Raw genomic sequence first — 72,089 nt, forward strand, 5'->3', positions numbered from 1 at the left:
CATTCTGAATTTATGTTGTGATTCGCCAAGAGTACTTCTCTAAATAATTTGATTTAATGAACATCCCTATACAGAGGGATCGTAAGTATTAATGTCTATGATCATTCTCTTACATTTCAGACTGATATTAAATCTCTCTTGTCCGATGGATTTCTGTTTTCATCTGAGTGTGATTTGGCTGAAGGAGTGGGAGCAGAGTCCATGAAAGTAAGCGTGTTTTTTTTACAGCTTCAGAGTTAAAGCGTTTTTATTTTTTTATAGCTTAAGATCCACGAGTGTTACCTTGTAAACAACCGACGTACAGTTGAACACTTGAAGTGCACAGATTTTCTCAAGCATTAGAATGCTGTTACTTTTTAATTATCAACTAATGTGATACTGAACGACCTTATGACGTCGTAACGGCAATCCGCATAGTGTGTGCATGTTTTATTTGATTCTTCCACAATACTATGATATGCCGCATGTCTAATATATACATACGTTAAGAGGAATTTAATTTCAATTTGATGATCAAATGAATATCATTACAACGACTGAGGTAGTGTTAATATTGCCTTTCAAAGAGCAGGGATCGATTAGCAGTTGTCAACAACTACAAGATATCATGAATGTCTTTACAATGTCCCCTTGAAAGTTTGTTTGTGTGTGTGTGTGTGTGTGTGTGTGTGTGTGTGTGTGTGTGTGAGTGCGTGTGCGCGTGTGTGTGTATGTGTGTGTGTGTGTGTGTGTGTGTGTGTGTGTGTATGTGCGTGTGTTCGTGTGTATGTGTTTAAGGCCAGTTCCACGTCTGTGTGGAAGTGCAACATAAAACTTCGAATGTAGAGCAATGGAAGAAAGTCATTTGTTGGGATGGTTCTTATCTCTCATGTTTCCAAATTCTCCCCAAGTTTACGCCCTAACAATGAAACATAGTGCAGGTTCGGTGATGATGTGGCCGGCCAAATAGCGGTATTCCATGAGCCAAGTAGGTTACTCAACAAGGGCACACAATTCCCAAGGATTATTTGGCCAGTTTTGCTGATCACTCCCATCCCATGGCACAGTGCTGGCTCCTCGATGGCGATACTGCATTCCAAGACGACAGTGCACCTGTGCACACAGCTTACAGTGTCCAGGACTGGGTTAGTGAATATGAGGATGAGTTATTGCTTCTCCCCAGGCTACTCCGCCACACACCGTCAGGTGGCTTGCGGAGTATGGATGTAGTTGTAGATGTAGTGGTGCCACAGCCACCAGTCCTCAGTATTATTATTCGTTTATGTTCGGCTGTGAGGAGAAGTGTGCGTGGTCAATCTCCACCTCTATCACAGTTACCCGAATTGCTCAATAATTTACCGGAAGAATGGTACAGGATTGTGTTGAAAACTATAGAGAAGCTGATTCTATCCTTTCAAAGACGACTGGAAGCTGTTTTGAAGGCCAATGGGTGTCCCACATCGTACTAGCCGCGGTAAGGCGGTGTGCATTCTGTGTTTACAAAGTTTTGTCCACCCCTACAGTAGTTCATACAGAAAACTGTGATACTGGAAAAGAGAGAAGCACGAAATTCTTGACAATCTCAAAATAAAAGTGAAAATACTGTTGCTTCGTATCTGGTAAATCAGACACTATTTCACACTGTTTTAATGTATCGTTGTACATGAAAAAATAAGAATGATACAAGCATATGTATACACAAGTCTATACACACAGTCCTGGAGGTAATATTGAACGTTATCATTACGCCAAAAAGGAATGTGAAGGTCTACAGAAACTAAAACTGTATCCTTCGAACTGTCGGCAACTCTTGAAAGGCAGTTGTGTTGAACACATGTAAAAGAGTTCGTCGTAGTCTCGAAGAAGATGATTAACGTAGTGATAAGCCGTTGTATTGATACAAACAATATGTTAAAAAAACAGTAAACAAAAAATTTTAAAATGAAACTAGTATTAAGAGATTTAGTAGAGAACGGTTTATTTAAGATTATTGGCTACAGATAATCCTTTACAGTATGTATACGTGTATAAAAATGTGGTCTCTCTATCTTGAAAAGAAGAGTTGTGTTTCAGTCTACAGACAATTTTTTAAACGAGCCTGCGATTCCGTAGGTGTCAACATAGCGGTTCTCGGGGGGGCGTTTGCTCTCGTCTGACATGTACTTGTCCTTTTCCAGAAGCCACTCACGGTTGACCATCTCCACAAGTTTGTCTGAAACACAAAGAACAGTTTATCTTCCAAATTTACACAAGCACTCTGGTCTTTAGTAGCTTTCCTGTATGTACGTATGGAGTAATTTGAGCCATCGTTATTATCAAAGTCGTTACGTAGCACTGTTTGTATTTTCTTGAGGAGACAAGTGTTAATTTTCTTCCGTAACTGTTACTAATGCTGGGTAAACCATACAGAGCAGTTTTTGCTCTGGATATCAGTTCGAAATGAATTTTGTATGTCTAACTAGCATCGTAATCTATTTTTTAGAAGTGTCTGACCTAACAATTCAGAACACAGTGATTCACAAAATCGTAGTGCTTAAACGTGGCATAGGGGATATATTCTCACGAGAATTACCATGAAGATAACCTTTACAACTGTTTGAAGCAGTGCTTGTCAGTTGTCATTCAGTTATTAAGTCTCTGTTGACAGTAAAGTGGCTCAATAATTCTTCTTCTAGACCTTCTCTGTGATATCGGAAGAACGACAAATACTGAAGAATACAATTTTAGAAGAAAAGGCTCTCTAACACTGAGTCACAGTAATTGTACTTCAATAGTTAATTCATTTTGCATTTTGCAGTCTTCGAGTAAATTGTGAACTCAAGTGCAACAGATATTTGTTACATCGTTTTGGAAGTGTTCCCACAGATCTAACACCATTTTAATGGTCTAGCTACTTAAGCTTTTACATTACACATTAAAAGATTAATTTCAAATTAAAAAATACTACTTTAAAATTAAAACTACAATGATGAATATTAAAGAGTTGTGAATGATGGGATTATGGAGACAAGTGGGACAAATTCATTTTATTAATAACTTTAAAAAATCGTTTTGTGGCTGAGCCGCTAGTGATATGATCGCATTGGAGAAGCACTTCGTGCACGCCCGCCTTTGTGGAAAAGAGGGAAGGAAATATGGACATCCCACCGGTTAGTCCTTGAATTGTACTCATTCTGGATTGACTGATTCGTAATAGAGTCAGGACGGTTACAGTTATCATTAATATGTTTTAAAGACAGTTAAACAATTGTTTCTAAGAGGTGCAGCGCCGGTAATATTATTTTAAGCAAATATTTGGCTTTTAATTCAGTGATGAAATACGCTTGAGAGTGTCAGTATTTAACTTTGGTATCTCTGTGTAGGGTGTGGTTGTTAATTCACAATGTCAAGTTAAGTCATAATGTTTTTTTTTAATGCACTTTAAGCCTCATTTGAAGGGGATGCATTTAAAAGGAAAATCGCGGTGATCAAAGGACAAATTGAGAGTAACAAAGACCACTTCCCTAAGTTTACTAACTTGAGAATTGAAGAATTTATTACGGCCTTGTAATAATTCCCAGTGCAGTTTCCTAAACGTTTTGATGACACTGCTAACCTCTCATCTGATTTCGAGACCGTTTGACATTTCAGTCGAAAGTGCCCCTGTGCATCTACAGATGTAGATCATTAATCTCCAAACCGATTGCCGATTTAAAGACAAATCGGTTTACGTTAAAACTGCTCAGGGCGCCTACATTCTATTCCTTAGGCTAGGTTCCACGTTTCCACAATGAGTTTATAAAAGTGCTATAATACACAAATCAAGACATGTTTTCATCATCTCGGTTCCGAGAGTTCTGGAACCTGTACAGAAAACTGGAATAGAGATCGACATAAACATCATTTCCGCCCTTTTTATTGCTCATGAAAACCACACATTGCATGATTGCATGTTGTACCATCATACAGCGAGACCTTCATAGGTGGTGGTCCAGGACCACACCGGTACCTCTAATACCCAGTAGCGCTTCCTCTTGCATTGACGCATGCCTGTATTAGTCATCTCATGCTATCCCTAAGTTCATCAAGGCACTGTTGATTCACATTGCCCCACTCTTCAACGGCGATTCAGGGTGGATCCCTCAGAGTGGTTGGTGGGTCACGCCGTCCATACTAACAGCCCTTTTCAATCTATCTCAGGCATGTTCGATAAGGCTCATGTCTGGACAACATGATGGACACTGTAGTCGAGCGATGTCGTTATCCTGGAGAAAGTCATTTACAAGATATTCACGATGGGGGCGCGAATTGTCGTCCATGAAGACGAACTGAATGCCTCGCCAATATTCTGCCGATATGGTTGCGCTATCGGTCTGAGGCTGGCATTCACGTATCGTACAGTCGTTACGGCGCCTTCCATGACCACCAGCGCCATACGTCGGTCCAACATAATGCCACCGCAAAATAGCAGGGAACCTTCACACTGCGGCACTCGCTGGACAGTGTGTCTAAGGCGTTCAGCCTGACCGTGTTGCCTCCAAAGACGTCTTCGACGATTGTCTGATTGAAGGCATATGCGACACTCGTCGGTAAAGAGAACGTGATGCCAATTCTGAGCGGTCCATTATGCATGTTGTTCGGCCCATCTGTACCGCGCTGCATGGTGTCGTGGTTGCAAAGATGGACCTCTCCATGGACGTCGGGAGTGAAGTAGCGCATCACGTAGCCTATTGCGCATAGTTTGAGTCGTAACACGGCGTCCTGTGGCTTCGCGAAAAGCATTATTTAACATGGTGACGTTGCTGTGGATGTTCCTCCGAGCTATAATCTGTAGGTAGCGGTCATCCACTGCAGTAGCAGCCCTTGGGCGGCCTGAGCGAGGCACGTCATCGTCAGTTCCTGTATCTCTGAATCTCCTCAATGTCCAAACAACATCGCATTGGTTCACCCCAAGACGCCTGGACACTTCCCTTGTTGAGAGCCCATTCTGGCTCAGAGTAACATGGGGACGCTATCGAACCGAGGTACTGACTGTCTAGGTATGTGGTTGAACAAAAGATAAGACAAGCCGTTTATGTCCGTCCTGATGGAATGACAAAAGCCTTCGGACACCCGGCGTCTAATAGTCTAATAGGCGCTGCTCATGCAAGGTTGTTCATATCTTTGGGCAGGTTCAGTTGCATCTCTGAACAGTGAAAGGGACTGTATCTGTGACACAATATACACAGTCAACTTCAGGAGTTCTGGGAACCGGGCAGATGCAAAACTGTTTTTGATGTGTGTATTTCGATCAGCATATGTGTGTGAAACACATTTATTCGATTACGATATTAAATAGTTCACGATTACGTGGAAACTTGAATGCGAAAATCAGTAAAATTGTCCTCATTTGTTTGTATGCCTGCAGTTTGTATAAGAAAAATATTGTATCACATCTTCATTGCGTCGAAAGTAATTAAATAATACTGGATATCTGTTTCCTTTTTGATCTTTGTTGTTGAGAAGTATATAATTTGAATCCAAGCCATATGCAATGCGACTGCATTGTTATCTAAATACGGAACGTTCGTTATTTACCCCTCTTACCATTCGTCACACTCAGACATGGTGTTGTGGATCTGTGGAAAGTGTTGATTCACGCTGAGCTCTATGGCTTGCGCGCCAAGGCGTGGCTTGCGAGCTGAATTCCTCGCTGCCCTGATGAAGACATTCCATGTTTATACAACGCGAGGAAATAAAAATAATGCCTTCTGTACATTTAAACACACTGCTTTGTGTATTGCAAAGTGATACTTTTTGCTAAGTATATGAAAGCAGCAGAGGCAAAGATTTTGTTGCATAAAGAATTAGAAACCTGTACGTAATCTGTTTCGCGCACTGAAACGACTTCAGGCCAACTGGAATAATTCGGGTAAGCAGCGGGATGGTCTTTAAATACAGGTGCTGGGCAGTCGCTGATGAATTTGTTCGGTGTACTTTTAGAGGAGTTGCTTACAGGAAAAGTTATCAACAGGTCCGGCAGTGCCTCCCAGCTCGTCTGGTACGCAGTCAGGCTGCACGTAGTCGAACAGAGTCGTCGATCCAGGAAGGTGCACGAACACCTGCAACAGACAGGCGGTATGACACGAAACAGTCCGAACACAGCAGAAAAGCGCGTGACATTAACCTCGAAACTCTGGAGCACTTGATGGTATGCGTCGAGAGCAGTTAACACGTCCGATTATTCGTTAGGAAAACAGTATTTTCCTATTCGCTGCACTCGTAACATACCCAAATAATTCGACCTGAAAGTTCTTTGTTATGTGACAAGAAGTCATTAGCAGTCACGAATGCGAAGTTTTATTCAAGTGCATGTGTTATCGAAAATGCAATATGCTAAGAATCCGGACAAGGAATTAGTCATCCCATGAAACATCACACTAACACAGTCCACCACAGCCAGTGGCCTCTGTCATGGTTGCAGTTCGGTAAGTAACAGAGTCCACAAATTTCTTCACGTATGCTTTCCCAGCTGCAGCTGCTCATTGATGATCACATCCCACTGAGCAGCCAAATTGTGGGTATGATGTTTGCTTCATTTCATGAGCTCTTCCAAATAATCCGGAAATTGTTATGTGAATGAAGTCTAATGATACAGTTCCACAGTCAGTGAGCGATACGGTGCTTGAGTGTTCGTCAAACCTACAACCTACTGCACTCTGCGAACAGGAACATGGTGGTGTAAAGAGCAATAATTACAGTGACATGGAATAAAGGGCCCTACTTTGTTAAGGAGAATGTTCAAGTGGCCATCCTGGCCATATTCACTATAAACTGAATGAGTGGGCCTAAGCACTGACAACACCCTGAAAACATCACAAAACACCTTCCACCCTGAAATACAACCTCCACACACAGTGGGCTGAAGGTACGTTCTACGAGTGCATCAACTGAGAAGAGAAAAACATCAGGTCATTAGATTATAATATAAGCGTTTTGAAAACTACAGTCCCAAATGAAATTACCACTCTGTAGCGGAGTGTGCGCTGGTATGAAACTTTCTGGCAGATTAGAACTTCTGGCGAAGATTGGTAGTGCGACACTTTCCGAAACGTCGCGAGATATCAACGCTACCACCCGTCCGGAGGCCCGAGAAATCTTCATCAATAGTTTACGCCGGGAAAGCCTACAGTCACAAATTATATGTAAACTGAAGATGATTGCAGCTGACAGCAGTCCCCTTCGGTTTACAAATTCAACTGACAGGTTAGAATCTTTTTACAGCTACTGCTCTTGCGTTGTTTTACGTTGCGGCGATCGAACAACATTATTTGTGGACACACAGGCCTGCCTGGGTTGCTAGACCAAAATTTACTCCTAGTGTGGTGACGTGGACGTCCAAGCTCGATTCCGTCAGTCTGTCACGCTGCCGATTTGATACAACCGCTGGCACACATAGCACTCAACTGCCATGTCATACGACGGCATCGGAGGTTCCGACGACCGCTACGTATCTGTTCTACGGCATTTACAGTGCTACGAAGCGATCAGAGTGCTATTGGAGAGACTAATTTTTGGTCCAATGCTCTTACTTTCCCTGAAATGTGTTGTATGCTTTTTCACTACTGCAACTACCACCATCCTAGAATGTCACAGCATTCGACAACCGATCTCACTCCTTTACATACAAAAAAATATAGTTCGGGTAATCACAGCCACAAGAAACCATATTAAGAAATAAAACTGCTTCAGTTGTAAAACTCTTTTATTCTTAGGCACTACCAGTACCACAGCACTCACGGCTGCATCTTCAGGTGCAAAATGGAGTCAAGTCATGATATAAGAACGTAATAACACATTATTACAAGAACAACCGTTGACAGTCACCCGAGCGGTTCTAGGCGTTACAGTCTGTAGCCGCGCGACCGCTACGGTCGCAGGTTCGAATCCTGCCTCGGGCATGGATGTGTGTGATATTCTTAAGATAGGTAGGTTTGAGTAGTTCTAAGTAATAGGGGACTGATGACCTCAGAAGTTAAGTCCCATAGTGCTCAGAGCCATTTCAACCATTTTTTTGACAGTCACTACCATGGAATAGATTATCCGCAAAAAAAAAAAAAAAAAAAAATTCTGTGTCACAAAAGTAATAAGATATGACGGAGAAGGGTTCCGTAAAACCGAAAGCCAGCCATGTAGAGGTGAACGGCCAATATCAGAAACTATCGAGGTGGCAGCCCACCTCGCAAATATGATCAAAAGTATCCGGACGCATGGCTGAAAATGACTTACAAGATCGTGGCCCCATTCACCGGTAATGCTGGAATTCTGCATGGTATTGGCCCACCCTTAACCTTGATGACAGCTTCCACTTTCGCAAGCATACGTCCAATCAGGAGCTGGAAGGTTTCTTGGGGAATGACAGACCATTCTTCCGGAGTGCTGCGCTGAGGACAGGTATCCATATCGGTAGGTAAGGCCTGGCACGAAGTCGGCATTCCAAAACCTCCCAAAGGGGTTCTATAGGATTCCGGTCAGGACTTTGTGCAGGCCAGTCCATTGCAGGGATGTTATTGTCGTGTAACCACTCCGCCACAGCACATACTAATAAGACAGCACATACAAATAAAACAGTGTCCTGGCTGGTCAGGTGAAGACGTCCAGTGGGCCGAACGGCTCTAACACGATGTCAAAGTTCTTTTATGGCGACGTTTACATTAGAAATCTTGTTCGACAAGAAAAACACTTTACAGTCCAAAAACGTGTGCCAGATCGGTACTCTTATCTGACACTATTTGGAAAGTATACGTTAACACAAGTAAATCCTGACAGGCGACTATACGAAGCCACTTTTACGCAGCCATAATGCGTAGCTACTTATGCTGCTTACGTGGAGTTTGTACCGTGCCGTGCGGCATATGAGTGAGGAGGCTAAACATAGCGAGAGGCTGTACATTGTCCGAATTGTAAAACGTATTGTGCGTATGGGTTTACATACAAGCAGATTTCATTTGATAGATAAGAAGCAGAAAAAAACAGTGAATGATATGCGTAACTTACCCTCTTTTGCAAAATTTCAGATAGCACCAGCTTCACTATTTTCATGGCTGAATGTAGAATCTTCGATGCATTCACCAAGTGAAGTCCTTTCAACCTCCGGCGGTAAGCAGTCTATACATATAAAATTAATTAATTAGATGAGCACTAAGTCCTTTGGCTGAACACTTAAGTGTAACATGATATGAAAGAATTTTCTTCAATTGTAAACAACTAAACTGGGTTTAAACGTTAACATAAGTGGAACAAAAATTGAAATATCTCATTCCTTTAATGTTTTAATAAGTAAACTACTAACGAAAATCCAAATACCATGATGGAGACTTCTTCAGATTTCATGACAGCTTTCAACGACAAACTGTATGCACTATACTGCATGAAACGAAGGTAGCAGCAAATCGATGTGGAAATATAAACGAAGAGTAGTAATATCACAGTCATAAAAGGTCATGCATCAGAATATGTCCTACCAACCGGTCCCTTCTGCTAGTCAAGTTGTGCCACAAACTCCTCTTCTCCCCAATTCATTGCAATACCTCCTCTTTAGTTATGTCATCTACTCACCTGACCTTCATCATTCTTCTGTAACACCACATTTCGAAAGCTTCTATTCTCTTCTCGTCTAAATTATTTATCTTCTATGTTTCACTTCCATACATGGCTAGATTCCATACAAATACTTTCAGAAACGACTTCCTGACACTTAAATCTATGCTCGATGTTAACAAATTTCTCTTCTTCAGAAGCGCTTTCCTTGCCATTGCCAGTCTACATTTTATATCCTCTCTACTTCGACCATCATCAGTTATTTTCCTCCCCAAATAGAAAAACTTCTTTACTAGTTTAAGTGTCTCTTTTCTTAAACCAATTCCCTCAGCATCACCCGACTTCATTCGATTACATTCCATTATCCTCGTTTTGCTTTTGTTGATGTTCATCTTATATCCTCCTTTTAAGACACTGTCCATTCCGTTCAACTGCTCTTCCAAGTCCTTTGCTGTCTCTGACAGAATTACAATGTCATCGGCGAACCTCAATGTTTTTATTTCTTCTCTACGGATTTTAATACCTAGTCCGAATTTTTCTTTTCTTTCCCTTACTGCTTGCTCAATATACAGATTGAATAACATCAGGGACAGGCTACAACCCTGTCTCACTCCCTTCCCAACCACTACTTCCCTTTCATGCCCCTCGACTCTTATAAAACTGCCATCTGGTTTCTGTACAAATTGTAAATAGCCTTTCGCTCCCTGTGTTTTTCCCCTGCCACCTTCAGAATTTGAATCAGAGTATTCCCGTCAACATTGTCAAAATCTTTCTCTGAGACTACAAATTATAGAAACGTAGGTTTTTGCCTTTATTTAATCTATTTTCTAAGGTAGGTCATAGGATCAGTATTGCCTCACGTGTTCCAACATTTCTGCAGAATCCAAACTGATCTTCTCCGAGGTCGGCTTCTACCAGTTTCTCCATTTGTCTGTAAAGAATTCGCGTTATTATTTTGCAGCTGTGACTTATAAACTGATAGTTTGGTAATTTTCACATCTGTCAACATCTGCTTTCTTTGGGATTGGAATTATTATATTCTTCTTGAAGTCTGAGGGTATTTCGCCTGTGTCATACATCTTGCTCACCAGATGGTAGAGTTTTGTCAGGACTGGCTCTGCCAAGGCCGTCAGCAGTGCCAATGAAATGTTGTCTACTCCCAAGGCCTTGTTTCGACTCAGGTCTTTCAGTGCTCTGTCAAACTCTTCACGCAGTATCTGTAACGTGGCAAGAACTATTCCCCTTACATGAAGTCATAAAAGACCACCTAACTCACGTTGAGCGAACAGTAGGGCTGAACTAAAGTGACTAACAAGGCACAATGCATCTTGTAGAGGGTATAGTATGGACATATTGGAATAATTAATGTCGGGTGATGGTTTTAAAGTAATTCACACAACATGAAAACTTTGTGGAAACGCGTCGATTTACTGGAGGCCAGTTGATAAACTACGCCTGTTGATAAACGTCCGTCTTCCCGTTTTCTGTGAAAGCTACTGTTGAGCGGTCAACTGAGTTCAAAATATGTGTGTTCGTGACTATAGCAACTTCACGCTGCATTCATGGTCTGCAGAGTCTGAAGCAAATCAGGTGAAGAGCGACAGAATGAAATACGCTGGTGTCCGATGGGAACGTAGGACCAAGAAATTTGAAGTACTCTCCTGGGAGTCAGAATTCCGGAGAACTTGGTGTTTGTGCAGACACTAACCTTGATGGGTGGCCTGGGAGGAGCTATATAGCAGAAGTTGAGAGGAAGGGAAATTTTATGGGAATTTGTTCATTTCCCAGAGCAGGCATTGGTCGGCCCTGGGAAGCGACGCATAATTAATGTGACTTGCGCTGCAATTGGCGTAAGTGATTTTGCTGGAGGGGAAACTGAGGCGAAGAGCGGACTGTGAGAAGTCTCCGTAGAGGTCTTCCATTCCCAGCTTGCCTAGAGTGCGGATGTGGCGTTCTTTACTCAGCTTGCCTGAGAAAGAGTGAGCATCTCTGCAGTTTAGGTCTTAGCAAATCGAACGATTGAGCTTGTAGATAGAAAGTTTTGGTTCAGCTATGTACTGAGCAAGATAACTAGGAGTGAATAGATGAGTGCAGACTTGCAGCACCACGAGGCCGGCCGACGTCTGCACAACGACGACGCTCTGCCACACTGTATTCAGTGATATTGTGCCCTCTCCGGCCACTGATTAATTTGTTGGATCACGTTGGCAAAGTTTCCACGTGGGTTTCATGGGCCGTGTATTGCAGAATTCTTCTCGCACTTCGCATTACGCCTGGGTCAGTCGATAGGAATTACTTTTGAATTATCGCGCTCTACTCCACGCAAACGCAATCTATTACCACTGCCTGATAGGAGAGTCTTGTAATGTGATGATTCAAGGTCAGGAGTTAAAATTTGTGCTAATCGACTGCATCTATTTTCAATCAAGTAGTTGAAATCCCAAGTCCCTTTCTTAATTAATTTTATGTTCAACATTTGCATCTGGTATTCAATAGCTGAATATAACATCAATGTGCATCCCTTTTTAATTAAAAGTGATAAATTCTGAATAAATTAATGTCAACACTGCCACCGAAGTTCAATCAGGAGTCACAGGGTCCTTTTACTTTTTTGTGTTTTCCGATATTGCGGCAGTTTTGCGCTCTCTGTTGATCTGTTAGTCAATTAGTTGGGGTGAACACACGCCAAAAACCAGCTAAGTGACGGGTGGGGTGTTACATATCGTTTGTCCTATTTTGTCTTCATCTACATCCTCTTCCATTTCCCTAATATTGTCCCCAAGTACACCGCCCTTGTATAGACCCTCTTTATGCTCCTTCCACCTTTCTGCTTTCCCTTCTTTGCTTAGAACTGGGTTTCCATCTGAGCTCTTGATATTCATACAAGTGGCTTTCTCTTATCCAAAGGTCTCTTTCATTATCGTGTAGGCAGTATCTATCTTACCCCTAATGAGATAAGCCTCTACATCCTTACATTTGTCTTCTAGCCATCCCTGCTTAGCCATTTTGCACTTCCTGTAGATCTCATTTTTGAGAAGTTTCTATTCCTTTTTGCCTGCGTCATTTACTGCATTTTCATATTTTCTCCTTTCATCAATTAAATTCAATATTTGTTCTGTTACCCAAGGATTTCTACTAGCCCTAGTCTTTTTACCTACTTGATCATCTGCTGCCTTCACTACTTCATCCCTCAGAGCTACCCATTCATCTTCGACTGTACTTCTTTCCCCCATTCCTGCCAGTTGTTCGCTTATGCTCTCCCTGAAACTCTGTAGAACCTCTAGTTCTTTCAGTTTATCCAGGTCCCATCTGCTTAAATTCCCACCTTTTTGCAGTTTTTTCAATTTTAATCTACAGTTTATAACCAACAGATTGTGACCAGAGTTCACATCTGCCCCTGGAAATGTCTTACAATTTAAAACCTGAGTCCTAAATATCTGTCTTACAATTACATAATCTATCTGATACCTTCTAGTATCTCCAGGATTCTTCCATGTGTACAACCTTCTTTTATGATTCTTGAACCAAGTGTTAGCTATGATTAAGTTATGCTCTGTACAAAATTCTACCAGACTTCTTCCTCTTTCATTTCTCTCCTCCAATCCTTATTCACCTACTATGTATCCTTCACTCCCTTTTCCTACTCTCGAATTCCAGTCACCCATGACTATTAAATTTTCGTCTCCCTTCACTACCTGAATAATGTCTTTTATCTCATCATACATTTCATTAATTTCTTCATCATCTGCAGAGCTAGTTGGCATATAAACTTGTACAACTGTAGTAGGCATGGGCTTCGTGTCTATCTTGGCCACTATAATGCGTTCACTATGCTGATTGTAGTAGCTTACCCGCACTCCTATTTTTTTCATTCATTATTAAACCTACTCCTGCATTACCCCTATTTGATTTTGTATTTATAACCCTGTATTCGCCTGACCAAAAGTCTTGTTCCTCCTGCCACCGAACTTCACTAATTCCCACTATATCTAACTGTAACCTATCCATTTCCCTTTTCAAATTTTCTAACCTACCCGCCCGATTAAGGGATCTGACATTCCACACTCCGATCCGTAAAACGCCAGTTTTCTTTCTCCTGATAACGACGTCCTCTTCAGTAGCCCCCGCCCAGAGATCCGAGTGGGGGACTATTTTACCTCCGCAATATTTTACCCAAGAGGACGCCATCACATTTGACCATACAGTAAAGCCACATGACCTCGGAAACAATTGCGGCTGTAGTTTCCCCTTGCTTCCTGCCGTTCGCAGTACCAGCACAGCAAGGCTGTTTTGGTTAGTGTTACAAGGCCAGATCAGTCAATCATCCATACTGTTGCCCCTACAACTACTGAAAAGGCTGCAGACCCTCTTCAGGAATCACACGTTTGTCTGGCCTCTCAACAGATATCTCCCCCCCCCCCCCCCCCCCCCGTTGTGGTTGCACCTACGGTACGGCCATCCGTATCGCTGAGGCACGCAAGTTTCCCCACCAACGGCAAGGTCCATGGTTCATGGGGGTAGGCAACTTATGTATCCATATATAATTTTAAGCTAGTTTTGAGGGATATTATTACGGTTGCTGATAAGCAAAAATAATTTCGGAGATTGCTATTAAATTAAAACAATGAATGGTTTACACAGATGATATTACTAACATCTGCATACAAAGGCGATGTAGAAGAAATGGTGAGGGAGTTGACGTGGAGTGCAATATTGGCTGGTCTGAATATTAGTATTAAATATTAGTATTACATTTCGAAGAAAGGCAGTCGAAGAATTGAAAATGTGTTGGCGAAACTGCACAAGACCCATAAATTCATTTATTTAAGAGCATTGCTTGAGAAGGAGAAGAAAAGATGTATTACATAAAGGGATGGATTGAGGATGGATAACGATGTCACTACAGTTTCAAGTACATTTACGTCGGGAAAAAGCTCTACTGATATAAATTTAAGTGCTTATAACACTATATACATGGGTAACAGTGCACAACTACAAGAGAGGTGGAGAAGTGAGAATATGAAGGTAGGTGAGATAGCTAGTAGCACACATCGAGATTGCTAGTGGCTTACAACAAGAATGAGAGAGAAGAGAGGACAGAAGTAATAATGGGATCAATTGAGATTCTCAAAATTACGAAAATCTCCAATAAGACAATCGATAATGTAATGAAAGATTGGAGAGAAATGGTAACGGATAGCTCAACATGGATACGAGCAGTACAAGACAAGTATAGACAAAGCAATGATTTCCGCAGCTATAGCGAGTTAGTAGTCCTAAGAACATTAACTGTCATGAGCGCTAGGCGTGTATATAATGAGAATTGCTAAAGGAAAGAACCCTAAAGAGGGAGCCTACTTAAAATGAATATTTTTATGAGAAATAAATTCGGAAACATGTAGTAAGAAAACACAGTCCAACACATTACTTTAAACTTAAGTAGACACTAACTTCTTCTGCTGTGACATTAAATGTAAAGTCGCAGTAAAAGAGAGACAAATATACAGTTTACGTTACAGTTTTTCCTTGAGGAACGAACGTTAGCCACACTGTTTTGTTTGTCACCCAGAAAAAATAAATTTATGTAATTAATTTATTGTTTATTGCAGGCACATGACGTGGTTCACATTGAAATCCATTCCACACCTCCGCAGCACACCCCTGGAGTAGCCAACTCCGGCCATTCTCTTTGTCGCCTCTATCGGAGTGCAGCGTTACTGTGAACAGGGAATTGCACTGTTTACTCGAACGGCAGTCATGTAACTGTAAACAAACACGAAATTAGTTACGTAACTTTAATTTTACGAAGTGATAATTAAAATTTTATGATTAACCCTCCTTTGTACCCCACTTTATCTACGACCCAAGCTGCTTCGTAGTCATAAGAGACCTCTTTAGGAGTGGTGTAAAGTGGTCTAAGGTTAGGGTGACTGTAAGTGTGGTGGCACTGTTGGGATCTTACACTGTGCTCGTTGCACAGGTGCCACTGTGACATCTCATATTTTATCCCACGTTCCATTGCGGTTAGGAGCTACATTCGTCAAATTTATAATAAAATGTCAAATAATAATTCGGCCATTAACCACGGCTTGAGATGATGTTAGCCAGAGATAAGATAGTGTGCAGGTCGTTGCCTACCTTCTAATGTTCTCGTTTCTGATGAATAAGACGAAAATTATGACTGATATGCCAGATAAGTCTTGAGTTATCTGTCTCGATTAACAGTGATCGAGTGGCTAAAAAGAGTACTGATCCGCTATTAGCAAAAGCAGACACAAATAAAGGGAAGATGCTGTCGTAATAATTTATTTTGAAGAGCGTTTCCAATTACCATAACCGATTATATACCATGAGAAATGAGAAATTTTACATACCACTTACTCGAGCATATTGTGCGAGCCAAGATGAACGAAAAATAACATGAAAATGGTATCGCGGCTGAAGATATTATTTTTTTTATCTGCTGTCGGGCAGAGATCTTGCGATGACCTTCCATGGTGTTCGGATCATCAGTGTTTACGCTCCCTCTGGCTCGGGAAAGCGGCAGAACGGTCGGGGTGGTATTCGGAAGAAGTGGCGCCCGTAATTGTGGACCGCTACGAACATTTGAATCTTAATGGGAGCTTCAACTGCATGAAATCCCAGAAGAATCATTTCCCTCATCATACCACATGCAAGGAACTACAACTGCTGATGCAGTACTAGAATCTCGCTGACACGTGGGAACGCGTGCATGCTGATCGAAGTGGATTTTACCTACATTACGAGCCATTCGTCGTCTTGATAGCGTGTATATCTCCCCCGGCCTCACAGCTGCGCCAATTGACATTGAGCTGTGGTCCACGTCTTTCTTTGACAATATCGCATTCAGAAACACTCTCTCCGACGGCAGAGATTGTGGCGCAGTCGAGGCACATAGAAATTAAATGTCGATCACCTCCCTCTGCTGTTCCTGATTTACATAAATGATCTAGGTGATAATCTTAGCAGCCCCCTTAGATTGTTTTCAGATAACGCTGCAATTTACCCTCTAGTAAAATCATCAGACGATCGGATCCCATAACAAAATGATCTAGAGAGAATTTCTGTTTGGTGGCACTAAACAAAGGAAAGTGGAGGTCATCCACATGGGTACTAAAAGAAAACCGATAAATTTTGGGTATACGATAATTCACACAAATCTAAGGGCTGTCAATTCGACTAGATACCTAGGAATTAAAATTACGAGCATCTTAAATTGGAAAGACCACATAGAAAATATTGTGGAGAAGGTGAAACAAAGACTGAGCTTTGTTGGCAGAACACTTGGAAGATGCGACAAACCCACTAAAGAGACAGCCTACATTACACTTGTCCGTCCTCTGCTAGAACATTGCTGTGCCGTAGTATTGACGGAGGACATCGAAAAAGTGCAAAGAAGAGCAGCTCGTTTCGTGTTATCGCACAATAAGGGGCGGGACTGTCACTGATATGGTGCGCGAGTTGGGGTGGCAGTCACTGAAACAAAGGAGGTTTTCTTTGCGGCGAGATCTATTTACGAAATTTCAGTGACCAACTTTCTTTTCCGAATGCGAAAATATTTTGTTGACACCCACCTACGTAGGGAGAAATGATCATCATAATAAAATAAGAGAAATCAGAACTTGAACGGAAAGATTTAGGTGTTCGTTCTCCCCACGCGCCTTTCGGAGGTGGAATGGTAGAAAAGCAGTATGAAAATAGATCGATGAGCCCTCTGCCACGCACTTAAGTGTGAATTGCAGATTATCCATGTAGATGTCGATGTAGATGTAGAAGATGTGGAGGGCAGGCAGTTACAGATGTGACACGGGCCACCTTGACGAAGTCTGGTGCTTTGAACACAGGCAGGCGTCTTAGGGAAGGGAGTGTGGCTCCACTGCAGTCCACGAGCACTCTGAAATGCTCGGGAGTTAACTTCGCACATGACATACACAAAACGGCTGGAGCTGACTAGAAACGCCTCCTTCAAGCGATCGACACAAGTATTCGCAATAATCTGGTTAGCCATGCGCTAGGTGACGATCAGTTTGGCTTTAGGAAAAGTAAAGGGACGAGAGAGGCAATTCTGACGTTACGGCTAATAATGGAAGCAAGGCTAAAGAAAAATCAAGACACTTTCATAGGATATGTCGACCTGGAAAAACCGTTCGACAATATAAAATGGTGCAAGCTGTTCGAGAATCTGAAAAATGTATGGGTAAGCTATAGGGAGAGACGGGTCATATACAATGTACAACAACCAAGAGGGAATAATAAGAGTGGACGATCAAGAACGAAGTGCTCGTATTAAGAAGGGTGTAAGACAAGGCTGTAGCCTACTCTTCAATCTGTACATCGAGGAAGCAATGATGGAAATAAAAGAAAGGTTCAGGAGTGGAATTAAAATACAAGGTGAAAGGATATCAATGATACGATTGGCTGATGACATTGCTATCCTGAGTGAAAGTGAAGAAGAATTATATGATGTGATGAACGGAATGAACAGTCTAATCAGTACACAGTGTGGTTTGAGAGGAAATCGGAGAAAGACGAAGGTAATGAGAAGTAGTAGAAATGAGAGCAGCGAGAAACTTAACATCAGGATTGATGGGCACGAAGTCAATGAAGTTAAGGAATTCTGCTACCTAGGCAGTGAAATAACCAATGACGGACGGAGCAAGGAGGACATCAAAAGCAGACTCGCTATGGCAAAAAAGGCATTTCTGGCTAAGAGAAGTCTACTAATATCAAATACCGGCCTTAATTTGAGGAAGAAATTTCTGAGGATGTACGTCTGGAGTACAGCAGTGTATGGTAGTGAAACATGGACTGTGGGAAAACCGGATCAGAAGAGAATCGAAGAATTTGAGATGTGGTGCTACAGACGAATGTTGAAAATTAAGTGGACTGATAAGGTTAGGAATGAGGAGGTTCTACGCAGAATCGGAGAGGAAAGGAATATGTGAAAAACACTGATAAGGAGAAGGGACAGGATGATAGGACATCTGCTAAGACATGAGGGAATGACTTCCATGGTACTAGAGGGAGCTGTAGAGGACAAAAACTGTAGAGGAAGACAGAGATTGGAATACGTCAAGCAAATAATTGAGGACGTAGGTTGCAAGTGCTACTCTGAGATGAAGAGGTTAGCACAGGAAAGGAATTCGTGGCGGGCCGCATCAAACCAGTCAGTAGACTGATGACAAAAAAAAAGAAGCCATGCTGAGTGCCTGTGCGGTTTGAGGTGCCATGTCACGGATTGCGTTGCCCCTCCCGCGGAGGTTCGAGTCCTCCCTCGGGCGTGGGTGTGTGTGCTGTTCTTAGCATAAGTTAGGTTAAGTTAGTTTAAGTAGTGTGTAAGCCTAGTGGCCGATAACCTCAGCAGTTTGTCCCCTTAGGAGTGAACACACAAAAATAATCTGGTGAGAGTTTTGGACGTGGTGCATCTCTCTTCTAGGATGCAGCATTTGGCCTACAGCTTACCAGCGCCGAAGGGAATGACGAACACGTAGCAAGCATCGTCTGGCTATTTCGTGAGCGTGGATCTTACATTCAAAGTTCGTTATAACACACTTACTTTTCCCCTCTGAAAGGAGGCCCTGGTCTTGTTAGAGCGGCTGACCTTTATGTCAGCACAATGGTTAAGTTGTGAACACGCCATCAGAATTGTTTGCCGGGAATTCTGAGTCAAAAACTTGTTCCTCTTTCCCGAGTGTTGCCCACTGCAATAGCGCCTATTTCTCCTGCACTCTAGCACCTCAAGAACTTTTTCATGAAATATTGTTATGTCCCTGAAGACTTGGCACGAACACGAGCCACGCACGCCTCACAAGACATCTCTTATTTAACATCCCGTTTTTGCCATACTGCAAACCCTTTATGTTAGTTTCAAATACTTGTGTCACTGAGTTGTTGCTTTGCCTGCCCGTGAGCGGCAGCAGCAGCGCTTATCGATATAAGCCATGCTGTATTATCTTTGCTGGACTGCTATTATTTCCCGGTCGTCGTGTGTCGTCCAGTCAGTTGGAACGTGCCAGCACTTGGTTCGGATCTGGCAGTGTTGGAATTGGGACGCAGCACGAGTTCAGTCGGGGCGCAGCAACAGTGAGGTCCAGACCACCATGACTCGCCCGACGGTTGCCGACACACATGATTTTAGTGGCGACGACTTTGGTTGGTCTCCGGTCGCTCGTCTTACTGGATGACAAGCATTTGGCCGGCGGTCGCTTATGGCCTGGCTGTGTGTGCCTACTCGTGATTCGTACGTGTTATTGTACAGTCACTGCCGTTAGCATTGTCTGGTTCTTCGTGCAAGTGTGCGCGAAACTGTGTATGGTTTGTGTGATTTTGAGTGACAAGTTATTTTAAATGTTGTCGGTGTACTTGCGCTGAGGAGTCGGTTGGTTGGCGTGGAGCAGTGAGGAATTCTCGGCGAGGAGTAGTTTGGTTGGGGCCCACCGGCGGTCTCTACGCGGTGTCGGAGTGTGTGGCGCTGTTCCCATTGCTGCGAGGTCCGTGGGTCACCGATCCTCGACAAAAAAGTTGAGTTTTTATTCAACCTACCAGCAAGTCAAGACTGTTCACATTGTGTCGTTTGGAGTTCGTTGTCGGCTGTTGGGATATTTCGGCGAGCGACAACGTGGTTTTCAAGTTGGCAAATTCTAGCCACACTCTGTTGGAATTTCATTATATTTGGTTGTTCGAATTGAAGGGCACCAGCGAAATCTTCGGCCTTGTGGCCGTTAACGTTCCGGTTACCTGCCCTGGGCGTTGACGTATATTTCAGGCTGTGTAGTTTCCTCATAGTGTTGTTGCTGTCTGGCACGGTGTGTAGTTTGCGAGCTCCATGTATGATTAGTTGTGGGCGCCAATATCTGCTACGTTGTTCCGTTGAACTCCCTGTTGTGCCCTGCTCGGCTGAAGTGGAAGTTATTTTGTCGGTGGGTCCGCTGACTGTCGGTCGGTTGGGTTGTCGTCGGATCGTGAATGCTTTGCCCGACTGCCTGTCTTACCTAAACGAGCGTTAGTGTTTGAATTACAGAAGGACCCTGGAAAATTTGGGCGGCCTTGTGTGTATTGCTCTATTTTTTAAAAATTTGTTCTTGTTGTTCGTACTTGTATGGCTTCTAGCTGGTTTTGTGTTTTAAATTAGAGTTATTTTACTCTTAAGGACTTCAGCCTAGTTTAAAGTACTGTTTCACGTAAGCCCTTTGGCATTAAATTTTTTTTAAATTTTTAAGTCTTCGGCCTTCAGCCGATTTGAATTTAACTTGTTTACTTCAACCTATTGAATTTTTAAGCCTTCGGACTTCAGACAGTTTGAGTTTCAGTTGTTTTTCTTAAGCTCTTCAACCTAAATTAAAGAACTGTTTCACGTAAGGGCTTTGTTATTTAAAAAACAATAATTCTTTGGAGTTTTAAGTCTTCGGCCTCCAGTCAATTTAATTTAAACTTGTTTGCTTCAGCCTAACTAAAGAACGGTTATAAGATTAGGCTTGCCTTTTAAATTTCTGATTATGCATGCATTTTAAGTTATTGGCCTTCAGTCGTTTTGAAAGTTAAGTGGCTTTCAGCCGGTAATTAAGTATTAAAGATTAAACCTGTGTGTTTCAAAAATTTTTTAGGGTCGTGTAATGTTTGATCAAATAATAAAGTTGTATGTTCTAGTGTAACTGACAGCCTCTTATTTTGGCCCCTTTCCACAATTTATTCTATCTGTCGTGTCCTGCGGTGAAACAGGGCATTTCATCTTGTACCAGGACTCCTATGACAAGTGACGTTTATTGCCTTCGTGTAGAACTGTCATTCTGAAATCACACGGTCTGAGGAATGCCGAGCCCTGCATCGTGTCCTCCTCGCCATGGAGGCTCGTGTGAACTGGTACCTGGTTGTCAATGAGAGACACATGATGCGGCTCCAGTTACATGCCATTAATATGGTGTATTTTCTGGTTTTCCCTCAGTGTCAAACTCTTGACATGGACGAACATTAACGGATGTGTGGACCTTCTGCAGAGGTGTGGCTGTTGATAAAGAAAATACGTGCTTCTCTTCTTCATGTTTCTCCACACCCGGTTATGCCACTGCCGATTCTGTTCCAGGACAAGACATTTCTCCCAAGCACGGACAGAAATGCACTGAATTTTATCTGCTCAAGTTGGCAACATGAGCGTCCTTGATTTTTTGATCGTTTTTCGAAGATCGTCATACCTTTTCAATTCACCGTTCGAGGTATCGTCAATATTATGCCGATTTTTGCGAAGTCTTTTCCTAGATCCTCCCCATAGCTGCAGTGTGCTGGGTAGGAGAAGGGGAATATTTATGTAAGTTCAAACAATGGCTCTGAGCACTAAGGGACTTAACAGCTGAGGTAACCAGACCCCTAGAATTTAGAACTACTTAAACCTAACTAGCCTAAGGACATCACACACATCCACGCCCAAGGCAGGATTCGAACCTGCAACGTAGCGATCGCACGGTTCCAGACTGAAGCACCTAGAACAGCTCGTCCACTACGGCCGGCTTTATTTAAGTATTTGTTTGATGTTTGTCCCGGAACTTGACCTATTTGAGCCATGTGATAAGTCTATGGAACGTTTTTCGAGAAGAAATGCCCGTGTCACCCCTACTGGGGCTTGTGGATCAATGCGAATCTACAACCTCCTGCTGGCGTGTGGTCGCTGTTTTGTTTCGTTCCACCAGGAAGCCATTCTATATTAATTTTTGTTGTTTGTTCTCTTGATCATGTCCTCAGATCTTAAATGAAGCTACTGCGTTTTCGTACCCTGATTAATAATATCTGATTAAGGTAACTGCTCGCGATAAGCAGGAAATCCGGTTTCGAGTCCCGCGCAGTTTTTCGTATGTCACCAGTGAATTGCAGAATGGACGTCACACTGAATAGCTTCTATCGGCTTAAACTGTTGCTCTAAGGTGCAAGTATTTTATCAATAAAAACCGTCATATACGGTTCTGCCCATTACTTCCTTATGCCAAAATAGTTCTGTTACCTTTATCACAATCACCTGCGCAATTTTTACTTTATGATTTTTGGGAATGTAGTGAATATAATGAGATTTATTAAGGACCAATTAAATTAGTTTCTATTAGAAAATAAATAGATAGCACGTAGCAAACCTTATTTTTGTGAAAGTGAACCTAGGAAACTAATTCAGCAATTTGGAACTAGCTTTGTCGTTGGGCAGTTAAGCCCAACACTCTCCAAATGGGGAGTCGAACTGGGCCCTCTGCGCACTCGGTTAAATGCAGTACACAGCGATGTACACAGAGGGCGTCACACGGCAGGCGGTCACCAGCATGGCATCACATGGTATCGCTCGTCACAGAGATGGTGCACATAACAGGAAACACATTATGTTTCCACCACAAGGCATTAAAATAATCTGACTCATCTATCAAAAGCTGTGTATGCCACTACACAATGCGGTGAAAGCAGGTCCTTCATCCTGCTTTCGAATGACAACAGACAAATGGTTCTCTTATCCGCAGTTATAAGTGGCCGCACGACTTCACTCGGGCAGTTATCGTTCCGGTTGCCAGCAATTCCAGTTATTAGCAAGCCACCACAAGTCGCCGCAGTCATCCCCAAGTGTCGCAAAAATTTTGCAGTAATTGGGGGTGCTGCCACCAGCAGTAATCGGGATTGAACTACAATTATACCGGCTAGTCCTTGTTCACTGAGTTAGATACAGTCTAGATTTCAGAAATTTGAAGTCATCTCCATACTCTCTCGTCAAACTGCAGGTGAAAATTTGTGTGCATATTAACGACAGTGGTATTCCGCCGCCTACTGAAGCTACACAATACCCTCATCCATCCCTACACAACTCCTGCTTCCAATCTCTTGCCACATGGCACATATCCCTGTAACGGACCTATGTGCAAGACTTGTCTCACACATCCTCCCCAATCACCTAATCCAGTCTGGTCACAAGCACCATTTATCCCACCAAAGGCAGGGGTATCTTTGAAACCAGTCATGTGATCTGGAAGCTAGGCTGCAGCTACGGTGCTGCATTCTACGTTATCATGATAACCAGCAAACCGTGTGTCTACATGAATCGCCTCTGAAGAACTGTGGCCAAGAAGCAGCTTGATGAGCCCATTGCTGAGCACGCTGCCCAACGCGACGATCTTCATATCAATGACTGCTTCACAGCCTGTGTGATCTGGATCATTCCCCCCAACATCAGATTTCCTGAATTGCACAGACATCAACTCTCCATGCATTATATCCTATGTTCCCGTATCCCTCCTGGCATCAGTCTTCGTTGGTCATTGTTGCTATCCATCTAGCTCCTTTCCTGTTCCCATTCCAGCACTACACAGTCCTCTATTCCAACAACGCACTGCCTTTGTACCTCTCTACTTTTCCGCTAACCCCTTCCCCTCCCACACATACCCTTCATCTAACCACTAAACTGCACCTAGCTTCCCTACCCTCTCTCTATCTCGTCCCTGTATGCTCAAACAAGCAGCACTTTACCGCCCCCCACCACCCCTCCACTATTATACCTCCTCCTCCTTGCCCCAGCCTTCTCCTTACCCCCATCATCCAGCTGCCACTCTCATCATGGGCTGTTGCTCGCAGTGTGGCTTCAGCTGCCAGAGACCGTGGTGATGTGTGCGAAAGTTGCATTTGTGTGTATGTTGGCCGAAATCTCACTTTCTGACAGTGTTTTTGTTGTGCCTATCTGCAAGTCAATATCTACCCTATATGACGAGTTGCAACTATGTTTTTCGTTATACTGTTAATGACTGTAATTAGTTGTTCATCATGTTGCCCACATTCTTTTTTATATAGTAATATATTGCCTTGTGATCAGACAGTTACAGGCTCCAAGCACGCCACCTCAACAGCAACTGATGTCTGTGGCAGGAGGTTGCTTCCTGTCACTCTTATGTTGGGCACCAGAACTATTTGGAGGAAACATCAGGCCACTTTATACCCATATTTGATTCCCAATCTGGAAAACAGTTTTAATGGCCATAAATGTTATAAATTTAATCGGTTGGACCAGAATGGAACAGTTTGGCTTAAATTACCTTGTAGCAGAGTTCAAGATTGCGGATGAGGTTGATATCTGCACGTACGATGTGTCCGGCATTCACGTTGGCCATGTCGAAGATGATGACATCTCCAAGAGAGTAGTCTTTGTCCAACAAAACTTCCAGTCCACCGGTCACTATCTTACCATACAGGGGCCAAATTATATTGGTCGAGTCTTCGTCCACTGCGGTCCAGACGTGCACGCGATATGCATCCTTTGTGAGTCGTGGCATAATCATCATTTTGCTGTAGGAGGCATATACTCTTGTTAATACATGCTTATGAGACAGAGGCTAATATATGCGGTCGGTCAAAATGATGATACAATTTACGAAATACCAGAACAAACAATAATGTATGCATCCACAATGAATCCTTCAACCTAATGCGGTGTGTGCACTCTTTGGAAAAATCCTGGTAGGTTAAATCTTTGACTCGGATCGTGTTACAAACTCCGAACTTTGCTAGCGGCTCCCTCCTAAGGTATCTAGGTACCAATCATGACCCGCCCTCACAACTCCTCCTTCCTCTGTACGCGAGTCTAGGAATTACTTCTGGAGCAGCATACCCGAAAAGTATGCAGGAGAGCTTCTGTAAATCAACAACTGTAAAATACCCGTGAGTACAAGTCACTGTTGTACCATGTAACGCTTTAACCAGCCCTGGAATAGAAGTTAAATAAATTTTCTGATTCTACTTTGAAATGATGGCATACACTTTATGTGGGGTGCACTCGGCAGTGGTTTTCTGAAATTGCAAATATTACTCCGAATCAGTAGGGTTCATTCCAAAAGTGAAAAACTGTTCCAGGGAATTAACATTGTAGTGTAATTAAAAGAATCTTCAAAATCGAGAGAACCTTGCCAGTACTGTATTTAATAGTCCACGTGTTACAATATTTTTCTACTACATGGCCATAATTAGTAACGTAAATCGAAGTATGCAGAACTATCATCGAATACCAGTTGCAGGTTAAAAAATTTTCAAATAGACGCCGTTGGAAACTAATACAAATATCCATTTTCGAGACATGGAGAGTTCTTGACACTTTACAGAAACTCAGTTCATTTGCAAATATCATGTATTTCATTGTAAAATGACCTTTAGTCCCAACGTACAAGATGGTGCACGTCTGACGACCTATGGCTTAACCGATCACACGTTATGTAAATATTTTAATAAATATTAAGAATCATCCATTGTAAAACTCATTAACTGAGGAATTTACACTACCTTCAAAATAACATTCACATACACTCCTGGAAATTGAAATAAGAACACCGTGAATTCATTCTCCCATTAAGGGGAAACTTTATTGACACATTCTTGGGGTCAGATACATCACATGATCACACTGACAGAACCACAGGCACATAGACACAGGCAACAGAGCATGCACAATGTCGGCACTAGTACAGTGTATATCCACCTTTCGCAGCAGTGCAGGCTGCTATTCTCCCATGGAGACGATCGTAGAGATGCTGGATGTAGTCCTGTGGAACGGCTTGCCATGCCATTTGCACCTGGCGCCTCATTTGGACCAGCGTTCGTGCTGGACGTGCAGACCGCGTGAGACGACGCTTCATCCAGTCCCAAATATGCTCAATGGGGGACAGATCCGGAGATCTTGCTGGCCAGGGTAGTTGACTTACACCTTCTAGAGCACGTTGGGTGGCACGGGATACATGCGGACGTGCATTGTCCTGTTGGAACAGCAAGTTCCCTTGCCGGTCTAGGAATGGTAGAACGATGGGTTCGATGACGGTTTGGATGTACCGTGCACTATTCAGTGTCCCCTCGACGATCACCAGTGGTGTACGGCCAGTGTAGGAGATCGCTCCTCACACCATGATGCCGGGTGTTGGCCATGTGTGCCTCGGTCGTATGCAGTCCTGATTGTGGCGCTCACCTGCACTGCGCCAAACACGCATACGACCATCATTGGCACCACGGCAGAAGCGACTCTCATCGCTGAAGACGACACGTCTCCATTCGTCCCTCCATTCACGCCTGTCGCGACACCACTGGAGGTGGGCTGCACGATGTTGGGGCGTGAGCGGAAGACGGCCTAACGGTGTGCGGAACCGTAGCCCAGCTTCATGGAGACGGTTGCGAATGGTCCTCGCCGATACCCCAGGAGCAACAGTGTCCCTAATTTGCTGGGAAGTGGCGGTGCGGTCCCCTACGGCACTGCGTAGGATCCTACGGTCTTGGCGTGCATCCGTGCGTCGCTGCGGTCCGGTCCCAGGTCGACGGGCACGTGCACCTTCCGCTGACCACCGGCGACAACATCGATGTACTGTGGAGACCTCACGCCCCACGTGTTGAGCAATTCGGCGGTACGTCCACCCGGCCTCCCGCATGCCCACTATACGCCCTCGCTCAAAGTCCGTCAACTGCACATACGGTTCACGTCCACGCTGTCGCGGCATGCTACCAGTGTTAAAGACTGCGATGGAGCTCCGTATGCCACGGCAAACTGGCTGACACTGACGGCGGCGGTGCACAAATGCTGCGCAGCTAGCGCCATTCGACGGCCAACACCGCGGTTCCTGGTGTGTCCGCTGTGCCGTGCGTGTGATCATTGCTTGTACAGCCCTCTCGCAGTGTCCGGAGCAAGTTTGGTGGGTCTGACACACCGGTGTCAATGTGTTCTTTTTTCCATTTCCAGGAGTGTATTATAGAACATTTACAAATATAGAACTCTTAACACTTACAAAAGCTGGGCAAAACACTACCTAAAGTCTCAGAATAACAAAAAACATCAGAAAATGAACGAAACTTCCTACGACACGGTCCTTCACGTGATTCCAAAATCTATCAAAAAATGGTTCAAATGGCTCTGAGCACTATGGGACTTAACTACTGTGGTCATCAGTCACCTAGAACTTAGAACTACTTAAACCTAAATAACCTAAGGACATCACACACATCCATGCCCGAGGCAGGATTCGAACCTGCGACCGTAGCAGTCGCGCGGTTCCGGACTGAGCGCCTTAACCGCGGTACCACAGCGGCCGGCCCAAAATCTATCACTAAAATGAAACACTGACCAAAAAACATCATGTGTTTCTCCAATATATACTATCCTTCAGGTACAAAACCTTATCTCATGCGTCCACTCCAATGTAACGTGGAAAAGCTACAAAAATGTTGTTGCAGGAAAAGGAAGCACCAAGCAGAACTAATTGGAAAAACCATAAGCAATTGTAATTCATCCACTAAAGACGCTTATCAGTCAGTCCTCTGGCCAATTTCTGAGTACCATTCGTTCGTTTGGGACCATCGCCACTTCGAAACAATAGAAGAGACAGAGGTTTAGTAGTGGTGAAAGGTAGCCGTAAGTTTAAAGAAAATTGAAATCGTTTTAGAAGATTTCCAACTTGGTTTTAGAAAACGTAAAGACACCAGAGAAGCGGTACTGACATTGTAGTTCGTAAGGTAAGGAAGACTAAAGTAAATCATGTTCATAGGATTTGTCGACCTAGAAAAAGGGTTACACAATGTAAAATGGAGCAAGATGTTTCAAATTCAGAGAAAAGTAGGTGTAATCGAAAGAGAGAAAGTGATAATATACAGGATGTAAAAGAAACAAGGGGGAAAATAAGACTGGATAAAAAAGGGTGTAAGACAGGGACGTAGTTTTTCACCCCTACTGTTCAGTCTATACTTGGAAGAAGCATTGGAAAAACAAGAGGTCTCAAAAATGAGGTCAGAATTCAGGGTGAAAGGATATCAGTCATAAGATTCGCTGTTGACACTGCTGTCGTCAGTAAAAGAGAAGAAGAATTACAGGATCTGTTGACAGGAATGTACGCTCTAATGAGTACAGAATATGGACTGAGAATAAATCCAAGAAAGGCGAAAGTAATGAGAAGTACCAAAAATGATAACAGCGAGAGACTTAATACCAGAATTGGTAATCAACAAGTAGAGGAAGTTAAGGAAATCTGTTACGAAGGCAGCAAAATAACACATGGCGAACGGAGCAATGAGGGCATAATAAAGAGTCTCGCACTGGCAAAAATGGTGTTCCTGGCAAAGAATAGTCTACTAGTGTTAAAAATGGGCCTTAAGTTGAGGAAAAATTTCTGAGGATGCACATTTGGACCAAAAAATCGTGTGGTAGTGAAACATGGACTGTGGTAAAACCAGAACAGAAGTGAATCGAAGCATTTGAAGAGTGGTGCTGCAGAAGAATGTCGAAAATTAGGTGGACTGATAAAGTACTGAATGTGGAGATTCTCTGCAAAATCGGCGAGGAAATGAATATATGGAAAGCACTGACAAGAAGAATGGACAGTATGCCAGCACATACTAGAGGGCGTTGTAAGGGAAAAACTGAGGAAGAAGAAATTGGGATATACCCAGCAAATAATTGAGGATATCGGTAGCAAGTGCCATTCTGAAAAGAGTTCGGCATAGGGGAAAAATTTGTGGTGGGACGCCTCCACGTGGTGGTAAATTTTGTATATGTTTCATTGTTTCAAATACATCTTAGCCTTATTATTATCATGCAACATCACATAAGGCTTAACATTAATCGTATAGACGACAACATAGGCTACTGCAGTGTTTGAAGTAAGTGAAGATCCACCATGAAAGATGTGAAGAAGCTGACGGTGTAGGACATCTTTGAATTCTATGAAAAAGATGAGAATGTGCAGAGTCCAACAGCACAGTATTGACACGATCGATGAAAACTATGATAAATGCGAACTGCATTACTTTGAAGCTTGTTTTTAGAGTTCCAAGAAACTGACTTATAATGCATTGGATTAAATTTTTTGCCACTCTTTCGTCTCACTAGATTATCAGGTATTTTGCAGGGCATATTACATTCGATTTTTTGAGTTATAGGTTAGTAGATGATATATGGAAGAGAAACTGGAACTTCGAAAGAGAGATCGTATTGTCTTCTTCCAACCACGTGGCTTAAAGCTACAACAACGTTAACAAAAGGAAAGATTGTTTATCTGGTTAAGTGCCTAACCGGTACTCCTTTTCACGTAGGAAACAAAACAGGGACGCAGGGAACAAAACAGGGGTGTCTAGTTCTCTCCAAACATTATATTATCTTGTGCTGTGCGAGTACGAGCACAGTGGAAAAACTTGCATTTGGAGACAGCAGTATCCATATAGTACTGTTAGCGTCTCAATACACTTAACGTGGAGTGTACAGTGCGGCGTTTTGCTGACACTGGTCTAATGCCAACGTGTTTATTCAGTACTCTAGCTGACGATAACAATTCGATGGTAACGCTGAGGATTGTACACGAAAGTACGGCGAGAAAACTAAGAGTGGTGAAACGTCTTTTGGAAAAATAACGGACACTTGAGGTACCAAAAGTTTAAAAACATAACCTCTAATTGGAACACGATTATAAAAAAATGTTTACACACAACGACATTTTTAACGTAACGCATTAGTATAAATTGTGAGTATAATACAACACATGCAACTGAGACTGAAACTGAGGAAGATATTTCAGTGTACATTAGAGCTGACTAAAGAGTGATCCCTCCTTTTAAGTTTGATAGCAAGAATGGATTATCTGTTTTTCACCACACACCACACATTTGGTTTACACAGAAAAATGTAGCTGAAGATGCAGTGGGCATATATGTCTTTTGGGTTTGCGAGATGATTCTGACAGATCCATAGTTGTCAGACCGTTTTACACAATAACGACGAGATAGACACTGAAATGAGAGCAGGCTGTGTCACTTTGCGAGTTGTCTCGAATGTTGAAGAATAAATATACAAACAACGGAGGTGCTGGACATGTTGTTAAGATATGTAGTGCCGGCAGAACTGTTGAAAATCTAGAGCACAGGAACAAAGTCTTCTGCGTTGAAATAATGACACGACTGCACGTTTATAAAAGTGCATTTCAGTCAACGAGTTTTTAAAGAGGTATACCATTGCAAGCAGCCTAACGAAACAGTCTAACGCTGTGATATCGAAACTCTCATTAAAACAACTGTCGAATTATAAGGCAGAACGACTGACAAAACACGTAACTGATTCTTCAAGGTCATAATAAATTTGCATAACCAGTTGCACTGCTATGAGTAGTATTTTTTTATTTTAACTACGGGCCTATTTAAGTTATACAGGCATCATCATATCTGAAATATAACATTTTATAAATTTTGGTAAATTTGTTAAATAACATATGAGTTACGAATAATAAGATTTTACCTGCGTTTTCAAGTCGTGACTTCCATGCAACGTCGTTTCTGTTGTTATCTATTTGTTATTGATTATACTTTACGTTAGTGTAACAGTAACAATCATTTTAGTAGTTTGGCCTGACTTTTCTTTTATTAGTGGTCATAAATAAATTTCAGTCTGTAGCTGACATTTTGTAAGAGATTTCAACAACAGACTGCAATTTATTTCTGAGCACTACTAAACGAAAAGTCAGACCAAACTACTAAGATGATTATTACTGTTACACTAACGTAAAGTATAATCAATAACAAATAGATAACAACAGAAACGACGTTGCATGGAAGTTACGACTTGAAAACGCACGACTAGAAAACAGCAAAACTAATTATTGTTGTTACGTAACCCAGAATATAGTCAGCATAAATAAATAGCAACAATAACAACTACTGCAGGGAACTCAGGACTTCAAACGTATGTAAAATCATATTATTCATAATTCTCATGTAAAACAAGAAATGTACAAAAATTTATAAAATGTTCAATTACAGCTTACCTGATGATCTCTGTGTAGCTGAAATATGCCCACAATTCAAATAAAAAGTAATAGTCACAGCAGCATAACTGATGATACAAATTCATTATGTCCTTGAAAGACATTCATTATGCAGCAGTCCCAGAGGATTCAAAAATGATTTTTTCATTTGATCGTTAATGCAGATACTTAAATTCTGTTTTAGTAACACAAAAGACTCCGCTGTTTTCCCGAAAAACCAAATATTATCATTTCACGAAGAAGTAACAAGGTAACGTACGCCTATACTTGGAGTCCAAACATTGGAACGAGAGCTCTGCAGAGTTATACAACCATTACAATAGAGCATGAAAAGCTATTGGAAAAATAACAACTCTGTATGAATTTAAAAAGCTTAAGACAGGTTGGAACTCACAAGTGCTCCTTTGCAAACGGGAACTCGCTTGCTTCTGCATCTCTGTTCATAAGTAACTCGGGAAATTTGTGTTTGAGGGAGAAGTATGCGTCTAATCCCAGTTTAACCTTCTCCATGCTGCACTTGCAGTTGATGTACATTCGCTCAATAACGGAGTCATCTGGAACACAGATTTCAAGTAGTGATTATGAAGGTAGATTTTTATAAGGATATTAAGGACACACAAAACAGAAAACTGATAGCAGTTTTGTTGTATAAAATTTGGTATGATAGAATTGTTACAAGATAAACTTTTTCAGTTTTTTTACTATATATGTTCCTTTAAAACGGTCGTATGATCCCACAATCATATTATACTGCACATACGCATCTGCGTTCACAATACTGCTAAATGTAGTATGCATAATATTAAAGAGTGTAGCAGCATATCGAAGCATTCCGAATCACTGAACAGAAAACCAAGATAGCCAGCTGGAAGAGGTACATAAAATTCAAAAATAAGATGGAGAGCTGATCATTGTAATTCAGTGTTTTCCCTAAGCTAAGATGTAGGCAGTGAAGTTGTAATAAGGAGGTAGATTTAACACGAAAATTTGTAATGATTACTTCCTCCTTAACTTCCAATCACAATTTAGGATACAAAACTACAAGTATTTGTTTCCCAGTGATCAACAAAAAAAACTAGATCATCAGTAACGAGATATAGCTGAGTTATTTCTGACTTGTTATATGGGTAATAAATGGAGTGAGTTTCAGATACAACAATGATAAGACAATGCTGCCCTAAATCTGCTTATGAAAGAGATAAATAATATTTATATGTACAAGGCATTACCTCTAAGTAGTTACAACATTCATGAATAACGTATGTGCATTTCCTAGGTGTAATATATGGCCTTTAGTGTGACAAATGTACTGACCTACGGCGTCGGGTAAGTGTGGCTGCATCCTGAGCCACTCTCGGAGTGACGTCACAGCCGTCTTGATGTCCTCCTCGTTGGTGCCCAACTGCTCTCTGACGTAGGCCACCTCCTCAGGTGTGATCACCAAGTATTTGCCGTTGTCTGTCATTGCTCTGAAGCATAAAGTAGACACAGTCGCTTATAGTAATGCAAGAAGGCGTTTTTGACATACAACCACTGACTGCTTAAAAGAAATCGACGAAGGAAGAGTATAGTTTATAAAGCTGCGTCAACAAGGTTGGATTGTTTGAAGGATCGGAGAGTAAATCGGTCGATCCCTTTCAACGGCATTTGTCTGAAGTGGTTTAGGAAAATCACAGTAAACCTAAATATGAATGGTCACACTGCTTTATGTATTTTTTGAATGAATCTACATTACTGTATTATTATCTATATATCACATTGTGGAGTATCTGTCTTCAGACGAAGGCGCGGCATTTCTAGTGAACTGTACAGATGAACATGGCTGTAGTTCCGGTAGACCTTTTCTTGGACAAAGATTGCATTCAGGAAACGTAACAGGTTGAAAATAACCAACCACTCATACTCCTCAGTCAGAGACGATATACAATGTTCTGGACTGGACGAGAGCAGCAATCAGTTTCTGCATATTGCCCTGAAGATGAAAATTAAAAGATATCTTGCCTGAGAATATTAGGTAATATCCACAGCAGCAGAAAATAGTGTAACGGGAGTAACTTGGTTGGCTAATTTCGGGGGAAGAGACCAAACAGCGACGTCATCGGTCCCATCGGATTAGAGAATGACGGGGAAGGAAGTCGGAAGAGCTCTTTTAAAGGAACCATCAAGGAATTTGCCCGAAGCGAATTAGGAAAATCACGGAAAACCTAAATCCGGATGGCCGAACGCGGGCTTCAACCATTGTCCTACAGAATACGAGTCCAGTGAGCTAACCACTCCGCTTCCTCGCTCGGTACGGGAGTAGGGTTCCTCATGAATAGGAAGGTAGGGCAGAGATGTTGCCCTGAATGGTTAGTGATAGGACTTTCCCTGTCAGAATCCACATGAAACTAAAGCCAATAATGGATAGAGAAGTGAAGATAATTATCCAAAAGAATGAATGAGAAAGGAAGCAGGCTACTGAACTACTGAGGAATGATGAGTTAATTTCTCTAAGTGATTAATATAGCGATAATGAATACCACAGCAGGCTGTTCAGCTGAAGAGGAATTTACACATCTCAAAAATGCAGTCACAGTAACCGATCATCCAAATGTAAGTAAACGGAACGTAACTGTGCCTTGGGTAACAACAGATGTATTTTATTATTTTAAACATAGCTGCACAACAGCAACGGTTCCACGTAATTAGATTAAAAAACAGCCGACCAGTTGCAAAGGATAAAGTAATCTTTACCTAGGTTTTGTTAGATGTAAATCTATCTTCTTCAGAAGGCGGCAGTATTACATTAACATGGAGTGATATGTCATTGCCATTTTTACAAACATCTGCATAGCTCCATTAGTCCAAATAAAATATAGCCCTGAGAATAGGGTTCGTCAGATAAATAAAATTAAGTACATGGAAGCTGGAGAGCGCATAAGCCTTCTGAAGAAGATAGATTTAAATCTATCGAAACCTAGGTAAAGATTACTTTATCCTTTGCAACTTGTCGGCTGTTTTTTAATCTAAAGATGTATTTTAGGTGATCGACCAAGGGAGGAGGTACAGAAATTTCAGATTATGACAGAAATACAGCAATCGAAGTCGCTAAGGCGTAAGATAAGTAAAAAGTGCAGAAAAGTGAAAACAAAATGATTACAGGAAAAATGCGAATAAATCAAGAGAGATATGGTCGTCATAAGGACAGATTCAGCGTACAGAAAAGGCAAACAACCTTAAGGGAAATTGAAAGCAAGTGCCTCAACATTGAGAATGCAACGGGAATCTCATTGTTAAGCACAGGGAAGAGGGCGGGTAGGCTGAATGAGTGCATTGAAGGCCTCTACGAGGGCGGAGCTGTATGGAGTCACGGTAGAAGAAGAAATGGGAAACATCATGGAAGACAGGGGAGTCAATATCAAAGTTAAACACAACTTTGGATGAAGAGTCTGGAGACATACGATCAGATATTGAGAGTAAACAGAAAAAAAGAAGAGCTGAACAAATGAGATTAACGTTAAACTTAACACCAGAACTTACGGGACCAAGAAGCACACAAAGCGAACGGATTCTGCTGGCATAGAAGAAACATAATACATGACGATGAAGACAGGAAGACCTAAAAACGCACTGTAGCAGAGGGAAGGAGGGCATTCCTGCTTGAAGAAATCCACTTGTATCAAATGTCGGACTTAATTTAAGGAGGAATATTTTGAGAACATAGATTTGCAGCATAGAACTTCACAGAAGTAAATCATAGATTGTTTCAAAGTCAGAAAAGAAGAGAATCGAAACCTTTGAGTTGTGGTGCTATAGAATCATGTAGAAAATTAGGTGGACTGATAGGGAATGAGATGTTTTCTCCCAGAATGGATAAGGAGAGATATATGCGGAAAATATTAACAAGAAGAAGGGACAGGGAGATAGGACATCAAGAAATAACTCCCATAGTAGCTGTAGGAGATGTGGAGGGTATAAACAACAAGGGAATATATCGACAGTAATACTCTCTAACACAAAAGAAAGAATCGAAGAGGTGATGCACATACACAGGGAAGCAAATGATTATAGTTTTAAAAAAATGTATTACTTATTTAAGAGAAAGAGCTTCACAAATTGGGTAAACCAAAGATGATTCGGTCCACCTCTTTGCTTGCCTGTACATGTACATCTCATCTACCGATTTCTGTCCTGCTCGGATGATTCCTTCGTCGTGCGAGGCATTTTTCTTTTTGTCTTAGAGTATATTTCGAAGAAATATTTGCGGATGTTGATTCTGTTACTCTGTACTGAAGAGTTTGACGCAGGAGAGGAATTCGTGACGGGCTGCGTCAGACCATTCAGAGGACCGATGACAGAGAAAAAAGCCTAAGGAATTCGAATTTTCCTTTACCTATATATTTTGCTTATATTTCTTCGACAACTTCAGAGATGGTACGCCAATTCTACGGAAGGTGAACTGGGATAAATAACGTGTAATAAAAAAACAACTGTAACTTTTTTGTAAACCACCTCCCAATGGCGCAAAAATTAAAAAATTTCGTGTAACTAATTGAACAAAATGTGAAGAATAATTTATAATACACAGATAAGTTCTTCTTTTAAGAGGCAAACTCTGTCATATAGTTTATGAAAAATCTTAAATTAGTACCATCAGGGGATCAGCATTCGTTTGCTGGATACAGGCTTGGCGGCTCCGGAGTTCCTCAGCAGGTTGGATAGTTTAAAAGAGGGGCGAGGGGAAGGGACAGACTGAGACATCATCAGTCCTTTGTTCCTGGTAAAATAATTACACAAGGGAAAGAAGAAAATGAAGGAGATGTACAGCACAATAACAAGAGAAAGGAAGAACCACAAGAACAGCAGAAGGACAACCAATATTACTATGGACAAAACAGGAAAAGAAAACTACAGAGATAAGCAAGAAACATGTACAAACGGTAAAAATAAGGGACCAGATGTCCGTGGCTGGCCGACCAAGAGAATAAAAAGGAAAAGCTAGCCACTCTGGGACAGATGAAAACATTCACCCTAAAAGCATTAGAATGGAGAAAACAAAGGGACAAAGAACATGGGCTAAAACTTATATAGAATGATAAAATACACCGTCAAGTATAAAACGTAAAACTAAATTAGCTGATGAGGCGTTTTCAGATAAAATTAATTGCAACGAGTCCGGTAACTGAAGAGTCCGCCGCAGGGCAGCCAAAGAAGGACCGCTCACCAAGATATGGGCCACTGTCAGCCGGGCGCCGCACCGACACTGAGGTGGGTCATCACGGCGCAGCAGGTAGCCGTGTGTCACCCAAGGGTGGCCAAAGCGGAGCAGGCAGAAAATCACAGAGTACCTGCGAGAGGCCCGCATGGAGGACTGCCACACATTCGTAGTCTCCTTAATGGCACGCAATTTGTTGTGCGTGCTGAGCTTATGCCATTTCGTCTCCCAAAGCCGCAAAACCTTGCGGAGTAGTACTGAACGCAGGTCAGTTGCAGAGAAGCAGATCTCCATAAGCGGTTTCCGTGTAGCCTGTTTGGCCAGCCTGTCGGCAAGTTCGTTGCCTGTGATTCCAACGTAACCTGGTGCCCAAACAAACACCACTGAACGACTGGACCGTTCCAGGGCATAGATGGACTCCTAGATGGTCGTTACGAAAGGATAACGAGGATAGCACTGGTCGATAGCTTGTAGGCTGCTCAAGGAGTCAGTACACAGGAGAAACTATGCCCCAGGGCATGAACGGATGTCCTCAAGATCACGAGATATAGCGAACAGCTCGGCAGTAAAAACACTGCAGTCATCGGGCAAGGAATGCTGTTTAATATGTTCTCCACGGACATATGCGAAGCCGATGTGAGCATCAGCCATCGAGCCGTTGGTGTAAACCACTTTGTGGCCATGGTACATGTCAAGAATCGAGAGTAAGTGGCTTAATTGAGCCATGTGAAATGTACACTCGAAGCCGCGGCCTAGGTGTACACCATGGAGACATACGTGAATGGACCTCAAGTATAGACGCTAAAGGGAAGGACTCCCATTCGGAAAAAAGGGTTTGGACACGAACTGCAATTGGAAGCCCTTACCTGGGCCATCGATGGGGGGATGAACTGCCATGGGTGGGAAAAGGAGACGGTGATTCGGAACTACAAACGTGTGCAACGTAACTGGCCAGCAGTTATGCACGCCTAACCTGCAATGGTGGGATTCCGGCCACCAGACTCGTCCTGAATGCTCCTGTCGCTAGGCGAACGCCACAGTGGTGCACTGGGTCAAGTAAACGCAACGCTGAGGGTGCCGCCGAACCATAAACCAGACTCCTATTGTCAAGGCGGGATTGAACAAGGGCTCTGTAGTGTTGCAGCAGCGTAGAGCGATCTACATCCCATTTTGTTTTGCTCTGCCAGCGGAAGCCATTGATGTGCTTCCAGCACTTCCGCTTAAAGTGACGAAGGTGTGGAAGCCACGTCAATCAGGTGTCGAAAACCAGTACTAAGAATCGATATGTCTCCATAACAGTGAGTGCATCGTCATTAAAGTAGAGTTCTAGTTCTGGATTAATGGTACGACGCCGACAGAAGTGCATAACACACGACTTTGTGACTGAAAGCTAGAAATTGTGGGCTACAGCCAGTTACTGCCCCTTGTAGATAGCTCCCTGTAGGCACCATTCAGCAACACCAGTACTGGTGGAGCAGTACGAAATGCAGAAGTCATCTGCCTACAGAAAAGGTGAGACCGACAGACCTGCAGCTGTTGCTAGACCATTAATGACCTCTAAAAATAGAGAGACACTCATTACAGAACCCTGCACGACCCCATTATCCTGGATGTAGGGGGTGGGGGGTAGAACTATGGGATGCACCAACTTGGACACGGAAAGTACGAAGTGACAGGAAATTTTGGAAAAAATCGGGAGTGGGCCTCAGACACCCCACTCGTATAATGTGGCAAGGATATGATGTCGCCAGGTGGTGTCATACGCTTTTCGTAAATCAAACAAGATTGCAAACATGTGTTGGGGTCTGGAAAAGGCTGTTCGGATGGCAGACTCGAGGCACACAAGATTGTCAATGGTAGAGGGACTCTGGTGGAAGCCGCCCTGGCATAGAGCCAGTAGGCTAAGCCATGTGACTCCAGGACCCGAGCCAACTGTCAACACACCATACATTCCAGCAACCTAGAAATAACGTTGGTGAGGCTGATAGTTATCCACATCAAGCGGTTTTTTACCGGGTTTGAGCTTCGGAATGATGGTGCTGTCCCACCATTGCGATGGAAAGACGCCCTCGCACCAGATCTGGTTGAAGATGACGAGGAGATGTCTCTTGTAGTCAGATGAGAGATGTTTAATCGTCTGACTGGATAAGATCCGGCCCAGGAGCTGTGTCGGGGCAATGTGCAAGGGCACTGAATATCTCCCACTCTGTGTAAATGGGGCGTTAAAGAATTCATTGTAGCGTGTAGGGAACGAGAGACTTTCCTTCCAGCCACCTTTTGAGAGTGTGAACGGCTAGGGGTAATTCTCTGGCACAGAGGCTCGAGCATAGTGCTCAGCAAAGTGCTCGACAATCGCGTTTGCGTCGGTAGATAACACGCCATTTATGTTAACACTGGGAACACCTGTTGGGGTCTGGTACCCGAAAACACGTTTGATCTTTGCCCAGACTTGGGAAGGTGACGTATTGAACCCAATAGTCGAGACATATCTCTCCCAACACTACTGCTTCCATCGTTTGATAATTTGGTGAACAGGGGCACAGAGCCGTTTAAAGGCTATGAGGTTCTCCAAGAAACGGTGCCGCTTATGCCACTGTAGAGCTCACCGACGCTCTTTAATTGCTTCAGCGACTTCTGGCAACCACTATGGGACAGCCTTTCGCTGGTGGCACCCTAATGAGCGAGGGATTGTGCTTTATGCCTCAGATACGATTGTTGTAGTCACCTGCTCAACCATCACATCGATGTTGCCGTGTTGGGTGATTCAATGGTGACAGCAGACGTGAAAGTTTCCAAGTTCATCTTGTTTAAAGCCCATCTGGGCAAGAGACCATGGGCCTGACGCCAGGGCAGTGACAGGAAGATGAGGAAGTGGTCACTACCACACAGGTCGTCATGTGCTCTCCAGTGGATAGATGCGAGAAGTCCTGGGCTGCAAATTGATAAATCAGTGGCCAAGTAACTACTATGAGCCACACTGAAATGTGTGGTGGCCCCAGTATTTAAGAAGCAGAGGTCAAACTCATACAGTAAAGTTTCGACATCTCTACCTTGGCCAGTAAGCATGGTGCCACCCCACAAGGGGTTATGGGCATTAAAATCTCCCAATAGTAAAATCAGATGGTTCAAATGGCTCTGAGCACTATGGGACTCAACTGCTGAGGTCATTAGTCCTCTAGAACTTAGAACTAGTTAAACCTAACTAACCTAAGGACATCACAAACATCCATGCCTGAGGCAGGATTCGAACCTGCGACCGTAGCGGTCTTGCGGTTCCAGACTGCAGTGCCTTTAACCGCACGGCCACTTTGCCCGGCCCTCTCCCAATAGTAGGAAAGGTTTAGAGAAATGCAGTCAATACATTCAGGGATACTGCACCATCTGGAGGAAGATATACAATGCAGACAATTATTTCCTGCGTCATCCTTATTCTGACAGCTACAGCTTCAAGAGGAGTTTGAAGGGGCACAGTTTCACTACAGACTGAGTTTAAAGCATAAAAGCAAACTCCACCTGACACTCGATTGTAGTCGCTACGGTCCCTGAGTATACCTTACAGCCACAGGGGGCAGGGGTCCGCATTGCCGGATCCGGCTTTCCTCAAGGGCAATGCAGAAAGCAGGTGTAAAGCTCAACAGCTGCTGTAGCTCAGCCAGGCAGTGGAGAAAACCGCCACAATTCCACTGGAGGATGATGTCATCGTGAGACTGGGAATTCATGGAACATTCAATGAGGCAGTTATAGCTCAGGGTCACCTGCTGCCACTGACATTTTGCATGAGCAGTCTATATCCATTGGGTCTGAGGATCCAATGGGATCTAGGTCTTCAGCAGAGGCCAGAATCTCCACCTCATCCGCAGATGCAGAGTTTGTAGCTAGTGGTGATGTGGGTGCCACCGCCATTCCCTTGGTCTTGAGGATCTCCTTTTGGATTTCTCTCACTCCTCCTTGGATTTCCCTGGCTGGGAGGATTTCACTGATCCAGTCTCTGAGACTGATTCTTAGCGTGAAGCCCTACGACCCGCTGCTTTTTGGCTCTTGAGCCACTGGTTGGTGTCATCTTTCCCACTAGCAGAAACCTGGGAAGGGAGCGACCCAAGGGATCCCTTCCTAGCGAGAGGAGCGGAAAAAGACACACTACTCTGGCTCAGAAGTGAAGCCTGATATCCCCAATGGTTGGGAGGGTGTTAATCCTGAAGTAGGTGGTGTGGGAGCATCAGAAAAGGAAATGACCCCTACCATCAAGAGGGCAGGTGTAGTCTTTTGATTCTGAGAGGAGACAGGAATGCGAGGAACTGATGGGGAAACAACTGTTCTCCCAGCGGCAGCGTAAGAGGACGTCATATTCACAGGACGTAAGCGCTCAAATTCCTTCTTAGCCTCAGTGTAGGTCAGTTGGTCGGGGATCTTATATCCAATGTTTTTCCTCTCTTTCTGTAAAATCCTGCAGTCTGGTGAGCAAGGTGAATGATAATCTCTGCAGTTGACACAGGTAGGAGGTGGGGCACATGGAGTATTGGGATGTGATTGATGTCCACAATTGCGGCATGTGATGCTGGAAGAACAGCGGGAAGACATATGGCTTAACATCCATCACCCAGACTTTCTCGGGCAATGTGTCATCCTCAAAGGCCAAGATGAAGGCACCGGTGGTAACCTGATTATCCGTCAGACTCCACTAGATGCGCCAGACTAAACCAACACTTCACAGCTCTAAACTGGCGCTCAGCACGTCGTCAGACTGCAGAAGGACATCCCTTTGCAATATAATACCCTGTATTATATTTAAGCTGCTATGGGGTGTGATGGTAACAGAAACTTCCCCCAACCAGTTAGAAGCGAGTAATGCCTCTGACTGTACAGAGAATGCTGTTTTTATCAAGGCCGACCAAGAGCACATTTTGGACAAGCCCTTCACCTCCCCAAACTTGTCTTCCAAATGCTCCACAAAAAACTGAGGCTTCTTGGTGTGGTCTGGGAGGAGAACCATTTGGGGCCACATTTTTAGCATGAAATACTGTTCTTCACGACGTGTCATCCGCCCTGATGCTACCCACTCTGACCAGGGCCCTCCATATGGGCGCCACACAGGCTCAGCAAGGGCCGCCTGGCAGGCATCAGCAGAGCGATCCCTGTGTTGTCAGGGGGCTACAACCAACAGGGTACATGGCAGCCCCACAACAATGTACTGGCTACCACGCCGTATATGAGGTGCTAATAAGTCCACAGTCATCGTCGGCGCAGAAAGCGACGCTGCATAGTGCAAGGTGGAAAACGCACCCAGGAAGGTGTCCTCACCCAAGAGATGGAGAATGAGCGGAACTGAAATGCGACGATGAGAGAGTGGGCTAAAGATCTCAATGCACAACGGATGCCCTTCAACAAATGGCTTGCTCTTTGGGAAAATTGAGAAAGATGGAGATCAAACTAGACAAGGGTCCAAGACGTAAAGACTGAAACGTGTGGACTCCTTTTAGTCGCCTCTTACGACAGGCAGGAGTACGTCGCGCCTATTCTAACTCCCGGACCCACAGGGGGGGGGGGGGGGGGGGTGGAGTGGCTGGGCAGGAAACTGACTAGCATCGCTAGACTTCCGTCGCCATAGACTCTGGAAATGCTTCAATGACCACGGTATGACGCGACAATAGAACATCGTTTGCCATTGGGAGCTAGAATCTTTGCTTGACCACCCGGGTCGCGAGGATGGTAAAAACATCTTTAAGAAACCCTCCAGTTTGCTGCACACTGATGAGATGCGTGGTTGTTGAGGTGGAACTGTCGCTAACTGGGAAACTGCCCACCCCAATTATATAGCTTACTCAGGCAAGCGGAGCTCTGAGTGTACCCCAGCTCTTCGTGGAACCGAGTAGATCCCTTGTAATTTTATTCCTCCGATCCTAGCGGAATGGATGTACCGCTGGTGGGTTTCAACAATCAATCTAACGAGTGGGCTCGTGTAACCAGTCCTCCTGATTCAGGAATATTTCAGAGTTCTTATGTTAATAGGAACAGAATGCATGCTGTCGGTCATAATGTTGTACAAAAAGGAAAGAAAGAGGGGAGAAGAGGGCTACTTTGAGAAAGTTTCCGGTTTCTTTATTCAAAAGGATTTATGGGGCCTCGGTGGCACTTTGAAATCTATGAAGCGATTGTTCATAGAAAGTCCTAGTTCCTAACATCTAAAGATCCTATAGGGAGCTAAGCGCCTGAGGGAAAGTAAAGTTGCAAGTGAGCTACACAATATCTTGAACTACAGCAAAGGTCTTTTGTCATGCAGAGATATAATTTTCCCAAGGAGTAACTGAAAGCTGAGTGGGCCTAGGAAAGTGTGTTGTGTTGTTGTCGTGCAAAATATAATGAAATGGATGGCGACCTGATCAAAATCAGACAAGTTTACTCTTTCTTTCAACAGTTGAAGCGTGCGGTCGTACGTCCCTAACATAGTGCGCTTTTTCAAATGCTGGCGCTTTACGCGCACTACTCTCGGTCTTAAGGGAGAAGCCACTGGCGGCAAATGTGGTAAGGCCATTCACGAGGGATTCGGTTGTTCATCTCCTCTGGGCATCACTGTCTGGATTATGGCATGCAGCAATATTTTCCTTGAAGAACTTAAGAAACAGGTGGTGAAAATAACAAGACGTATCCCTTATAGAGAGGCCTAGAAAAGCCATGAATCCTTACACTTTCACTACAGACTTCTCTTCGGCTCTTAAAAAGCCTCTTCCGATAACTGACACTTGTATACAAACGGTGGTTGCTAGTTTCTGCACTAATAACTGCGTTTAAAAGTGAACTTGTTCAACTGCAGTTATTTCAGAGTCCATAGCCCACCTCCAGCGCCAAAGTCTGGTAAACAGTCTGCCACAGCCAACACCACTGCTAAACCTTCCCACACCAAATATTAGACAAGATGCTTCCACCACAGGTGAAAGCAGATCGTTTTACCGACGTCCTATTTCGATGTCATTCGTGCTAACGGTTCTACTGCGTCTGCTAATGGTATGTGATGCCTGCCCTAGGCCACCATCTCACCCCAAGACTGAACCTACACCTGTTTCCGACTCCCCACTACAGTGGAGAGACAGATTGTAAGTGCAACCCCATGATAGACAGCTCTCATGCTACAGTGGGACATCGGTATGATCAGGATGCATTTGGAGCAATCAAAATTTCCAGCACAGGAACATCCCCTGAGCTTTTGTTTACAAGAAATGCGTTTTAAAGCATGTGAGTCCGTGTGTTCTAAGCCAAGCCTTTTTTTGCAAGGATGGAGCACTCCCTGGAAAGACGCCAGTGAGATGGATCAAGTGCAGCCAGATGGCTACGTTTGAACACCGAGGTAGGTTCCAGAATGGATTAACCTCATCGCACAATCGATCCACCATACCTCTCCTTTCCCCATCCGAAGTCTTCAGGTCTTCTTAGAATTCTTGGTGAACCGATGAGCGCCGCTCAGTAGTTCGAGTCAGACACACGTCTCTGTGACGGTTTAACAGACACCCAACGACGGAAAATATCGCAGCTTTTTGACTGGTGAGAGCCGAAGCTGGACACATAACCGGGGAATGCAAGAAAACATTATGGCAAGCGTTCATGGACTCTTTGAATGGCTCCATATTTCTAACAGAGGTTTGGAGTGCCATCACGGTGACTTCTGGTAATTGCAGTCGGTTCTCTACACACAGTGGTCTGCCAACAACACCCAGAGACATCATCCAGACAATAGCAGAGCATTTTGCACTGATACTGTCACTACCAGCCTGTATCCAGTGCTCTGTCACCATTTGAAGGGTTGAATTTCAGGACCAAAACTTCTGTGCCCTATAACTGCCCGTTTTCCACATGAGAGATAGATTCAAAACTGGCTGAGGCTGGAGATACTGCTCCCAATCACAATTCAAGACTTCGATATGGCTGACAGGCCACTTTCCCATCTACTGAAGCGAGCAATTTTGAAAGCTCTCCTGAACCCAGCAAAGGACCGAAAATGACACAATAGGAGGGAAGACCTTGGCACGAATTGTTAACCGATGTCTTCTCTGGATTACAGAGACCAGGCAGCTCCTCAGCTGCTCTCAGTCTCGGTTCAGGAGATGGTGATCCGTTGTCGATAACCCTATCCTACACGACACGATTATAAATAAGACTTTCCTATGCAAACAACACTGTCTAGGTATGTCCTTTGACATCAAGAGGCGTAAGACAGTAGCAGGCATCACTGTATTCTAGGACCACCAATGGGGTTTCAGTGGCTACCTCCGATCATCATTCGGTCCTTGTAATCACATCACTTTTTTAGATACCAAGTTGGTGCTGTGCTGTCAGATAAATTTGAGTAGAGGAACGGTATCCCCGAGGGGAATATTTTAAGGATTGCCTTCTTTTCTAGAGCCTTCAACTGCATCATGTCTGCAGGAAGGCGTAATGTAAAATGCTTATTTGTGGACGATTTTGCAATTTGTTTCCTCTTCCAACATTTCAACACTGACTCGCCAGTTTTGACGTACAGTGAAGAAGATAGAGGAGTAGGCAGAGGACAATTGTACGTGTCTGTTCATTGTAATCGTTCATGTCGGCATATTAATTTACCCGACTTGCATAGGAAGGACACCATTCTACCTCGTACAGACTGTATGACATTTCTGGTCCTTATTTTCGATTTGCTACTGTCGTAGTTACCACGCCCAAAGGGCCTAAATGCAACGGACCAGAATTCACTGAATAACTTAAAGCACCTTAGTAGGGACAGGGAGCGTCTGCTCCAGTTTTATAGAGATTTCATGAGATAGTTGTTGGGCTGTGGGTGTACGGTATAAGGCTCAGCAAGACCTTTTTACCCGAAAGTCCAATCAGACGGGCTCGAGTGCTTATATTACGAGCCATACACCCAGGTTGGTCCTCCGTACTGAGGCTGGAGAATCAACACTTTCCATGCAGCGGAAAATGCTAATGGTGCGTCAATCATTTAAGTTCCTCGCTGCTCCGAACGCAACAGCGTATAGTACTGTGGCTCGTCCAGTTATCAAACACGTTTTCTCCAGTCTTCCACGAGCAGAGAGGCCTCTTGAAACCAGCGAGAAGGTTTTAGTCCCTTTGGGTGGGGCACGTACAGGCTCAAATCCAGCATTTTAACCGACAGACGCCCCAGTGACTGCAGAGGCCCACAGGGAATTTAGATTATTTTCTCTGTCATCTTAAATTATCAATACAACTATGTAGCCACTTTCATGTATGGGTCAAAACAGGGGCATTTCGGTGGCTGGTCTGTTGTTCTCCTGATCGTGTCCTCAAGATTTAGCTGCCACCATATCTCATTGTCTTCGATGCCGAATTATTCACGATCTGGAGGAGATGAGATGTGTTGTACCTGCTAAATTCTTGTTTGTTCCAACTCCCTGAGTTCCCACCATTCGCTGCGACATTTGTATCCACCCATGGCAGTAGAACCTCCAGGACACTCTTCTTTGTTTGCAAAGGCTGAGGGAGGAGATCTCTTTCTGCTGGGTGATAAGGCACAGGGCTCAAAAGGGCAGATGTAGCAGCCACGTATTATTATTATTATTATTACTTTTTAAGCTAGTAGTAAGTATTCAGCTTGAAGAAAGACAACTTCTCAGCCAATACCTCGTTTTTAAATGTTGATTTATGGTGACCTGTTCCTGTGAAAAAAGTTACCCTCATCTGATGTGTGAATCGTGTACATAAAGTGTAAAATATATTACTCTGAAAACCAACACACATGTCATAAATATAATACTAAGTTTCATTACTGGTACACATAGCTGAGTAATGTTGTTATAAATGTGCCCAATTTGAGCTATGCATGTACTCCACATTTTATTAGATGAACAGTTGACACTGACATGTCCAAGCTAAAATCAGTATTTAGAAAATGTTCCACCAGATTTATCCGTCCCATACTACAGATCTCAGGGTACATCACTGATGCAAGAGCGCAGCTGAACTGACACGCAGTGGACGTTACTAGAGAGCATGTTGACATTTAGTGCAGCTAGAGTTTTCTTGTGTATTCATATCATTGTCAACTGGGAATATAATTACGTAATCTAAAAAAAGTTGTAACCGTTATACAGTCATAAAACTAAAATGTTTTCTAAAAAACAATGAAGTCAACGGTGAGTCAAAAAAGACCACATCTCGTTACGACTACAACCTAAGCCGTATTCCACTATTATATCTTTGTACAACGTCGGATACAAGAAAAGTAATCACACAGCAACATTTGTTGACAATATGCTTGCACAGTGGAAAACTATCTGACTGCGAGATTGCACAGTATAGAGCCCCATAAACTTATTCTGTAGGTGACGATGAGGCAACCCTTCATTAAACAGTTTTTTACCATAACCGACCGAGCGAGGTGGCGCAGTGGTTAGACACTGGACTCGCATTCGGGAGGACGACGGTTCAATCCCCCGTCCGGCCATCCTGATTTAGGTTTTCCGTGATTTCCCTAAATCGCTCCAGGCAAATGCCGGGATGGTTCCTTTCAAAGGGCACGGCCGACTTCCTTCCCCGTCCTTCCCTAATCCGATGAGATCGATGACCTCGCTGTCTGGTCTCCTTCCCCAAACCAACCAACCAACCAACCAACCAATCATAACCGTCCCCGAACCACACATGCAGTCAAATATCACAGGAGGTCATCTGGTAATTAGCCCGAGGTTTACGTATGATTTTGGTCTATGCAACATTTAGGGGTCAAATGGTTCAAATGGCTCTGAGCACTATGGGACTTAACATGTGCGGTCATCAGTCCCCTAGAACTGAGAAGTACTTAAACCTAAGGATATCACACACGTCCATGCCCGGGGCAGGAATCGAACCTGCGACCGTAGCGGTCGCGCCGTTCCAGACTGATGCGCCTAGATCCGCTCGGAAACAATGGCCAGCAACGTTTTGGGAAAACACTAAAATCTCGAAACTAAAATGGTAATATAATAACGCTGACAAGGAAAATTCATTAAGACGCTAAGATGTTCAGATGAAATAGGTGTATAGCTATAACTAAGAGGTGTAATTACGCGGTATATTGCCCATGGATACAAGTAAGGACAAATCTACGACGTAATTACATAGAGATCACGGCCAAAAAATGACCCACGCATGATCCAGCTTAAGACATGTGAAACAAGATGACCTTCAGCTCTGTGGTAACGTGAAATGTCGAGTATAAACCTCGACCCATAGCTCATTGTTAAGTGTGACGAGACTTGTAAACCACAAAAACCGGTATTTGGACTACAACATTTAATGGTACATTTTTAACAATATTATCTGTGAAGGCTAATAAGAGAAGCTGAGGTAAAAATGTGCCACTACACTACATCATGAAATATTTGAAAGATACCTTTAACTGTAAAATTTAACTGGTCGTCAAGGTTATTATTGCTATGTCGCTACTTATGACTATATATCTGTTAGTTCTCAAGACTATCTAGCTTTTTGCCTTTAGAGGCACTGTGAAGAATCGTCTTGTGCTTGATGCTGGTAATGTAGAGCTTTGAGTGTCCTACGTGATCACCATATGGTGTGTCACACTTACCAGCCCGTACATGAGGAACACGTACCTAATAGATTTCGCAAGAATAACGGAGGCGACGCGTCGTGGCTTGAAAGCAATGAGATCTTGCTAGGTCTCTGGATGGAGTTCGGACCATATCTGCACACCCAAGGCGCTCGATTCCCGAAAATTCCGGGAAGGGTGGCGATGACATCTGAATCTACGTTTTATCGTGTCCTTGATGCGTTCGATCGGGTGCAGATCTGGTGAGATGGGAGGTTAGGATATCAATTTGAACTCGCCACTGTGTTTCTCGAACCACTCCATCATACTCCAGGACTTCGTGATATGGCGCTTCATCTTGTTAAAAATGCCTTTGCCGTCTGGAAACATGATCATAATGAGGGGGTGTACAGGATCTGCAACCAGTGTAGCACACACCTTGGCCGTCATGGTGTCTTACACGAGTTCGACTCGACCCATGGATGCCCAGGTGTATATTCCCCAAAGCAAAATGGAGCATCCGCCAGGTTGTCTCAGCCTTGCAGTACAAGTGGCAAGGAGCTGTTCCCCTGGAAAACGAAGGATACGCGACCTCCCACAAATTCAGCCTGGCTCAATTTCTGGTGCGATAATAAGTTTTCTTTCATTATATCTAGGCATTATTTAACAAGGATGTTAGTATGTATGTTCTTAATACCGAATGATACACAAGTGGCGTCATTAGAAATGACTGTGTTTTGTAAAATTAATGCAAGTTCCAGAGCGTTTTTTAAGTTGAGTGAATTTTCAAATCCATGACTTTCTTTTAATTTCTTAATTAAAAATTTGTTCAGTTTGTAGGTAGGGGCGAATTTCCTATCTACATTCTGTCTAACACATTTGGTATGTTTATTCACACTGACATATGAGCGTCAGGCAGAAACAGCAATGTTTATCATCCTCAAATCACCTTTTCCCCAACGTCCAGTACAAAGTTGTGGTCATCTGTTTTCTTTGTAAGAACTGAATTGAATTTATTGATTGGATCCTTGGCAACGGTAGTAATATTATTTTCAGTAAAGAACAAAGTACTGACAACGGAACCTCCCCATCGCACCCCCCTCAGATTTAATTATAAGTTGGCACAGTGGATAGGCCTTGAAAAACTGAACACAGATCAATCGAGAAAACAGGAAGAAGTTGTGTGGAAACATGAAAAACACAAGTAAAATATACAAACTGAGTAGACCATGCGCAAGATAGGCAACAGGAAGGAGAGTCTGAGCTCAGGAGCGCCGTGGTCCTGTGGTTAGCGTGAGCAACTGCGGAACGAGAGGATCTTGTTTCAAATCTTCCCTCGACTGAAAAGTTTACTTTCTTTATTTTCGTAAAGTTATGATCTGTTCTTCATTGACGTCTCTGTCCACTGTAATAAGTTTAGTGTCTGTGTTTTGCGATCGCACCGCAAAACCGTGCGATTAGTACACGAAAGGACGTGCCTCTCCAATAGGAACCGAAAACATATGATGGCAAGGTCATAGGTCAACCGATTCCTCCACAGGAAAATACGTCTGATATAGTCTATCCGACACTGGTGATGGCATGTGCGTCACATAACAGGAATATGTTGTCGACCCACCTAAATTGTACACTTATCGAATGGGTAAAAAGATTCTTCTAGCTTGCCCGATTTAGGTTTTCTTGTGGATGTGATAATCACTCCCAAAAAAGTGATGAAAACATAAGAGTTTGTCACACAAACTGCAACAAATGAATACAACAGTTTCACAGTCGCACAGTTTTCCCTGTGCTCTGTCAAAACATATGGTTTTAACTTTTTCAAATTTTTCCGTTTAGGTGTAGCGTCCCCGTACTACGGCGCAGTTACCAAGCATCGGACGGACGGACGGACAGATAATAATTGTCTGAAAATAAAAAAACTAAACTTTTCACTAGAGGCGTGAATTGAACCAAGGACCTCTCGCTCCGCAGTTGCTCACGCTAACCACGGGACCACGGAGCTCCTGAGCGCAGATTCTCTTTGATGTTGCCTATCTTGCGCGTGGACTACTCAGTTTGTATATTTTGCTTATTTTTTTCGTAGTTCCACACAACTTCTTCCTGTTTTCTCGATTGACCTGTGTTCAGTTTTTCAAGGCCTATGCAGTGTGACAACTTACAACTAAATGTGAGGGGGGTGCGATGGGGAGGTTCCCCTGCGAGAAGCAAACATGTCAGTCTGGCATCTACTTTTCCTACTCTTCGTGCTTTGTGGTCATTCTACTTAAGTTCGCTCTGCGTAGTTGTATTTCATTCTATTGCAACCGGGGACCTAGAAACGACGGAGAGGCTCCGTCCCCGCCGCAGCCGCAGTGGTCCATAACCCCACGACGACTACCACATTCCACTTCACCCCTCCGCCGCCCCTCACCGAACCCAGGGTTATTGTGCGGTTCGGCCCCCGGTGGACCCCCCAGGGAACGTCTCACACCAGACGAGTGTAACCCCTATGTTTGCGTGGTAGAGTAATAGTGGTGTACGCGTACATGGAGAACTTGTTTGCGCAGCAGTCGGTGATATACTGTAACTGAGGCGGAATAAGGAGAAACAGCCCGCTTTCACCGATGCAGGTGGTAAACCGCCTAAAAACTATCCACAGACTGGTCGGTTCACCGGACCTCAGTACAAATCCACTGGGCGGATTCGTGCCTTGGACCAGGCGCTCCTTCCCGCCGGAAAGCCGAGCGTTAGTCCGCACGGCCATCTGCATAGTTACTCCTTCATGTTTTATGGTAGATACTGTTTACAGCAACTTGTCGTCGATGAGATGAACAGAAGTGGATTTCTTTTGTTATTAGCAATCTCTGACATTTATTGATGTGGGGTCCGACGTTAAAATAGGCTTCCTGCGCGACCCTCTTGCCCACGGCGATGGACATCAGACAACTGAGCGGATCGCGGCACAGCACCGAAATGTCGGGAACCACGGAAGCAGACCGTAGAGGAAAACAAGTCTACACCAGCGCCATAGATACAGAAATCGCCCTATGTTTTTTAGATCGTATATAAATGATAATTTTACTGTGTTTTTTAATTTTCATAAGTACCGATTTTAACCTTGACATCCACAGATTTTAATTATTTATTTTTGGAGATCAAAGTTAATCAAAAAAATCTACTGAATACAATATGTGCAAATGGAATGTAACAAATGTACCAGACGCCACCTGTCGGTAATAGTGTTTTAATAAATATAAATGACGTGCATTCTGCCTACAAATTTTATGTGACACAGCATGTGAAAGTTGCTGAATTTGGACGGGTTACTGCTGTAACCGAAATATCGGATACGTTTTGGTACATATGATGTTGATTAGATAGGATGAAAAAGATTTGTAATCGTGAAATAGTAAATTAGTACCATTATCGTTACAGATCTGAAGATGGTTCTGGATGAACCGAAACCGGTCATATGAATAAAAATTTTGCAATCAAGACTGATTATAAGTAACATTGATGCATTTTATTAATAACTAGCTGCTTAGAAATGCATGAAATACACTTTAGATCACGTAACTACAAATCGCGTTGGTTTGTAACATCAGCAGGCAGTAATTTTATAATGGTTCAAATGGCTCTGAGCACTATGGGACTCAACTGCTGAGGTCGTTAGTCCCCTAGAACTTAGAACTAGTTAAACCTAACTAACCTAAGGACATCACAAACATCCATGCCCGAGGCAGGATTCGAACCTGCGACCGTAGCGGTCTTGCGGTTCCAGACTAATAATTTTAGAAGTTGTAACCAACTGCACGTTCGTGTTTCTCGGATATGAGGCGGTTATCTCTTGTGATCCCTTACATGTCCCAACATTTTATACGTTTCCTCTAACAGCAATCCATCAGCAACAGGAATGCCTTTTACTACTGCTCTTATTTTTGCCGTTAAATAAATTTTAGACTACTGAACCGCAAATAACTGAGAGTGATCTGATATTTAGGTGATCCCTATGACATCATATGATTTACTATCGCGTGGAGGGCTCGATTTACTTAGTGACTACTTTGAATGCAGCCTCGCTAAACGTAGAATCACGGTCAATCAACAGACTGTAACTGTACGATTCAGTCGCGTCTAGCCTAAAGATCATATACTACCAAGCTATGTGAGTTTATTATCACTGCATTTCTAACAGCGGTAGTAATAAGTCGAGGTTGAAAACAAAACACTGGGCAAGGCGTTAGACTCACCGCACAAATCGTATTCAGTAGCAGAGCCAGACCTTCAATCTCCAGGACCGTCGGAAAGAGACTGCCGGCTCTGTCCTTGCAAAAACTGGTACGCTACATTGACGGCTGAGGTCGTTAGTAATAGGACCGGTTGAACACGTTTTACTGACGCTACACGCGGCTGTGGCCATGACAGTGTGAGTGGCCATCAAGGCAGGCCGAAATTCGCAACACGCGAGTTTTCCGATTTTCTTGCTATAAAAAATGCGGTAAGTGAAGCAAAATTCTATCTACTCGTGTATTTAGTTATGCGGTGGAGGTTCTCTTGCCCCTTAAAAGAAATTAGAAACAAGCGCCTATCCGATCCGTGCGTTTCTTTTCCACTTAATACTTTTCGTTCAATTTCTAAGACACTAAATGGCACATGAAATTGATTTTTCTACAATTTCATATGGCTGCCTGATGTTGAAGTTAATACTGCAGGGGTTAAGAGGATGTGTTATTTCAGTGATTACCGAATGTAATTTACAATGAAGTTGGCAATATGACATTGCACCGGCTCTGGTCTGCGTGCATGCAATGATTGGGTTAGGTGTCACAAAGTGTTTGTAACCTCTCCGGAGGCAAACTCGCAGACAAGTCTTGTGACAGGTGCTTGTATCCTGGATAATGGCGGAGTTCGAGTCCGAGCTGGTTGGACACATGTTCTGTTGCGGACAGGGAGGGGATCCTCCTATCGCCATGAGTACCTCAGCACTACATGGTCGTCGACAGAGACACAGGCTGTCTGTGGGCGAGCGTTGTCGAACTGGAAAACGGTACGACGCCAACTGTCGCATGAGAGTTAACACAGAAGGACGTAGAATGTCCATGACATTGTGTTGTGACGTCACAGTTTCCTCAACCACTACCAGCCGTGAACTGAAGCCATGCCAGATGGCTCCCCATACCATAACGCGAAGAGTAGCATCGCTGTGCCTCTGCAAGTCTTTCAATGAATGAGACCTATCTCCAGGTCGCCTACACACCCACCGACGGTGGTCACCCAGAGTAGAGGAATTCGCGACTCATCGCTGAACACTTTGTCAAGCAATCCGTCAGGAGTCCGTCACTCCCAGTGACGACACCGCTCCAAAAGGCACCATTTGTGCGGACTGTGTTGTTCAAGTCAGCCCACGCGTGGGTCGTGAATTCTCTAGTCCTGCTGCCGCCAGCCTCCACCCTGTACGACAGGACACAGAATTTTTCTGGGAGATAGTTACTCCTTCTCGGATTGCAGGCGCAAATGTGAAGGAGTTACTGTGTGCTTGACGAGCAATACGGCGATCCTCACTTCATGGACAGGTGCGGTCTACCGAAACCATGACGAGATATGTGCCTGCCCTGACGTTCGCACGCAGTCCAACGCCAGCCCACTGTCCCAGCCGAATGATCCGGAGATCTTAATGTTGCATGATTCAACCAGCGAACAAAATGGAGACCTACGAGAAGACCGTTTCAAACTCCGTCAGATGCTCACAATGCTGTCTTAGTCGATCACGTGGCGCGTCCTTGACAGTGATCACTCATTATGTGCCGCCGTTCACGTCCCTTATTACTAGGTCTGGTAACTACATGAAATAAGAATAACACTTATTCGATCTGATGGTTGTTCTATCTGTCACAGAGAACTGTGAATATGACCTTTAGATGAACTTTCTTCTGAATGACGTCGTTTTATTGTTGTGCCAATAAGAAGAGACCCTACTCCTACAGTTACATAATGGAAAAGCAGAAAGACGTTACATATTCAGTACAAGGTTTGGCGAAGGTTTCTTTAAGTCACTTACCAATCGTTATTTACTGAAAGAAGGCACACATTTCGTGTCTGATTCAGGTTAAATATCTCCAGTTTAAGTACGTAGTAGGTTTGGTGAAAAGTATCTCAGGAATGGTTCGTTTAAGAGTTGTATGTACCTAGCAACACCTGAAAATGTGAGACCTTAACTTTTCCCGGCGAACTGAAGGTTCAAATAACTTAAGGGTTTGCTTCCGAGTGACGTCGTCGACCACCGCCGATATTTCGACAGGAGCACACCCCGCCATTCTCAAGGCACAACTGCAAGGAGGAAGCAATGTACAAGGGAATTTAATACCTCGGTTCACCGAGAAGAAACAAGGAAGATACCACATGCAGAACAAGTAACCGCAGAGTCAACACACAACCAAAGATAACCAACATCATAAATATCGATAGTGGCTATTAGTCAGCAGGTGAGGTAGCACTAATTCACTCCCTCTTTTTTATGAGAGACAGAGCCGGATTCCAAGCAGCATTTACAAAAAATCCACCATCTCTGTTTATGAGGTTGCTGATAGTTTGATTTCAACAGCTTCCTTAATAACACTATCCCAATAGCTGGACGTGCAAGCCAGAATCTCCGTGTTGTTGTATTCCTTAGGATGACCCGTGTCAAGGCAATGTTGTGCAGTACCGGATTTGCTCGGCTGTTGTAAGCTTGTGTGACGCTTATGTTCAATACACGTTCTACAGTCCTGATTGTCTGACCAACATATGACATGCCACAACTGCAAGGAATGTGATAGACACCAGCCTAACGCAAACCAAGATTATCTTTTACGGACGCCAACAGGGCCTTAATCTTAGAAGGTGATCGAGAAACCCATTTCACATCATATTTCCGCACAATACGGCCAATCCTTTCGAAAATGCGCCCTGCGTAAGGCAAAAAGGCCGTAGACTTAGGTGCCACTTCGTTGCAACCTTATAAACAGAGATGGTGGATTTAGTTTAAATACTGCTTGGAATCCGGCTCTGTCTCTCATCAAAAAACAGAGGGACAGAATTGATGCTACCTCACCTGCTGATTAATAGTCACTATCGATATTTCTGATGTTGGTTATCTTTGGTTGTGTGTTGACTCTGCAGTTACTTGTCCTGTGTGTGGTATCTTCCTTGTTTTTCCTCTGTGAACTGAGGTATTAAATTCCCTTGCAAATTACTTCCTCCTTGCAGTAGTGCCTTGAGCATGGCGGGGTGTGCACACGTCGAAATATCGGCGGTGGTCGACGACGTCACGCGGCAGCAAACCCATAAATTATTTAAACACCTGAAATAAATGAACGGTAATATTTAATGTCAAAAAAACCCATAATTTTTTGATAATAACAGCAGATTTTTGAGATTTTGTTTACCAGTGATACTTTAAAAATTATTTCCTGAGAACGGAAAATTAATTTCCTACGAATTTGTGTGTGATTAGTTACGTACAGATGCATGGTTGTGAGCATCACTCATATGTGGTGACGTTGAAGTTGTGACAGTATTAACAGTTGTGCCGGCCGTGGTGGCCGAACCGTTCTAGGCGCTTCAGTCTGTAACAGCGCGACCGCTACGGTCAGCGCGACCGCTACGGTCGCAGGTTCGAATCCTGCCTCGGGCATGGAAGTGTGTGACGTCCTTAGGTTAGTTAGGTTTAAGTAGTTCTATGTTCTAGGGGACTGATAACCTCAGATGTTAAGTCTCATAGTGCTCAGAGCCAACAGTTATGTATTCTGAACACGCTGGTTGAAAACCCTGAAGAAGTTCGTAGCGAGTTTCCAAACTGAAGAATAATTACAAAGACATTATTTTCGATTCTTTGGTCATTTGGTCTTTTAATACGATGTATACAGTGTTATTCGTACTTGATCTCTAGACAATTTCTCCAGTTTCATCCATGTTTTCAGCTTCATATGGACGACTGGCCACTTCCCAAATACGTAGAAACTTCAAGACCACTGGTTACTTCCAGATCTCGATGATCGGTGCCCAGTGGCCAGCGAATGGATGAGTAAATTGCCATTCACCCATTTCTTCACGGTACGTGAATGTTGAGTCGAATCGCATATGTTGCGTTTACGTGACTTTACTGGATCTGTGTACAGTTGGTGCAACGTTTCTCTGTTGTGCAATGGCGAGAGAAGACAGAAGGCGAAACCCGGTGCTGGTATGTAGCCTATTGATATCGAATAGCGATAAGGTTCAAAAATGGCTCTGAGCACCATGGGACTTAACATCTGAGGTCATCAGTCCCCTAGAACTTAGAACTACTTAAACCTAACTAACCTAAGGACATCACACACATCCATGCCCGAGGCAGGATTCGAATCTGCGACCGTATCAGTAGCGCGGTTCAGAACTGAAGCGCCTAGAACCGCTCGGCCACCACGGCCGGCCTAGCGACAAGGGGCCCGTCGAGATTAACGTCTCTATCCGAAGGACGGATCATTATCAGCTGTGCCACATGCTCTCGTTTCATGACTGTGGAGAGGTTCGAAGTAATTTCGTGGCACTGGCACAAAAACTTGTGGTCAGGAACCTTATGACATTGCCTGTCCTCCCGTTGCCAGCCAGACACTGGCAATGGAAATTCCATCCAGCACCAGGATTCTAAGTGGTCCGCTTGAGAGTCACAGCACTAGGTGGAGTTAACAGCTTCCTCTACAGAGGCGGGTATTGATCATGGAGAAATGGTGACGGGGACAACACTTGATCATCCATGGTGCTGAAGCAAATCTTGTGGTTTACATTCGTGGCAGTATGAATAAGTGAGCCAAAGTCGAAGCATACAAAACATTTTCCCGAAGGAACATCAACTTCCAGCCTGAGCATTATCCTCCACGCATCTGGGCCGCAAGTGCGCTCGACGCCTTGCGTGTTTTGAGAAGAGACAAAATGGCTGACTGTCGGATCACGTCACATACCTCTAACCTGTTCGGTTTCTGTATATCTTGATCTCTTGAAGCCACAGATTCATATAGTCTTGTGAGCAGTGGCTCTTTGCGAGGTACCTGAGTCCAGATGTCAAGCCCATGTAGTTCACTACGTAATTCCTGTCTTGTTTTTAAGTGATTGTCATTAACGAAGAGTGACGGACGTCGCTGGTACTTAACGGTTAGGCTGCGAGTGGTCCAGCATTTTGTATATGCACATTGGACAGTCTGCATTTATACGCCAACATATAAAACATGACAGTTCCTTTCTGAGATTTTGACACATAGTATCCAAACCATCTTACTGAGTTCTCTGCCACGGATTTCTTCAGAGATAGAGGATCACATAAATACCTGACAAAAGTTATGCATAATTCACAGCTCTCTTTTCGGTGAAAGACTAGTATTGTGTCCTGCGAGGTAAAAGCAACGAACAAATTGATCTGTTGAGAAATACCTGAGCATATTGTGTTATGGGTACAGGTATTACTAGGTTTAGCAGTGAGCAGGGACTTTTTAATTGTTAATTTTTTGTCACAGTGCTAATACCGGATATGATGACGCTACGTTTAGGACAAAGGAACCTACAGACAATGAGTAAACTGTTAATCTGTTAGGCCTTAGGGGTTAGTTTTGTGTGGTATGTTTCTCCTGTCACAGCCGACTTCATCCACCTTCTTGGTTCAAATAGCTGGTAGTATCTCTGCAGTGCCCTCGATACTGATTACACGTCATGCTCAAACTACCAGTTCCTCGCTACTTGGTGACTGTTTGTCAGTTTCTACTGTTGTCTGCTGTTGAACCTGTCTCACTGTATATATCTGAAGCCATAGTTGCTCATTGCTTTACAATTCATATGAGAAAAAGCCTGTCTCATGTGACTAAAATTCTCCGAATAGCATAATGCTACGAAGCATGCCCCATGCCCCTCTCCCCACACGTGTCCCAGCTCGGCTGCCAAACCAGTATCTGAACGGTCGAGAATTACGTCAACCGTCTTTGCAATACTGACTTCGATAAGTTCGTTTAAGGACTGGCTCACCAGCCACAGTGGCAAACTTCATGTGAGGATGTAAAAATCATGTGCCATGCAACAGCGGAACGAATAGATAGTATAATTCTCTGTAAATAATTAAAAACCAACATTTGTTCATAAAACTTAAATAATGAACTAGGAATTCATATCTATTGGAAATGAGTTCTACCTTAAATACTGTCCCACAAAATCTGATGATGTAAAATAAAATCAAGACCTGTTTCATATCCTAGTTGCTCCTACAACCAGCAGATGCCTGTACAGTAGAAAACGGGTGCTCGTGTCATCAGTTAATTGTTGCATTGTAGGAAATGAGCGCAGTTCGATCTTTGTACCAAGATTTGTGTGAGGCCATTAATACCGCCAGCGGATGGTTGTTCTGTAGAAACTTGGGCATCTCGTTCTCCCTGTTATCAATAGATGGTTCTAATGTTACAAAAAACAGTAGTGTAGTAAATCTGTTGTTTTCAACACCTAACTTGTGGAAAAATTGTAAAATGTACGCAGGATACAGAAACAGCAAAAAAATTCGTTGATTACACCGATTATCCAGAGCCTAATTTAGGTTACATCTACATCTACATCCATACTCCGCAAGCCACCTGACGGAGTGTGGCGGAGGGTACCTACAGTACCTCTATCGGTTCTCCCTTCTATTCCAGTCTCGTATTGTTTGTGGAAAGAAGGATTGTCGGTATGCCTCTGTGTGGGCTCTAATCTCTCTGATTATATCCACATGGTCTCTTCGCGAGATATACGTAGGAGGGAGCAATATACTGCTTGACTCTTCAGTGAAGGTATGTTCTCGAAACTTTGACAAAAGCCCGTACCGAGCTACTGAGCGTCTCTCCTGCAGAGTCTTCCACTGGAGTTTATCTATCATCTCCGTAACGCTTTCGCGATTACTAAATGATCCTGTAACGAAGCGCGCTGCTCTCCGTTGGATTTTCTCTATGTCTTGTATCAACCCTATCTGGTACGGATCCCACACTGCTGAGCAGTATTCAAGCAGTGGGCGAACAAGCGTACTGTAACCTACTTCCTTTGTTTTCGGATTGCATTTCCTTAGGATTCTTCCAATGAATCTCAGTCTGGCATCTCCTTTACCGACGATCAACATTATATGAACATTCCATTTTAAATCACTCCTAATGCGTACTCCCAGATAAGTGCGTGAAAGAACAGTGTAAGAGTCATCAAGTAATGTAATGTCTCCAGATTTCAGAAATGCATCCATAATGTAAAAGAAAGTGCAAGTCAGTTCGCACTCGTATACATGTTCACCAAATGTGCCCAGAATTCTAAAGTATATACTCCAGTGCCACATTTCCATGCCTAAGTATAGCTGACACTTCAGATGGCATGCTTAAGGATTCTACGTCTAAAAGTAATAAAAGCCGAGGGGCATGAAAGGGAAGCATTGGATTAGAAGAATATTTTGATGTATGCATCTTATTGTTGACACTCGCAAATAATGCAACAGGTATAACCTTGTGAAGATAGGCATAAAGTGCCCGGAATCGGTAAGGAAATTAAATCTCTTTCATACATCTGGTTGCTTACTATTTCGTCATAGAAATGAGCGAGCCAAGGTTGTAGCATATTGCCGATATTAGGCCTATTCAGTCTGAACATTGAGCGAGAAGAAAAGGAAACAAAAGAAAAAATTGGAGAGGGAATTAAAGTTCAGGGAGAAGAAATAAAAACTTTGAGGTTTGCCGATGACATTGTAATTCTGTCAGAGACAGCAAAGGACTTGTAAGAGCAGTTGAACTGGATGGCCAGTGTCTTGAAAGTTGAATATAAGATGAATATGAACAAAAGGAAAACGAAAAAAAGAACTGTAGTAGAATTAAATCAGTCGATACTGAGGGATTTAGATTAGAAAATGTTACAGTTTAAGTAGCAGTTGTGTTTTGTTATTTGGGCAGAATATAAGTTATTACTGCCAAAGTAGAGAGAATATAAAATATAAACTGGAAACGGGAAGGAAAATGTTTCTGACGATATTTCAACATCGAATATGCACTTAAGCGGCACAATGTCTTTTCTGAAAGTGTGTGTGGAGTGTAGCCATGTATGCAAGTCAACCATGGATAATAAACAATTAAGAGACATCTTGGGTTGTCGGGTGTTCTTCCGGATATCAGCGTCGTACTTGCACGATATTTCGGTCACGTAGCTCGTGACCTTCATCAGGTGCGACCTGAGACTGCTCCTCAAGTTGACCTGGTCCAGTATTTATGCCTATAGCCTTCCCCCTCTACCAACGGCTCCAGGCGCTTTCTCTGTGGTCCGCGCCCATTCCCTGCGACCTGCTGGAGTGCTGCTGCTCCATTTTCCGTCCGCTGCGGTTCTAGGTGCTCCCTCTGCGATCCGCACCCACCAAACCCGCTCCTAGGAGGTTTCATCTACGGTCTGGGGTACCAAGCGTTCCCCTGCGGCCCGCGCCCGCTCACCACGACCTGTTGGAGCATTGCCGCTCCGTTTTTCGTCCGCTGCGGCTCTGGATGATCCCTCTGCGGTCCGCGCCCACCAGTCCCACTTCTTGGTGTTCCATCTTCGGTCTGTTGCGCCTGGCAGTCCCGTCATGGGCTCGTTTTCCATCTCCATGTCTCTGGTTCTTCTGTTTGTGTAGTGTTGCAGCTGGCCCCGTTGGAGCAGCAACGCTCCAGCAGGTCTCAGGGAATGGGCGCGGACCACAGAGAAAGCGCCTGGAGCCGTTGGTGGAGGGGGAAGGCCATAGGCATAAATACTGGACCAGATCCACTCGAGGAGCAGTCGCAGGTCGCACCTGATGACGGTCACGAGCTACGTGACCGAAATATCGTGCAAGTACGACGCTGATATCCGGCAGAACACCCGACAACCCAAGATGTCATTAGATCGCCGGGAAAGCCTGAAGAGTTACATCAAAAGTCTCTACAGGGAGGAGATGTATCAGAAAAAACAAGAAGCTGGACAAGCTACTTCAGAAGAAAGGGAAGATGCTGATTTCTCTCAGTTTTTTGCTGAGTTGTCGAGATGGAGAAGTGGTACCAGTATTTGCCAGAATTAAACTTCACATCAACTCCAGAGCGGCGAACAAGATAAAACGCAGATCCAGCATGGCACTGATGAGGGAGAGGATTCGAGATATGCGCCACAGGTTACATGTTGTGGCCAGGGAGCTGTTACACATTCATCTGTACATGGCAGCCTCCTTCACAAGAGAAGATTGGGATTGGGTAGACCGTGCCTCCTGGTCTTTAGCTGAGTGTGCTAGAATGAATGCCTCATCTTGCCAATCTGCAAAGTTTGACCACATGAGTAAGAAAGCACAGCAGATGGAAGAGACACGCACTGTGACGAATCTGAGTGGCATACAGCTTGACGATACAACCTTAAAGGTACTCAGCAAGGTTCTCAACTTTGCTGCGACCGCTAGAAACGAACCCATTTCAGGTTTCGTCAGTGCAGTAGAGCAAGTTGCAGCCACACTTCCACCTAATGTGGCAGAGGAAGTCCGCCGAGAGACCTGCAGGGACCTCACCAAGGCCAGGCCGCCGAAATCGAACGTCACAACTGAGGAGAGGCTTGCACTCAAGAAACTACGGGAAGACAACAGCATAGTGGTACTGCCAGCAGACAAAGGGATCGCCACTGTCATCTTGCAGCGGGTGGATTATGATGAGAAAGTACGCCAACTTCTGGAGGGCCCTGCATACAGAATTCTGGAGTGTGACCCCACGGACAAGGTGGCCAAGAAGACTAGTGATCTCTTGAAGGAAACAGGGATGCCCGATAAGATCATCAGACAACTACGGGAAAAAGCGCCATGCCACCTAGACTGTATGGTCTGCCTAAAATACACAAGGAGGGCGTGCCCCTACGTCCTATTGTCAGTAATATTGGGGCACCTACGTACACGACAGCCAAGTATTTGAAAGGTCTCCTGTCTCCATATGTGGGGAAATGTATTCACCACATCCGAAACTCAGAAGATTTCCTGCAACGCCTCAAGCAACTGAACATCACAGATTCGGACATCATGGTTAGTTTTGATGTGGTATCGCTGTTCACCAGAGTCCCACTGAAGGACTCACTAGAACTGATTGCAGAGAAATTTGACGGTGCTCTGTTGGACTTGTTCAGTCATACACTGACATCCACGTATTTCCTTTACAGAACCCAATTTTACGAGCAAACTGCAGGTGTAGCTATGGGCAGCCCACTGTCCCCTGTGGTTGCCAACATGTTTATGGAGAGATTTGGGGAGTGGGCATTGGAGACAGCCACATTTAAACCCACATGCTTCTTTAGTTATGTGGATGACACCTTCGTGATCTGGCCACATGGGATGGACAGGCTCAATGAGTTTCTTGAACATCTTAACTCATGCCACCCTAATATCAAGTTCACCATGGAAGTGGAGAAGAATGGCCAGCTGCCATTTCTGGATGTACTAGTCCAGAGGAAAGCAGATGGATCAATTGGCCACAGTGTGTACCGAAAACCAACACACACTGATTTATATCTGCAGGCCAGCAGCTGTCACCACCCTGCACAGAAGAATGGGGTTCTGAAGACTTTGGTCCACAGAGCACGTGCCCTGTCAGACCAAGAAAATCTACCTATAGAGATAGAACGTCTCAAAACAGTTTTCTATAAGAATGGGTACACGGACAGACAAATTGAGAGGGCACCCCAACCAGCCACTATACCACAGGTTACTGAAGAAGACCAAGATGAAGCAAAGAAAGTGGCATATCTGCCCTATGCTGGCTCTATTTCTGCCAGAATCAGTTGGTTCCTCCGTAAACACAATATCAAGTGTGTTTTCTGCCCATCCAACAAGATCGGGGGACTGCTGGGGAGTGTCAAAGATGACCTGAGGTTACGAAAACCAGGGATTTACAATATACCTTGTCAATGTGGAATGTACTACATTGGCCAGACGACAAGAACTGTGGAGATCAGGTGCAAAAAACATCAGACTCACAATAGATTAACACAGGTGACTAAGTCAGCCATTGCTGAACACTGTGTAGAACTAGATCATGCCATGAAGTATGAGGATACCAAGATTCTAGCACAAACACCCAGATTTTGGAACAGTGTTATAAGAGAATCGATAGAAATTTAAATGGCTGACGATCTTTTCAACCATGACGCAGGGTACCAGCTAAGCAAAACCTGGGATCTGGCTCTGGAATTGTTAAAGGAGCATCGGGGCCAGCTGCAACACTACACAAACAGAAGAACCAGAGACACGGAGATGGAAAACGAGCCCCTGACGGACTGCCAGGCGCACCAGACCGAAGATGGAACACCCAGATGTGGGACTGATGGGCGCGGACCGCAGTGGGAACATCCAGAGCCGCAGCGGACGAAAAACGGAGCGGCAACGTTCCAACAGGTCGTTGTGAGCGGGGGCGGACCGCAGGGGGGAACGCTTGGTACCCCAGACCGTAGATGAAACCCCCAGGAGCGGGTTTGGTGGGCGCGGACCGCAGAGGGAACACCTAGAACCGCAGCGGACGGAAAATGGAGCAGCAACGCTCCAGCAGGTCGCAGGGAATGGGCGCGGACCACAGAGAAAGCGCCTGGAGCCGTTGGTGGAGGGGGAAGGCCATAGGCATCAATACTGGACCAGGTCCACTCGAGGACCAGTCGCAGGTCGCACCTGATGACGGTCACGAGCTACGTGAGCGAAATGTCATGCAAGTACGACGCTGATATCCGGCAGAACAACCGACAACCCAAGATGTCATTAGATCGCCGGGAAAGGCTGAAGAGTTACAACAATTAAGAAAATAGAAACGTGAAATATGGTGCTGTAGATGAATGCTGAAGATTAGGTGGGTAGAACAAGTAATAAATGAGAAGGTACTGACCAGAAGTGGGAAGGAAAGAAGATGAGATCGGTTTATAGGATACATTCTGAGACTTCACAGGTTCTCCAGTTTAATATTGGAGGGAAGTATGGGGAAGGGGGGAGGGCAGAAATTGTAGAGAGAGACAAACAGAAGAATTTACTGGCCAGACTCAGTATGATGTAAGTTTCAGTAGTTATTTGAAGATGACGAGGCTTGTGCTGGGTAGAGTAGCATGGACAGCTGCATTCAACCAGTCTGAAGATTTCAAGAAAAATATCTTACCCAATTTGGCCTATGGTTTCTTTCATATACCATAACTAAGTGATAGTGCGACCTCTATGGAGTCATGCTCATTGTGCATGTACTGATAACTACTCACGAAATTCTCACTCTCTGGAAATGGGCTATGCTTCGACACTGGGTTCAGGCCAAAAGCTTGCTGCAGCTGGACAAAGGCAGTCTTCGGCTCCGCATATCTTTTCCTGTAACGCCTACCTAGCGCCTCAAATGGTTCAGATGGCTCTAAGCACTATGGGACTGAACATCTGAGGTCTTCAGTCCCCTAAACTTGGAACTACTTACACCTAAGGACATTACACACATCCAAGGCCGAGGCAGGTTTCGAACCTGCTTCCGTAGCAGCAACGCGGTTCAGGACTGAAGCGCCTAGAACCGCTCGACCACAGCGGTCGGCTACCTAGCGCCTCATCAGGAGCGTCATGGTACCGTGCGTCCTACCGCATGCACGACCAATGTTATAACACTGTGCTCCAAACTTATAAAGCTTGCGCGCTGATACGTGTCCTAGAGAAAAACTGTTACCTACTACTTCGATATTGGAGTATTGCCATGTGTACACTACTCCCTGTGCTCTTTCTCTATCACGTTAAGACCGTATTTTCTTCATTACTTAACAGCAGTGAAAGGAAAAACTCAACAGATTACCTCTCGACAACGTATCATATCCAGGCCCCTATATTTTCTACTCATCTGGCAAATGCGGTCATGACCGCCCACCATCTGCAGAATCAGAAAGTGTTTTTAGGATGCCTAAACGCCCGGCCTAAGAGTGCCATTGTGGGTATTAAGGTACAGACCACCATACGCATACTGCCTGTATCTGGTTCTCGAAATGCTTCGAAGACAACACCAACTTCGGCATTCAGTTGCCTGTAATCATTACTACGTGAGTAATTGTGTTAAATATTTAAGAGCAATGTCTCCTCAAAAACTACGTTTCTTCTAATATACTACAGAGCCGGAAAAAGACTAGTACACCTGGAAGCACGACGTCGATTTTGATCTGATTATAACATATGCCACCTGGAGCATAATATACTGATAATGGTTTCTATGTCAGCCGGAAACAGATACCATAGTGGCATAGTTACAAGCGTCTGCCCTTTATTAGGGAATCCTCAGAGTCAGAAGGCTCGGTGTGAAGCAAGAGGCACTCTTGATTCCTACATCAAAACGAGCGAGTCTGGAAGGATCTAAATTGTGGCCTGTCATCCAAGTTCGACGTGTTGCGTCAGTTGTGCAACGATGCCGTTATCAGTAGCCATGTCAGAATTCTCACACCCGTAGACGAGTTTCTGGAAGTCCATGGAGCAGAGACGCCCCCCAGGATCGTCGTATTGTAAGGGCAGCAGCAGCAGATCGTAAAGCTACCACAGCACAGATACGGGGCTTGTGAGGCCTGTCGTGTCTACACGATCTGCTATATACCAATCATTAGCAGTGAGTCTACGGGCACGCACACCTCGTGCCCGTCATCAACTCATGCTACAGCATTGATGTGCTCGGCCTGACTTAAGCCGTTAGAGGATGACTTTGACGAAGGAATGGCGCGCCGTGGTCTTCACCCATGAAACCAGATCGTGCTTGGACGCAAGTGACGGTCGTTTGTGCGGACGACGTAGAGCTGGTGAGTGCTGTCTCGTAGAGTTTATTCGTCCAAGACACACTGGCCCCATCTAAACCTTACGGCATGAGGTGTGATAGGTTACAAGCCTCGATCTCCTTAGATGTTTCTGGAGGGGACTAACCAGCGCTCGGTAAGAGCAGAACGTTGTAAGATCCGTTCTTTTGCCGTTATTTCAACGGAAAGGTGATATGTTCTTCCAACAGGATAACAGTCGTCCACACTCTGTCCATAGAAGTCAACGTGCTCTGCAAGACTCGTCATCGAACACCTCCTACACAACTACGAAAACAGGTCAAGTAGATGTGACATAATGTATCACAGGACTGCATTAGCCATCTGTACTATCGACTGGGTGTCAGAGTCAGCGCCTGCCCATGGAGGCTACACGTGATACTAATATCGGTGTTTCAGTACGGGTCGATACCTGGTACGTCAGAACCGCTTCAGCTATTAATCTGTAAATGTAATCGTTTCATATACTGATTATGCACTGTTGCAGCAATAATTCTTGAGTTAATCGGAGAAATCTAAAACGAGTACCATTTTTTTTTCTGGTAGTGTATTTCAGAAACAGCAGGCACCTAATAACAGTGGCAGTTTCAGATACGATGACTTAAGTTTGGATTTACTCTACTTAGTCTTGTGACATGTTGCCTTCCTGGATGAGCTCTCCCTTACTTTTAACAATTTCGTCACCCTGCGCGATTAAAAGAACACCTTCTGAAATACTCTGGCCTAAAACAAGTGTGAGACGTGTATATATCTATTGTCTATCGTCAAACCACAATTTATGAAAGATGTTTATATTTTATTAATAGGATCAAGTAAGAATAATTAATATTTGTCATTTTAGAAATAATTGTAGTAGCAGGGAATGTCTGCACCAAAGTATTGTTAGCAGGAGGGACCACACATTGATGTAATTTTAAAAAGGGCGGGAGAGACCGCGTATGGATACATTTTAAGGAAAGAGCGGGAAAAAACCGCGCATTGGTACATTTTATAATGGTGGTAGGGATTGTCTGCACAAGAAAGCATTGTTGTGGGATAGACCGCACTTTACCATTCGCAGGAAGTCTGTAGTAAGCGAGATGTGAAACGAGTCGGTATCAAGTCTGAAGCGAGAGGTTGAGAGGAGCGGTGTGCCTGCCAGCCACCAGCTATGATTGACAAGAGATTATAAACGGATGTACAGAGACATCAGCTAACTATTATCACAAGAGGAACTAGTATTATTGATTTTTTATTTATTTATTTAATTATTTATTTATTTTTTTTTTTTTTTTTGAGAAACTCAAGACTGCTGAAGGTATGTTTGCGCAATGCTAGTTGTAATATTATTGTAAAAACTGAGTCCCATTTGAACGTTTGTAAAATCATTACATTACCATCAGTAAATATTTGACGAATTGTTTTCCTAATATAATTAATGTTTGCCAGCAATATTGTATTACTGATTATAATCCATCCCAAAAATCATCAACGTAAAACTTTGCAAAATTTTATTGTTGGCAACAAAATGTTTAACTATGAATTACGTAACTTCAGGCAAATTAATTAAGGCATAATATCAGCTTTCGTAATAAATACAGACACTTATTATGACAGCCCACCAGCAGCTAATAGTGTATAGTAAAACGGAGTAGTTATATTCGTGTCGCAGTTCGATGTAGCAGTCAGATGACGATCCAGTAACAGTAAAAAAGGTAAGGAACAGTTTTGGGTTATTGCAGGGAATGACAGAGGGCCACGACGACGACACATTCTATGTTTCGTCGAAATAATCAGCAAATCACTTTTAATAAGCAGCATTTAAATTTGTATGCGAAGACTGTACTTATTATTACTGAGAAAGAGAATTAATTTCAAACGGAATATTTCATGTGTTATTATTAAACAAGAGATAGAAATCCTAAGGGAGGGTTTCTTAGGTTACTGTAGAAGGGAAGGTTGAGTAACAAAAGAGATATAGAGGACACGGGAAGGTTTCACAAGCATAGCGTCATTTTGATCCTATATGTGTAGATACATTAAGTACCTCAATATGTCAGACACGTCATTGGTTTCTCGTATCCTCAGCTTGCTGCACATTGTAGATAAATTGAGTAATTACGCTCTGATCGCCAAAAGACTCGAAGTCACGCAACAGTACTGTCTACCACTTAGGGAACAGTTGGCATCACTGCAGAGAACTTTGCTCGTCCAAGTCAGCAAAAAGCTGTTACGTATCAGCAGAAGCCGTGATAGTTCTAGCGCCAGTAACAATACGATGGATTTTCAGTTGAATTACTCTTTAATCACATACGTACCTGAGTACAAACAAGTACACTGTACGTCTTGCAGATACCGCTTCAGTGATCAGTTGTACACTAGCGCTGGTACATATTAAGTGCTTAAAGGATCACCTGTATTTAGCTACCTTGTGAATAAGGTAGTCCCTTCTAAAAGTGATTTATAATCATAAGATAAAAAAGAAAACACACACAAAGCCATTTACTACGTCATAAGAATATTTTACTCAATTTTTGGGAAGGTCCTACGTACGAAAATAATGCAGGTAACTCAGTCATCCATGACCGTCGCTGCACGGTGAAATCCTCAATTGACTTCAATGAGAGCCAGTGCTCTATTAGAGTTACATCCAGAAAACAATTCTGATGATCGCGTTGCTAGGCTATACTGCAAACTCGTCTCAACACTACTTTCACTCCACTATCAGGTAACACGTGTTTAGGAAAAGGAAAGAGCACCAAAAAAAATTTAGTAGTGAGATCTTATGGGACCAAACTGCTTAGTTCATCGGTCCCTAAGCTTACACACTAGTTAATCTAACTTAAACTAACTTACGCTATGGAAAACACCCACACCCACGCCCCAGAGGGGACTGGAACCTCCGAAGGGTGGGAGCCGCGCTGACCGTGACAAGACGCCTGAGACCGCGCGGCGGAAAGAGCAACACATCTGAAGGAAGATCACAGCAAATTAATACTGTCTGATGGGTGCGCCGAGGTATCATTACACCATTCAGTCTCATTATAAAGTATGCCAGTTGAAGGTCGACCTCAGTGAACAGGTAATTCAGGAGGTTTTTTTTCTTTTTTGAAAAATTGATAGATGTTTAGTTGTTCCAGTTTTAGATTGTGGCCACACCTGACCTTTGGAAACGTTATTCGCTGTTACAGGGTGTTGGAAACTACGAGTTTTAGCAAAAATCGGTTTTAGCTCTCAGCCAGCTAAAACAAAAGTCAATAAACGAAAACTATGCTTTGATTTTAAGAGACCTTAAGTGAGAATAACAATGCAGAATGTCTTTCTCAGGAAGTATTTTCTGAAGTATTTTTAGGGAGTGCATCCATTTATGGAAGTGAAACGTGGACCTTAAATAGTTTAGACAAGAATAGAACGGAAGCTTTCGAAATGCGGGGCTACAGAAGAGTATTGAAGATTAGGTGGGTAGATCACATAAATAACGAGGAGCTACTGAATAGACTTGGGGAGATGAGCAATTTGTGGCACAACTTGACTAGAAGAAGGGATCGGTTGGTGGGGCACATTCTCAGGTATCAAGGGATCACCAATCTAGTATTGGAGGAAAACGTGGAAGGTAAAAATCGTAGTGGGAGACCAAGAGATGAATACACCAAAAAGAATCAGAAGGATGTAGGTTGCAGTAGTTACTCGGAGATGAAGAAACTTGCACAGGATAGAGTAGCATGGAGAGCTGCAGCATACACGTCTCTGGACTGAAGACCACAACAACACAATGTCATTGTCAGTGATCGTGCGAAAGCGCTCTCTGCAAAAAAGAAATCCGCTCGAGCACCAACCATAGAAACGAATTAGTGATTTATGCAACACGAACTCCTGATTATTACTCCCTTCATTCCAGGAACACCAAGAAGCAATTCGGAAGAATACTGTTTCGACAAAATGTAGCCTAAGAAAAACAAATGGTCGCACAGTGTTTATTTGTGCCGCAACATTTAAAGCATATCAGGGATGTCCAAAGACAAAATCTCAAGAAGCACAAGAGCTGGAGAAAAAGTATCAATTAATGAAAAACCACAAGTTGAATAAAATTCATCCAAAAACAGCTCTCTGCAATAATGAAGGAGGAAAATCCAAGTTCTTTTTGACATACAACAGAATCAGCGAATACTAAGGCTCTTCGGAGGTAAAGTATTCTATTGAAGACAGTTTTGGCTATACAGTTTGTGCATTATGATTTATTCTCGAGCACAAACAATAGAAGAGATTGCTTTTTATGCTAGGCTTGAAACAGCAAGGCCGAAAGAATGCAACCAAGTAACCTCTCCTCTATCGAATTTTCTCAGAAGCCTTTACGCGTCCCAGCCAGAAGACGGTCCAGATGCAGTTCATTTCTTTTCTGACCCATCTGCCAGTCAACATAAAACTACAGTCGTGAAGTTCACGCTAATGACCATCATGGAAGGGAGCAGAGAATTTAATAAGTTGTTATATATGACCAAGAATAACAAACGAAAAGATAACGTTCTATGAGTGGGGCAGTGTAATGTCAGAATCTTGAACGTTTCAGGGAAGCTGGAAAATCTGAAAAGGGAAACGCAAAGATTCAGTCAAGATATAGTAAGGATCAATGAAGTGAAATGGAAAGAAGACTAGAATTTCTGGTCAGGTGAGTATAGAGAAACATCAACAGTGGCAGCAAATGGTATAACGGGAGTAGGATTTGTTATGAATAGGAAGCTCGGAAAGAGAATGTGTTACTGTAAGCAACTCAGTGATAGTGTTGTTCTTATCAGAATCGATAGTAAACCAACACCGACAACTATAGTTCAGGTATACACGCCGACGTCGCAAGCTTTGAATGAAGAGAGAGAGGAAATATATGATGATATTGAAAGGTTAATACAGCACGTAAAGTGAGATGATAATCTAATAGTCTTGGGGGCTGGAATGAGGTTTTAGCAGAAGGAACACAAGAAATGGTGACAGAATATGGGATTGGGACAAGAAATGAGAAAGGGGAAAGTCTAATTGAATTATGTAATACATTTGAGTTGGTATTAGCGAATACTCTGTTCGAGAACCACAAGAGGAGGAGGTATACTTAAAAAAGGACAGACAATACGGGAAGTTTTCAGTTGGGTTATATCTTGGCCAGACAGGAATTCCGAAATCAGATACTCGATTGTAAGGCGTACACAGGAGCAGATATAGCTCAGATCACAACGTATTAGTGATGAAGAGTAAGCTTAAATTTAAGAGCTTAGTCAGGTAAAGTCAATACGCAAAGAAGTGGGATACGGAAGTACCAAGGAATCACGAGATACGCCTGAAGTTCTCTAAAGCTATACATAGAGCAATAAGGAATAGCTCAGTAGGCAGTACAGTTGAAGAGGAATGGACATCTACAAAAAGTGTTATCACAGAAGCTGGAAAAAGAAACATAAGTACAAAAAAGGTATCAGCGAAGAAGCCATAGGCAACAGACAAATACTTAAGTAGATCGATCGAAGAAGGAAGTGCAAAATAGTTCAGCGAAATTAAGGAATACAGAAACACAAATCGCTCAGGAAGGAAATAAGTAGGAAGTGCAGGAAAGCTAAGACGAAATTGATACATGAAAAATGTGAAGAAATCGAAAAATAAATGATTTCGGGAAAGACTGACTCAACATATACGAAAGTCAAAACAATCTTCGGTGAAATTAAAAGCAAGAGTGGTAAATTTAAGAGTGCTACGGGAGTCCCACTGCTAAGTGCGGAGGAGAGAGCGGACAGATGAAAAGTGTACACAGAAGGCCTCTAAGACGAGGAACATTTGTCTGATGTGATAAAAGAAGAAAGAGGAGTCGATTTAGACGAGATAGGACATCCAGTACTAGAATCAGAATTTAAGAGAGCCTTGGAGGACTTAAGATCAAATTAGGTGGAAGGGAAAGATAACATTCCATCAGAATTTTTAACATCATTTGGGGAAGTGGCAACAAAATGACTCTTCACGTAGGTGTGTAGAATGTATAAATCTGGCGATATACTATCTAACTTTCGAAAAAAATGTCATCCACGAAATTTCGAAGACAACAAGAACTGACAACTGCGAGAATTTTCGCACTACCAGCTTCACAGCTTATGTATCTATGTTACTGACAAGAATAATATACAGAAGATGGAAAAAAATGGTGTATGTGTTAGATGACCATCAGTTTGGCTTCAGGAAAGTTAAAGGTACCAGAGAGGCAATTGTGACGTTGCGGTTGACA

General features: G+C 43.5%; 1 protein-coding gene across 2 annotated transcripts; it reads right to left on the minus strand.

Annotated features, from left to right (window-relative positions):
- Nucleotides 1–1,936: 1,936 nt before the first annotated feature.
- LOC126187953 (clavesin-1-like) lies at nucleotides 1,937–52,350 on the minus strand. 2 transcript variants are annotated; one of them, XM_049929328.1, is made up of 7 exons: nucleotides 52,288–52,350; nucleotides 32,652–32,806; nucleotides 31,732–31,891; nucleotides 24,603–24,852; nucleotides 8,995–9,105; nucleotides 5,954–6,059; nucleotides 1,937–2,191 (listed from the first exon to the last, which is right to left on the minus strand). In XM_049929328.1, the coding sequence occupies exons 2-7, from the start codon at nucleotides 32,800–32,802 to the stop codon at nucleotides 2,049–2,051; spliced, it is 921 nt and encodes a 306-aa protein (XP_049785285.1). In that variant the 5' UTR covers nucleotides 32,803–32,806; nucleotides 52,288–52,350; the 3' UTR covers nucleotides 1,937–2,048. The 2 variants fall into 2 exon arrangements, with proteins under 2 accessions (XP_049785285.1, XP_049785286.1); XM_049929329.1 differs by lacking the exon at nucleotides 5,954–6,059.
- Between the last annotated feature and the right edge of the window lie 19,739 nt (nucleotides 52,351–72,089).

Source organism: Schistocerca cancellata, chromosome 5 (assembly GCF_023864275.1).
Source record: "Schistocerca cancellata isolate TAMUIC-IGC-003103 chromosome 5, iqSchCanc2.1, whole genome shotgun sequence".
Classification (NCBI taxonomy): domain Eukaryota; kingdom Metazoa; phylum Arthropoda; class Insecta; order Orthoptera; family Acrididae; genus Schistocerca; species Schistocerca cancellata.

Excerpts from the sequence above, each read along its gene's own strand:
- LOC126187953 (XM_049929328.1), bottom strand. The coding sequence starts at position 32,802 with ATGACAGACAACGGCAAATACTTGGTGATCACACCTGAGGAGGTGGCC. Across the intron at positions 9,106-24,602 it reads ATCTTGAACTCTGCTACAAG|ACTGCTTACCGCCGGAGGTT; the intron begins GTAATTTAAGCC and ends TTATATGTATAG. Across the intron at positions 2,192-5,953 it reads ACCTGTTGATAACTTTTCCT|ACAAACTTGTGGAGATGGTC; the intron begins GTAAGCAACTCC and ends TTTGTGTTTCAG.